Source organism: Erithacus rubecula (genome assembly GCF_903797595.1).
Source record: "Erithacus rubecula genome assembly, chromosome: 1".
In the NCBI taxonomy this organism is placed as follows: Eukaryota; Metazoa; Chordata; class Aves; order Passeriformes; family Muscicapidae; genus Erithacus; species Erithacus rubecula.
The window spans coordinates 9223188-9295276 of record NC_136658.1 but is presented as its reverse complement, the minus strand read 5'-3'; the positions used below and the strand labels follow the sequence as shown (position 1 = coordinate 9295276).

Genomic DNA, 72089 nt, shown 5'->3' with positions numbered 1-72089 from the left:
TGGGATTGTGGATGCCAGACAGACTCATGAGTGATCACACTGGGAAGATCCCTTAACAAAACTCAAACTTTCTCTTCTTAAAATGCATTGAGAATAAAGGAGGAGGGACAGGACCTCTGGTTCATCTGGCCCAAGCCCTGCTCAAAGCAGACCAAGGCCAGGTTGCAAGGCCATGTTCACTGGGAGTGGAGACTCTGTGCCTGCTCTGGACGCTGGTCCTGGTTTCTTCCATCCTCACAGATATTTCTTTTCTGAAATACCTGATCCTCTTGATACAGCTTGGATCTTCTGCTGCCTTTATTATGTCACAGTGTTTGTGATGTACCTGATGGCAGAGAATAGAGGAGACAGAGCCAGACTCTTGTCTCTTGTGCCCAGGAACAGGGCAAGAGGTAAATTTGGAGTGTCCATCCTTAGGGACATTCAAAACCCAACTGGCCACAGCCCTGAACAACCAGCATAGCTGACCTCCAGGTGTGCCCTGTTCATCAGCCATTCCATGTGAGTCTGTGATTTAAAAATCAGTCTGTTGCAGTACAAACAAATTTCACAGTTACTGGAATATTCTCTGGAAGGCCACTAATGGAGCAGTTCTCTCCTCCTGTTTTTAATTGCATTTACGTATCTAAGGCTTAACTGCTTAGAGTAAGCTTTCCTAAAGTATCTCCTACAGGCAAGTTGTTTTGTGGAATTCAAGCAAGCATACTTAAATAATTAGAAAATGAAAATTTCAGAAATGTTATGCAATGATTTGGCTGTGTTACATGCTGTGAAGCAAGTGGCTGAAGTCTGCTTAAAGCTTGGCTCTGATTTCAAATATATCACTGTTGTCTTATCCTGGTTTGTGCCACGGGGGAAAGATTCAACTGCCTTTGACAAGCTAAAGCTTGAGCAATGTTGGTTTGGATATGATCAACAGAAGCTCACTGAGAAATGAAGTTTAACAGTTGTGTAGAATAAAGTTACATGTATATAATACAGGTGGTTTTATTCTGCTGATCATGCTCTGGACAAAAGGCTTGGGCAAGTCTTCCAGAGCACTTTTGGAATCTGGTGCTGCAGACATATGTGCAAATAAACAGAGCAAGGAGAACATTCTTGCAGTATTTTCCATACCTGCATTCAGAAAGTCTGGAGGAGGAGGAAGCAGCAGCCTGAGATCTTGTTTCTTCTGCCTAGCCTAGACCATTGCAGTTTTCATTGTTTCTGTGTAATTTGTTATTATGCCACAATAAGGAATGTTCTCCTTGAGGTAAATATCCCTCCATGTCATATCCCCAGCTGTAGCCCCTGTAATTATAATTTCAGGTTCTGTCATTTAGCCAGGTTTATTTGAAATGTCATATGAAAAACTTTTGTTTATTCTCTTTATGTCTTCGGTACAGGTTTTTTTTAGTCATTTTGAAAATTGTAGCTTCTCTTTGTCTTGAGAATGTGAAACCACAACAGGAGCCCCTGTCTGTTTTCTTTAATCACAACTAGCAATACTCTAACCCTGCTCTAGAAAAGTTTTCCCCCACATTCAAAAAATATTCTCCTTTCCCTTTATTTTTTCTCAGAAACCCTGTGCTAGAACCTGCAATTCATATGAGAACATAGCAAATACCTGGGTGTATCTGCCTTACTAGGAGTTGTTTTCTTCTCCTTAAAATTGCCATTCTACCTTCATCTCTGTCTAGTCTTCTGTAACTTTTTTTTTTCCCTCAAACTACAAGGCTGCCTTAATCTTACCTATTTTCTATGTATTGAGGGGAAAAAATTACCTATGCCATATAGATTAAGTCATGTTGTTTTAACAGTTCAGGTTTAGGTTTCCAACAGATTTCATCTTCATGTGTGAAATCATATCTCAGCTTTTTCAAGTCACTGGATAAAACCAACTGGGAAGTAGTACAACTAAATGTTCCTAATTTAAACCCAGGCTATCCATCAATTCCAGTGACAAGAAAATATGGTATTTCAGTGCAAAATAAAAACTGTGGGTATATAGAAAAGGTGGATTAAAATTGAAACATTTCCTAAGTTTGAAGAAACTGTCTTTACTTCAAAGTCTTTATGAATTTGGACATGACGACACTATGAAATATAAACCACTGAGATTGAGGACCCCATTTCTGAAGTTTGTGACTTGCTTCTTGAACCTGCATGAAGTTTGATTTTTTTATTTATTTTATTAGTAATTTTTGTTACTACACAGCTCTGTAGACTTTGTAGTTTGAAAAACTGTGGGCTTAGTTTCTATTTTCTATAGAAAATACTTTGTACTTTCAAATTTTTGTTTTGAGACTTGGACAATGGAGCAGACACATTTGAACCACAGCATCAAAATTTAAGAATTCAATGTATGTTTTCTCAGTACAGGATTCTGATTTATTTCTTCATCTCTTGTCCTTGCAGTTCTCAGTTGAAGTATTTCACTAAAGTTTTTCCTGTATTCCATTAGATGCTTCCTCATAATTTCCTCTTTTGCCCTTTTGCAGAACTTTCTGTTTCCTAATTTTCCATAAAGTACATGGACACAGAACTAAAAACTCATCAAATCCATTTAAATTTTTTCTTTCATCTTAATGTTCATCATTAGTCATAAATAGTACATGTAGGTAAGTTTTGATTTCCTTGGTCTTGTGTATCTGTTATGTTTTATGATACACAGAGCTGTGTGATACCAGATAACAGAAACATCATAATGTTCAACCTTCCTGCATCCCTTTTGAATTATTTATTCTTAAATATTATTTATTCTTAAATATCCACTTCATTTGATTAGCATAGTTCTTGCTGGTTTGTTGTCTTCTGCCCTGTGTTTTTTGAAGTAAATCTCTAAGGGTACTTTAACTGTCACAGTTTAAGTTATGAGCATAAATTACAAGTACAAAATTTTGTTTTCCAAAACTTTAGCAAAAGTTTGTCATGCACACCTCTTAGGGGTTTTTATATTGGTTTGCATATTCCTTTATTGTCTGCCTGCACTGAGATGATTGGTGATGGGAAGAGTTGAAAATGGATGCTGAGATTCTTTTCTATTGTTCAGCATCCCATAAGAGTCTGCATTTTATCTTTCTAAGGGGATTTATTTGGAACAAGCATTTTTGGAGTATCGCTTTGAAAGTCCTTTATGCAAAAAGACAAAAAAAAAAAGAAAAGTTAAAAAAAAAAAGTTTTAAAAATAAGAAGATGAGTGGAAGAGTTTTTTCTTCAACAGACAGTCCCTAGAAACAGCAAGTTTTAGTTTGTGAATAATTGAATGATTTGATACAAATACCAGAGCTGTCTCCTTGAAGTCCATATTTATACAAACATTAAAAGGAAGGGAGATTTCTTTCTGGAGATTCTACCAAATCAACTGCCAAAAAAGTTGAAGTAAAATGCTTCAAATTGCCATTCAAGGAGGCCACAGGAGGTAAATCGAGCAGACTGAGGTTAATAAACCTGCCAACAATTAAGGCCTTATCAGAAACAAAATCAGGGGATTATGAAGTAATCTAAGTAAAGCCTGTCTCTGGTGAGCAACAGGCTTATTTCTGCTGCACATTTTGAGTGAGGCTGTAGGCAGAGAGCTGTGGTTTGGGAGCCCTGCCCGGGGACAGGTGGCCAGCGAGGCAGGAGCAGCCCCTGCCCTGTGCCCTGTCCTTGCTGTACAGGGACCAGCCTCACTGCTTCTCCTCATCCTCACATTCCAAACAGCAGCATCCCCACCAGGAACCTGCCTGGCATCGAGAGAAGAAAATATGAGTGCCTAACAAAGATGAATTAAAGCCAGGGCAATGATCTCATAGCTTCAGTAGCTGTCTTGGGACTATGAAAGTGCCTTGCTTCTTAGCCAGAGCTGTGACCATGCTGCTCTTTTTGCCAAGAATCTTTTTCTCCTTTCCTCACTCATATCCTAAAAGTCAGTTCCCAAGAAAAATAGAAGCTGTTATTAGATTTCCATGTAGAGGACCAAGTTAAGCTTTAGCTTTTCCTGTTTGGATCAGTGAGCTGCCTTACATTTGCCAGAGGACAATCATTTAGCTGAGCAGGGTACCCATTGTTGCTTATAACACTAGAATTTAAATTATAAAGCTTTGGGACTCTTTTCAGAAAGATCCCTGAAGATGGATATTCATTAGTGCAGATTCCCTGTGACTTCTAACTCTAGCAAGGCTGGAACTTAATACAGACATACACTGGACTGTACTAGAATTAAATAGCCATTGAATCAGGATGATAGATATGAAGGAAAATCTGATGTTTCATAATATTTCAGGAACTCTGAATTGCTCTACTGACTCTATAATACATATACATTCATATATATGTGTGTACAATTCAATTTAGAAAGCTAGAAATGCTGAACGGTTGTTGTCAGGCAATTTATCATGCTAGACAAATTCCTAGATGCAAATTTTTATCTTATGGAACATATTCTCAGCTGATGTGAATAAATCTTTTGGTTCCACAGAGTATTGATTCAGGTAATGTAAAACCCAGAAGAAACAGAAACATTCATCTCTCTCAGATACTTTACAATAATTGCTGATTTTTCAAAATTAAGAAATGTGCAAGAAGTGGAGACTGGATGATCAGACTATCTAGCTGGATTGTTTCCACTCTATTTATATTTTTTTAAAATTGTTTTACATAGCTTCCATTGTATCTTGCTTTATACACAGCTTCATTTTAATAGTTTATTTTTCAAAAATATATTGGCTATTTGATTAATTTCATCAATTATTTTGTATGCCAGACCAGGCAAATAATTTTTCTTAGTCACCCTGCTCTAATTAGCGCTTTAGGAAGTGATGTTGTCAGGATTGTGAACACTGTAAAGTAGGAAAATGGCTACTGACATAATGCCTAGATGCATCCATTGCAAATGCTCTCGTGTCTCTGTCCTCTAATTAAATATAGTCCTCAGGTCAGAATATGATTAGTTATCAAGTGACAATTTAGAGGCTAGGAGAACATGTTTGTGATGAAACTAGATCAGGAGTTCTTTACTGTGTTTGGAGAGCATGGCCAGTGTTTTTAATGACTTTTTGACCAGGCTTTTGCTGCAATTCAACAATAGCTTTGCTGTAGATAATATCAGAAACTTCACAGTGCAGGCTTAGCATGCTATGAAGTAGTTTATAGCATGTCAAAACAGAAAACCTCACATGAATGTATGCATTGACTGAGTATCCACAGAGAAAACAAGTAAGGATTGTAAAAAGATAAGTAAAATTACCAGGAACCATTGCAGGTATGAAGCTTTGCCTTGTGAAGCAAAAAGCTTAGTGAAAACAGGAAAAAAAATTGAACTTCTTTATTTGTGTTGCTTGGTTTTATAAACATGACAAAATTGTGTCTTCCCTAAAATATGTCTTATATCTTGCTTTTTGAGTTGCTTTGTTGTTTTGTTTTTTTTTCCTTTCAAAAGCATTTTCATTAGAAAGAAGACTATGACTAATAGAAGACTATTATTAAGGAGAAAAATCACAGTTATGTAGTCTAGTGACCTTTTCACTTAAAGGAAACCCATGTGCTACTTTTGCATAATGCAAATTTAACCAAGGTGAATTTAGAGTGTAATGTTAAACCAAGTTATAGGCATGAATGTGTGAAGAGAAAACACACAAGGAGAAACTCCAATCCCTTGGCACAAGTTTATATTGATTTTGTAGTATTCAGGAATTGACAGGAAACCAAGTGTAACACAAGAATATTTGTTGCTGGTTTGGGTTTTTTTTTTTTTTTTAGTTTTTATACGGATTGTTTAAGTAGGTACATAGTGCTTTTGCTTGTGAATATAATTGTCTCACAAAGTGTATTGAATGATATTTCTTTTTTATGTGGTTTCCTGAGATGCTTTATGACTGTTATAGAGTTAATCAATATCAATGACCAGATAAAGAATATATTTTCCTCTGACCTGCAAGATTATATGCTTTGCTGGTTTATTTTCTGCACAGCATGAAAGGTTGTATTTGCAACCTTTTAAAAATCACACTCCACAGATTTGGAAATCCTGAGAGGTTTTCCAATTATTGCCAAGAATAATAGACCTTGATATCAGAGACACTTTTGTATAATTTCATCCTGCAAGTTAAAAAATAAAGGTACCCAAATACAGAACAATTTTATCCAATTTATAGATTACAACCATTATTAGGTAAATCTTGGATTTGCATAGACATAGTATGAAAAAACTGCAGCTCCATTGGGGCTGTTTGAATTGTATGTAGATGAGGCTTCTCAGACCAAGTTGATTTATATGATCAAACAAGAGTCTAAAACCTAAGATCACATGAAATGGTGCATGAATTCTAAACTGTGTGTGCAAGTTTCTCAGGACTCAGTGGAGAGGCTGAGAATGGCAGAGTCTCCAAGATCTCACATCTCTGCCATGCTCCTCTCACGTAGGGTCTGAAATTTTCTCTAATAGTAGTAGAGGTCTGCTTGCTAAGATTATAGTAAAATTAAAATGAAACCCTGGAACCTAGAATTTTTTTTTTTTTTACTTTTTTTCTTCAGTTCTCTGTGCTCAAGAGGAAAAAAAGAATGCAGTATTCATCACCTTTATACCTGTGTTGGCTACTCATGACCAGAGCTTGTAACATTTCTGATAAACAGTTTAAGCTAGACATGAAAATATTTTCATACCAAGGTTCTTTTAAATGATCCATTTTTAAAACTCAAAATCCCTGCTCTGGGAGGGAGAAAACCCAGTATGTTTGCAGCCAGTGATTGCTATTTAGATATGTCCATTTATCAATTTCAAATATAGTTAGAGCTCCCCCTTTTAAAAATTGAGTTGATCTCTCCATTATCCGTGAAATCTTTCAGACTGAATGAACTTAATGTGATTCCATGCCAAGAGCAGTTTAGCAGATCCAGGACTACAGTAACAGCTGAATAACCTCACTTTACTGTGGACAAGATGATACATGCTAGCTTTCCCCAAGGATATTTTCAGATCTCTGGCCTGACTCCCTATCTAAAAGGTGTTTATAGCACAGAAAGGGCACTCAGGCTTTGGGCAGAGGTTGTACCAGAAATGATGTTAATTCCTAACTCTGATTGTACTGCCACCACTGCAGGCTTAGCCAGGGAGAGCAGGAGGGGGACTTCTTCAAATTGGAGTTGAGAAGTATGGCAGGAGGGGTGTTTGAGAATCCAGTGGTTTCATTGAAGCTGGGTATGTGTCCTATATTTGTAAAAACCCTGGTTGAGGTTCTAGGTTTATTATTATTATTATTATTATTATTATTATTATTATTGGCAGCTGAAGGAATTGGCTGTGCTACAGTAACTATTGTAGATCCTGAAAGTCATAGTGAAATTTCTATTAATTTCATGTTATAGTGATTACAACCTCAATTAGTTTATGAATCTGGTGAGATATATATATATATATATATATATATATATATATATATACACACACATATATATACCTATATATATATATGCAAGCAGAGAGAATAATATCTAAAAGATTAAAGAGAGAAGGAGAGAGGAGAGATAAGATGATGTATTATTTACCTTACAGGGCAAATTTTTAAAATAAGAATTCAATCCTTAGTACTTTGTGGTAGCATTTTATTCCATAGTGCTTCTAGACAGCAAGAGATAATCTAAAATCTGTGAGGCAGAAACAAGCAGCAATAATTCAGAGTTACAGCCCACTACATCCTTGGTTTATGTGCCTTTCTATATCTGTGTGGACCAACTTGCTGGCTATTAGTGGGATTCTGAATGTTGCTTAGGGGTAATAGTTTGACAATTTATCTGATAAATATCCATACCTCAGAATTTCATACAGTCCTAATTAAAACTATTGATCATATTTTATATGAAATATATTTATATGTGGAATAAGTGTAACCAGATTTTATAAACTGAATTGGGATTATAGATCAAAGAAAAGATTTTCCATGTCAAAGGAGTAGTTGCACAATTATTTTTATATTTTATCATACCAGATATGCAGGACTGCCTCATCAAGTGCTATATGGTGCTCTGGTTTCACAGCAGGCAACTGAAGCAGTGCCATTTTTAGATCAGGGAGTATCTAGCCTGGCATATATTTTTTTCTATTCCTGTATCTTATAAAGAGAATGAAGTTCTTAATCCATCATTCAATGTAGAGAAAAAAAAAAAAAAAAGAATATAGAATTACCTTGACCTTTATAGCACTCTGGTAGCACAATTTCCTGAGCACTCATCCTGAGCACTCAACTTTCAGGAGTTCAGCAACCTGTTCAATAGCAGAGAAAGGGGCCAGGCCCTCAAACCACAGCATGTTCAGTGGCTCCAGCACACACATAAAATCCTCTGGTGTCCTGCCTTGCACTTCTGGAATTGATGCTGTGAGTTTTCATTACCTTCATTGCAATAACGTTATTTCCTTTTCATAGACCTAATAAGATTCAAAAATGGCAAAGCTTAAAACCTAGTAATTTTTTCCACTTAGACTTGACCCAAAAGACAAAAACAATGTCCTGCTTCTTTGCAGCAGAAAATTAAGTGCCTGCTTGCACACTCAGTTGAGACAGTCTTGCTTCTAACATGCACATATCCTAAAATTAATGCATTTAGTAGAGCTCTTTCATATAATTTTGTTGGTGCTGTATCAGGAGGTTGTGTTTTTCAAAAGGTCAGTGGGAATTGCTTTTAAAATGTTTCTCACTGGCAAAGTTTAGTGTACTATGGCCAAGACAAGGGTTATGATGGGTTGTGTTTGCTGCTGTACAAACACTCAAGCAGCAATGGCCAGATAAGAAAGACTTAGAACTTTGGGATAACTATGGATATTAAATTTACTGTTACAGGACACATCTGACCTCTAAATGCTTTTCCTCTTATTTACTCCTCATTTTGGAAAGGATCCACAACAATGTAACTTACTTGGTGACTCAAAAGGCAGAAAGACTAGAGGTCAGGTGGAACTAAGAAATAATTTGGGGTATTACTATTCTGCTGTGGGAAATTAACTTTAAATATTAGGAAATAAGGGAAGTTTTGATAGAGGAATCAATGTAGGGTGCTTCCCATCATCCATTCCCCACCTTGTGCATGCTGAATCTGCAGAGCCAATCACAGCTTTTTCAAGGATTCTTACCAGTGATTTTACACCAGTGAAGTTAAAAAAATTAAACCCACCACTTTATATTTATTATGTAAAAATAAGATACAGAATTTTATAGATGCTTTACAATTAGAAGGTCTAGATAGGCATTACTAAAGACCATGAATATTTCAAAATAAAATGCTTCTGAATTTTTGCCATCCTTCATGGGAGGCTGATATAAACTGCTGAAGTCAGTCAGTGCCCTGAATTTCCTACCTAATAATGCACAGGATATGCCTTGAAGCACCTGAACAGAAGAGTGGCAAGTGACTCACACTCAAAGTTTATTTCTTTATCCAAATCATAAATTTAAAGCCTTATTTCCCCTTGGAGTTTACTGAGGAAGTATTTAATCACAGGACAACAGGGAGAGCTAAAGCCAGTTAAGATGCCTGACATCTATTTCATAAAATATTTACACAAAATACATTAAGGAGCAGATGACTTTGAAATGAATGGGAGCAGAGCACTAATGCAGTTGACTGCCTTTAACACAGTGTTCATTGAGATGTTCTCTGGAGGAATTGCTCTGCAGTTCAGTTGCATGAAGAGTATCACATGTGTTTCTGCAGCTAAAGGTACTGGACCTTATTCTATTTTTAGGGCAGACAGTTCCATGTTATTTCCATGTTATTTCCATGTTATTTCCATATTATTTCCATGTTATTTCCAGTGAGCAGAAAATTTCAAGTAAACAAGCAGAATAACACTGAAGAGATGTTTTAAAAAAAGGAACTGTTGTTTAGATTTTTTTTTTTTTTTTTTTTTTTTAAGCATAGGGAATGGTCTGTATGTCAACATATATAGTATGTTGAAAAATTCATTCACCTCAAAAGTTTTTTGAATTCCCAGACCTACTAATTGAGCTTTTCTGGTAAGATTAACTAAAGGAAAAGAAAACCCAGAAGAAAATTTTAAAAAGCTAATGCTAATGCATTAACCAGAATTTGAATATTTAAATATTAAAAAAACAAATCAAAATACATTGACAGGTTCAAACTATAGTCAAAGAATGGAAAATTACTTATTTTAATTTATACTTAGCTGCCTGTTCACTTCAGCTTAGGTTCTACATAGTTTTCTTGTTCAGATCTTAGAGACTTGGTTTAAATTTTGACTGTATATTCAGTCACTTTTGGCTTAAGTTTCATTTGAATCAAGAACAATAAGGATTGAAACAATCTGAGCTGCCTGATATTGTTACTGCAAACTGCAAAACAGGACACCAGTGAGCAACGTGTGCTTTCCCAAAAGCAGGGCAGTGTTATGCTGGAAAAGGAAAAGTATTGCCAGCAAGCTGGGTGATATTTTCCCTCCACTCAGCACTGGTGAGACACATCTGGAGTGCTGGGAGCAGGGCTGAGATGTGGATCACAAGAGATCCAGTGGAGTGAGTTCAGGGAAAAGCCACAAAAACTATCAAGAACCTCTGGAACCTCTGACATAGGAAGAAAAGCTGAGAGGAGCTGGGACTGTTCAGCCTGGGGTAGTGTAGCAGTGGTGGGAGTTTTGCACGACTTAATTAGTAGTTTGTCTTAGTTTTTTGTTTTTTGTTTTTTTTTTTTGCTATCACTCAGAGCCAGGATTAAAAAACATGAAGGAAATGGATTTTTTCATGTGCAGGCTTGGTTGTTTATAAAATTGTATCAAAAATACAGAGTGTTCAGCCACACTTCTAGCCACTTGCTGGAAGCGAGCAAATGGAGGAAGATCTAGCTGCTACAAGGTTTCTTTAAGCTAAACAGTCCAATAGAGAATTAACATTTCTATTATTTATTTTTTTAACTTAATAACTAACTTTTCATGACCTTCAGTGTGACACTGACTAATTAGAAACTACTACTTGAAACTATGAAGAGGGAATATGAACACCAAAAGAGACACTAATTAAGATTTTTCATCTTGTTTTATACTTTCTTTCTAATGTTATGTGGCACTATTAACAGCACGAGGATATAGCCTCTCATATTTTAAGGAGAAAAAGGTTGCTGAAATGAAAATATTCTTTTTTTTGAACCTTTCTCCTGTTCAAGGATGGGGAGGATTGGACCCAGGTACTTGGGAGCTGAGTGCTTCTATGTAGATCTGTGTCTGGTAAGGGACAACCTCTTCCTTTTAGTACCCAATTTGCCTTCTTCCAGGTGGGAAAAGCTCATCCAAAGGCTGTGCTACTGGAGCTGCTGGTAAATTTTCATTTCCCACAGGAGAGGATTGTGTCAAGTACTTTTCCAGGCAGTATTTGATGCCTGAACAGTTTTCAGATTTTAAAACCTTAGTGCCACATATGGTTTAAGTTGTAGGAATAATGCCATTTTACAGGCTACAAACCATTCTGAAGAAGGAGTCACACTCTTATATAGCTTTAATTCATAGGTAAGGTGGCTTAGGGGAACAGTGCCCTAAGAAATGTTCTCTGGCTTTATGTGTCAAACAAACAATTCAGAAATGCTGAGCACCCTCTAAATCTTCATCAGACAGGGGCTTTCACCTCCTTTGAAATTCTGTGGAAATCTAAGAGCTAATCTGAACATTTTGTCTTCAAATGTTTTCCATAATACAGGGTTAAAAAGCATGATTGCCCTTGATGTTTGTGTTATATTGCAATGTAATTTATTTTGCCTTATGGCTGAAATTTTAAGAAACCCCAAACTTTTAACACTTGATTCCTCCCCCAGTGTTCACTCCCATTTTCTCCCTCCCTTCTTTGCCCCATTATGCCCTCTAGCCTTTTTTTTTTGTTGTTGTTTATGTTTTTTAGGGTGTTTTTTGTTGTTGTTCTAATTGCATTTATGAATTTGATGGTCATGTAACAAGATTTTTGAAAAAAATTAGCTACTGACCTATCAGGAGGATCATGTTTCTGCACAAATCACTGCTTCAGCATTCTCCTGTCATTTTAATGAGGCACATTCTTTTGAGCTGGCAAGTCACAATTCCACCACCCAGAGCATCACTCTGAGGTATTTTTATAATGTCACAGTTTTTTGTTATAATCCCTGCTAGCTGGCACCATTTGGCACATGCTTCCCTGCAGGCTATTTCTAATCCCATTACTGTGGAAGTGACTCAGTTTGTAGCTTTTTTAGCACATTTGAGGGAACATCTGAGAGACACTTTGGTCTCCATCAGAAATGGCTGCGTTTATCTAGAGTTTCCAGCTGTGTTTAGCTGAAATCCAGGGAGAAAATGCTGTTTTAAAGGTAAAGAGTAGATAAATCAAATTTAAATGTTCACCTTGATAATTAGGGATGCAATGATGGATGGAAAGCTGCCAGGAGAGTTTCATAGTTTTCAAATAGAAGTGTAGATCAGAATAAATCAATTGTTTGGCTTTTTAAATTCCCACTTCTTCTTCAGGAAAAAGAATAGAAATGGACAGCAATTTACATCTAAATTCTCCTGCTGCTACTAATTAGAAGTAGGGTTTTTCTTCTTTAGAAATACCTAAAGCTTGTTACCCATAGAAATAATGTTAAACTCTATTTTCTTCATTTGTCAAGTTAATTTATAATGAACTATCTCAGTGAGAACTTTGGAATGACAAAGGATTTTAAACTGTAGGGAAATAGTTCATTCCTCATTTTAAAGAAAACACAAACAGATATCCTGGCTCCAGCTGAAGGTGCAGTTATTCTGGTCTTCTGTTTTGCATATGGCCATTAGCAGATGATTAGGGAAGAGTATAAAAACAGAATGATTTTTCCTGTGCCATAACCTTCTGATTTTGGAAGTTACAGCCTTTTCTGAAGCAGAGGTTCATATTTGAAGCTGAGGTATCCATCTTTGTGTTTTACATAATTCACAAACCTTTCTGTGAATTCCTTCAACTGCTTTTAAACACATTCAGTTTCTGACACATACATCTGTGCTAAAAGGTTCCACAGCTTAATTTCCTACCCTGTGGCAAAAAAAAAAAAAAAAAAAAAAAAAAAAGAAAAACACAAAACCCCACAAACAAACAAAAAACCCCTGTACTTGCTCTTTTATAAACAGCTCTGTGGTAACTTAAGTTGATGCCTCTAGTTTTTGCATTCTGAGGAAGATAAAATCTTTCATATTTACTCACCATAGAAATTTTATCATTTTCTTTGAAATTATGCCAGTAGAACCAGACATGTTTTTCCCCAGAGTTATTTCTTTTTAAAAAGTTAAAATATTTAAACATTTAGCCCTTTTTTCTATTTCTTGTATTAATTCTGTATTTTTTTTTTTCTTAATTAAGCTACCAGAGGAACATGTAGTATTTGAAAGCCATATGTTTAAGAGATGTATCCATTGGTATGAGCTTTGTATTTGTTCTTTATTTGTACTTTATTCTCCTGATATTAACTCTGCTTCAGACTGCAGCTGAACATTAAATTGATCAGTATGGCCAAATAACCACAATATCTTCAAAACTTCTTTTTTTGGAAGTGAAAACTTGGTGTTTCTCTGCACATTTCTATTACATTTGCAAATGTATTACCTAGACATTATGAAGACATTTTGTGACTTTTGATAGTGACTTTTGAGTTCCAGTCCACCATTAATAAGAACCAGTTTGTTCATCTCCATATCTGCTCTTCTTTACAGATCTATTAACATACTGAACATTAAGATGCCTTTATATAACAGCTCCACAGGGCTCTTATATATTGAAATTATCCTCAGTAAATACTGGCTATTTTGTTTCTTGTTCTTAAACACCTATTAGTTCATGATCTGATCATACTTCTTATCTCTTTTGTAGCTTATGTTGTAGAGGAATATTTAATGGGAGACTTTGTAAAAAATGATGTGGAAATCCATCTGCTCTATATTGCCCTCATCACACTCATCTATTCACAGTTACTTTCCCCAAAGAATTCCAGAAGATTTTTAAAGATTTATTTCCTTCCATAAAAGCTGGTGGTTATTATGGTCTCTCATGTATTAAGTTTATTTTTTCATCCAGTAAGTGTAATCTTTTCCAATGGTTTTTATTGATCTCCCTGACATAGAAGTTAAGGACAGGTACAGTGTTCAGGCATTGCTAAAGTCTGCTCCAGATCTGCTGTTTCTTCCCCATTGTTGAGTCTGGCATAGGGAATAACCACAGGGCAGTGGAAGAAGTGACCAGGAGATAGATGGGGAGTCTCAATTCCCAGGGATACCCAAGTAATTTTGTTTTCCATTTTATCTAAAACCACTTTTATTGTCACTTCTGATTGGGACCATTTATTCAAATTTTCTTGTATTAAGAAAGATGAAATTGTGAAAATATACCTATTTTTTTCTGTGGTGAAGAGGTTAATTAAGTTTTTTTCTGTCATCTCTCAACCTTACAGGTTCTTCTCAGCTTGCTGCTCCTAAGTATTAGAACAGGCTTTTATAGGCATTTTTATGAGCTGAGCAAATTAGTTCTCAAGACCTTTTTGGTCTGCCTTTCATTTGAAATCTAACTTGTCCCATACTATTCATTCTTTGTTTTCCTTGCTTTTGATTTCTAAGCTCTTAATTCAGAAGCATCTTACCCTTACTAGGCACTATGTTTGGTTATTATAGGTTTTTCTTTGGGTTAGAATTTTGGGTTTGATTATTTGTGGTGGGTTTCATAGACTGATTTTAGTGGTTAATAACTAGTGTATCATGTACCATTTTCAGATAGACTTCATGCTCTTTACAAGGATCTTGTCTAATTAGCTCTGCTCAATTTAGTTTTAACAAGATTCCTTATTCTTATATATTTCCTTCGAAATCTTTGAATTTTAATAAATTATCATTAATATTTTGCTTGCTCACTTCTTTAAAGATAGCAGCAGCTGGAGTATTTCAGAGTATTGCTTCAATAACTTCATCTTGAACCACAGGTGCTGCGCCTTGCTCAGAACCACATGATTTTCTTTTCCCTTTGTGGTTTCTTTAATCATTTCTCTTAGAGGCAATCACCTTGGAAGCAATTTTAAGTTCTCTACCACCACCTCTCGTGACGATTACCAGTTTTTGTGGGGCTATTTTCTCAATATTGCCAGGAGATTGAGGCACAGCCATACACATGGTCCCACATGTGTTCGTAGAAGCAAGGTCAGAAAATGTTATCATGCATGTCCAAACAGCTGCCATCTTGCTTAACAGCTCAGATGCTGCCTTCCTGCACAGCTAATGCAAATTTTAAAGCCTGATAAAAGATATCTTTTCACCTTAAATTTATGGGGAATGTTCTTATTTTTAATGAGCTCTAGTTTACACCAGATTGTGGATCATCCCTTTAATTCTGCCATCACATTACTTGAGCAGAGACAAGTGCTGCTTTGAAGTGTCATTGTGCTGTGGAAAATCTGACATTCAGAGCTGAGAGCAAGATGTAGCACTAAGAGAGTGGAAGATGTAGGCTCCCAGACAAGGACGTTTCTCTGAATTTTAATACACACCTGTATTTATTCTTCTAGTCCCTCTGATTCAAACATCACAATGTCTGTTTTGCATCAGAGAAATTAAGACTTCTTTCATTTACAAGTTTCACAGGGAAAGTCAAAAGTAGGTCAGAAGAAAATTTAATGTTGTGGGGTTTTTTTCAGTAAAAAGGAGCGAAAGAAGCACCTTTTATGATCAATATGGTGCCATTCCCTTTTGTGTTAAAAGATAGGTGTTGCACTTTGCACAGCACTCTAAAATTCAAAACTTTGATTACTGGATGGAAAACCCGAGAGGTTACCAAGACATACATTATTTGGAACTTGCCTAAGGATGGAAATAAAGAAAAGAAAGTTGTTTTAAAGAAAGAATAAGAATAAACAGACATTTTGATCATGCTTGGGCAACAGTACCCTAATTCTCTATTTTATACTTACAAATGATGCAAAGACATAAAATTAAGGGATGAAAAGTGGCCTTCTGGTTGCACTAATAATTGACCTTACAAGAATAATAAAAAACCTACTGACATTGCAATGGAATAGTTCCTGCTGCATAAGAAAATTTATTTGTACGTTAATGCATTCTAAAGGGTACATTGTTAAAAAACAATTAAACCTAATTGTTGAAACTCAGGAGTCTGGCAAAGTGAGGGTTATAGTGTTAGTATGATTAATAGAGCCTTTTAATTAAAGAAATCCAAAGAACTGCATATCTTTGCGAAAGTTTTCAAGTAGAAAGGAAAAGGACAGGTATTCAGTAGTGTTTTCCTGGTGTGGTCATTTAAAACATTTTGGTGTGAGACAAAATGAAAAAGAGAGAATTTGCTAGCTGTATTATTGATCAGTGCATACCATTTTCTCATAGAACTCTCAATAAAAACTACCAAAATTTCAGCATAAGCTTGAGTATTCTGAAAGATATTAAAGAGAAGAAATCAGTATTTGCAGGAATTGAGATGATCTCTGCTTAGATGAGAATAGAATGAAGATCAGAATGATATCATAAGACCTTTCAGGCAGAGAAATACTTCTGAGTCCAATCATAAACCCAGTGCTACCAAGTTCACCACTGAACTGTGTCACTCACATCTGCATCCATTTTAAATACCTCCAGGAATGGAGACTCCACTCTCCTGGGCAGCCTGTTCATTGGATCAGTTCTACAATATTTTCCACGTTGAATTTTTTCCCTAATATCCATCCAAACATCCTCTGTTGCAGTTTGAAGCCATTTCCTCTCCTTTGATAGCTTGTCACCTAGGAGAAGAGCCCAATCCCCACCAGACTCTCCTTTCAGGGAGTTTTAGAGAGCAGTAAGGTCTCCTCTGAGCCTCCTTTTCTCCAGATCAAACACCCCCAGCTCCCTCAGCTGCTCCTCACAGACTTGTGCTCCAGACCCTTCCCCAGCTCTGTTCCCTTTTCTGGACATGATCCAGCACCTCAATGCCCATGGATCCATCCTGTGCAGATCCATCTGCAGGGCCTGCTGCCCTCCAGCTGATCAACATTGCCACCCAAACTGGTGTCCCCTGCAAAAAGACTGAGCGAGCACTGAACCATTGCTAAAGCCATTAATCAGCATATTCCCAAAACTGAGCCCTGGGGAACACCATGGCTGACTCATCCCAGGTGGATTCAACTCCATCTTCACACTGTGCTCAACCATCCAGCCAGGGAAGAATACACCCATCCAAGCCATGAGCTTTTCCATCCTGGCATTTCTGTTCACTGTTCTCTTGATATCTATATCATGCTCTTGTAAATAAATTGTAATATGACTCTAACTTGGACAGTAACTATGGCAATTTGCAGCTGCAGGATCACTCCACCCTCTTTTGTCTTGGAGTGAGCTTTTAAAGACAAAGTAAAAGCCATTGTCATGCCACGCTGTGCATCAGAAAACAGAGAACACAGAATCAACCTTCATTTATTCTGAGACTTTCTGTAGACAGCATGGAAAGGTCTACAGACCTGGTTTCTTTACTGGTATTAATTATTCCATGTAGGTCATTACCATTGATTAATCTAAACATGATATCTAATGGCACATATCATCAGTACTTAGGAGTCTAAATTTTATACTTAATGGCAGCAAGATCCAAATTTGGGAGACTTAATTCCAGGTTCTAATTCATAAATTTGGCAGTTGTCACTATGATTTGTGGCACTTGGTGATTCCAATTATGGAAACCTAATGCTCCCTTCTCCCTCTGGAAATCCATGCACGACTACCCCAGGCCTTCTCCCCTGTGTTTTGTGAGTAAAAACTGGAACTGCCTTCACAGGACTCTTTTATTGACTCAGAGAGCATTAGATTAATTCCTCCTTCTATTTTCTTAAATCCTTATCTGTGTTTGTGTAAATTATTTTGGGGAATATTAAATTATTGACATAAGGAGTGATGTGCATTAATATAGTTTACCTAATGACTGGAGTTAACTGCCATTAGGTAAAAACCCATTTACTTAATGGTGCCTTGTTTTTATTTTTTATTTTAGTATTGTTGTCTAGAAAATAGCTTTTTAAAAATTATTATCCTGAAGATCTTAACATCTGAAGAGACTGAAGTGCATAAGCATTGTGGGAAGAAACCTATTGGTAATTAATATACTTCATAGTTTTCCTTTTCAAGACACTTAGCCTAATGACTATAGAGATAAGGCAAAAAATGTCCTGCAATATTCCACTGTCTTGTGCATTGTGTTTTAGACTGTTTACCTGTGCATAGTGAGCTGTAGGCTGAGGTGCTATTGACTTCAAGAAAAACATACTTGGGATGATGTATATTTTCTAATGTTACCACTGTCTTTTATCAGTCTCATCTGCAGGAAATAGAACAAGGATTGTCTCAATCAAGCAAAGTGCCTGGCTCCCATATGGGAATCTCTGTACTAGTACTAGGGGCACATTTCTTAACTGTAAAATAAAATAAAATAAATGATGAGAAAAAAATTACCTGGCTACCACTCAGAATGTCATGGTTCCAAATATAGTACTGTCTTTCAGATAGACTTGTGTTCAACAAGCCTGTTCTTCATATTTACAGTAGTTCCATTTTAAAATAGAAAAGAAACCATTTGTAATGAGAAATCTTTTATGTATCACACATTTACAGTTATATTTGATGTATTTGACTAGTTTAGAGCATATTGAGAATGGCAAACATGTTATGCTATCATACCTTGTTCATTCTCAGAGATTTAGAAATAAATGTTTAAAAGAAAAATTGCTTGTGATCCCTAAGTAGGAAATGCTTCAGAAAGTTCTGTTCTTATGTTAGTATTTCATAGGCTTCAGTTCAGAGGTCTGTTTGTGTTGTGAACAGGAATGGAAGCAGAAATATTCATGGTACCTCAGTTGCTAAAGTTGGTTATTTTTCTGTCCTGGTGTTATTTTTCATCATATTCTTGTTAGATTTATAAATGTTTGATCCTGTTTGCTTTAAAAATGTATTTTGTGATATTTTCAGGAAGTGAGGTGACTGACTATGCCTGACATTAAAATTTGGGAAATATGAGTGACATTTTGACATTATCAGGAAATTATTTCTACAAGACCCCTGAATGAGAGGGTTAGTGGAAAAGATGCAAAATTAATTTCAGCTGTGAATATACTGATGAATGTTGTTTACAGGTTTACAAGCTTATCACAAGTACATGCAGAGATAACGTGGATTTAATATGAATTGTTGAAAGCAGGCATGACCTGGTGCACATTAATGTAAGCAGCAATTCAGGCTTTCTGCTTGTAGGAAAATATTGCATGAGGTGAGGACTGTATGCATCCATTTTGGAAACAAATATGAAAACTTGCTAAACTATGTTGCACCCAAGACACTGATAAAACTCCTCTAAAGATTATAATTCCATTTTGTGGATTTGTACCAAATGATATTCACTTTGTTTACTTTACCCATTTAAGATTTCTAAACAAGTCTGTTTTCATTTGCCCTCCAACTTAAGTTTCTGTTATGAATGTTTCAGCACAGGAGATATTAAAAAAATAAAACAACAGATTATTGAGGTGTTTGGTTCCTCTTTTCCTAAAAGACTTCTAATAGTGAGATTGTAGAAAACAATGAGTTAAGAATCCTGACTGTGACTAACTTTTATTAAAAACATCCATTCTGAGTGCATAAACGTGTTTATACGTAGTTTACCACAAATATAAATAAAGCTATATATGAAATACAGTTCACATTTTATTCTCAAGAAAAATAATAGATGTAAAAATGTGTATTTTATACCATATGTAAGAAATTAATTATTAATGTGACCTGAATATATAATATGTTAGTTTGATACAGCAGCAGATTATATTAGTCTTTTTGCTTAAAGTCTCATGCCATGAAAATGCAAGAAAGGTTTTCAAGATGTTTGTAGCCTAACTTTGACATGGGGAAGCCTGAGGCTGTCATTACCACATGTTCTGTCACTGCAGCAGAAGGGGATTTTGTAATCCAGGTTTTCAGGAATAAGTAAGGAATATATTTACTATTGACTTAAGGAGGTATGAGGAAATGTTGTGAAATATTACTTTGTGTACATTAGAAGAAAAGACTGTGCATTAATCTGTTCATTGTCAGAGGAGAGCAAGGATGGAAAGATGATCTGGAGGTCTGACATCCAAAGTAAAAATTATGGTCCAAAAAAACCTGCTCAGATGTTGAGACAAAATGTTTAGAGCTGTGTAAGCTTCCAGAGAAGCTCTCTTTTAAGTTTCTTTTAAGTCCTTGTCAGTTAATAAGTTAAATGCCATGTGGCAGGCTTAGAACTGACCCAGTCTGTTTCCCCAAAACTAAGTCAGAAACTACACAGCTTCATATCTGAATACCCATCCAGTCTGTAAAGTATGAGCATTTCTGGAACATGTCGGATGAAAGAAGTCTCTTATTAAAAAAAAGGTTATAAGATATTTATTTTAAATAATTTTTAAATTTTTGGTTTAAAACTACGTTAAAATGCTTTCACAGTAAAGCCACTGTAACACAGTCCTTATGTCAGTAGCTTAATTGTTAGGCTGCTTTCCTAAGCATTGGGACAACAAAGTTTGCGTTTATTTTTAATTAAAACTCTTGTCTCATTCTGAAAATGTGCTCTCTTCAGAGTAACAAGTTTTTCAAGATGGATGCTCTCCAAAATTAGGTAAAAAAACAGACTCTCAGGGCTCATATGCACTGAAGGAGACCAAGTGAAAGGGATGTGATTCTTTAGCTGATTGAATTTTTCATGTTCATCAGAGGTTCACCATTTCATTCTAGATCTCAAGTTTGCTTCTGTTTTCACCAGTTTAAAATGCCTAGAAGTTCATAAAGCAAGCCTTAGAGGCAAGTTTCTCTTCTTGGTTACTTACCATAATCAGCAGGTAAATAATGTCTCCCCCTGTCTTGTGAAGCATTTTGCATGCCCTAGGCTTCAGTGCCCTCATGTCACAGGGACAGTTGTCTTTATCTTACAAAGTTCAAAATATCTATATTCTGGGACAAAAGGAAAGAGATCCTCAAAAAGATCAATGCTCAGGATTACCACAGAGCTGCTCAGACTTTGAGGAAGGGTGGGATTGCCAGCCCCAAACAGCAGCACTGTGATTCTTCTGAGAGCTCTTTGACTCTTCCTCCTGAGGTGTCACCTCCTCACAGTGTCCACAGAATCAAAGAATGGATTGGAAGGGACCTTAAAGGTGATTTTGTTCCAACCCCCTTGTCATGCTCAGGGACACATTCCACTGTCCCAGGTTGTTCAGAGCCCCATCCAACCTTGAACACTTCCAGGGATGGGACAGCCACACCAACTCTGGGAAACCTGTGCCAGGGCCTCACCACCCTCACAGCAAGGATTTTTTTCTGAATTTTTTCCATAATGGGGTTCATGCAGCCAACACAATGAACTGAAGCAAGTACTTCCAGCTGTTTTCTCTGAATGTATGGAAGAGGAATGTAAGCTTCCTGAGTGTCCCTGGTAAATCTGCATCTCTTACACAGTGGCTGGATGCTTAACCCTAGGGTTTGGCTTTACACTGCTTTGCAGATACTTGAAATTTTGCCTGTTGCAGTGATCTGTGTAGAGCAATGATTACAGCTACAGATCTCCGAACCCCAGGGGGAGGTGTCCTGGCAACTGGGTTACTAAACCCCATTTACTACACTATTTTATGCTTTAGAGCCTGTATTTTCATTTCTCTGTGACCACATCTTGACTGTGTACAGAAATTATGTGTCCTAAATTTTTCGTGCAGTAGATGGAATCGTTTCCCTTTGATGAGTATTTAAAGAATACAGTTGTCCTAGATATGTCTTAAGTAGGAGACTGGTTCAGAGGAAATACAATGCAGCCACTGCCAATTTGAGAGATCCTAATGTCAAGCAAGAAGGAGTTAATGTGGACTTAAATATATCTGAAAGCAAACACACTTAATGATAATGACAAGTACTTATGCAAATGAACTGCTAATACTCATCCAGCCAGAGGTGATTAAGTCTTTTAGGCCAACTGGAGATTTCACCCAGCAGGGACTATGTGGTAAAAGACAAAGGTTTAAATAACTGGAGGGGTTATAGCTCTAGTGCTGCACTTAAGTCACATTTCTCTGAATTATCCTTCCTTTAATGCCTCTTCCCTTCCCCCAGGAAGGAGGTCACAACTTCAGCTACCTTGTAAATCTTTTAACCTACACATTTTAAGGCCTGTAAGAGCGCTGTAACCTATCCCAGAGTGATATGCTGGTATTAAATAGACTGGAATAATGAAGGGACCTAAGGGATTATCTAGTCTGATACTTAATTATGTAGACTAGGATCAAGGGAGAGCAATGAAGGAATTACATGTGTCTCTCACTCCTATGGTGTTCGTCCACAGAAAACAGTTATTGATACATTTCTTTTAAAAGCCTTGCAACACAGGCTGGAGTGAAATTTAGGTCTATGTAATATGGTGAAAAGGGTCTTCAAGCAAAATTAACTACCTTATCTGAAACAGAAAAAGAAAATTATTAGATACTGAAATTCTGCTGTAATAGTTCTTTTTTAAATTCCCAATACTTCATTTAGTGTATCAAGTTTATGTGGTGTTATCATATACTTAGATGCTGTTGAAAGCCCTTTGTTTTATATTTCATTAGTGAAAAAATCTGTTCTTCCCTGAAGAAGAAGGTACAAAGTCATTTGTAAATACAAAATAGAACATTTAGTAATTAAATGTTGTTCTAAGAAAAGAAGTTGGATATTTTTGCAGATATTTAAGGCAGAATTGGTTTGTAACAAGAATACATCCTCTTCATATGTATTTGTTTATACAAACACACATATATATATTTTAGTATAAATTATCCAGGTTCTGCTTGTCATTGAAGACTATTTTGCTAAATATATTTTCCAGTCAGGGAGAAGGTGAGTGCTTGGTACATGCACCTACTTTAAACCTTAACTCAGACTTATTATTAACTGGTTTGTGCTATTGTGACCAGTATTTCAGGAAAAAAATAGTTGTAAAAGCTTATGACTCAACAGCTTCAGGAAAAAGACAGTAGTTAACAGGTGTTATCAATCAGTCCTCAATCTGGTCTTCATAGCTGGGAGAAGAGGATCCAGCTGTCTGAGGTTTTCTGATTAAAAATTCCTCCTTAATAATCTCCCAGTCTTTTGCTTGTGCCCACACATGTTTTATACTTTTCAGTGGGTTTGGGGAAATGAATGGATTAGTAGTACCATGGGTCTGAGTCAGTAAGTTAATTAAAGGCTGCATGTGCAAAATGGAACAATGAATTATTTAGTGGATAACAAACATGATCTAAAATTCCATTTGCCCACATTTCAGGTCAATTTTTAGTTTCAGAATCCATATACCAAAACCTAACACTTTTGCATATTGCTAAAAGCAAATGTTTGCCAACAATATGCTTGCTAAAGTTTCAACTGGAAGTCTGTTGAGGGCTTTGTGACTGTAGATTTGAGATGTTTGCTTTTCTTCTTACTTCCTGTCCCCAGAGAAATTCCAGGCAGTGGTGAGAAGAGAATTGTTTGTCTGGATATCAGCACTAAACATAAAGCAGGTTATAGATTTGGACCCAAATTGCAATACCATGCCTTGTTTGGAGAATCTCTGCTCAGATTTTGCTATGACTTTGTAATGAACCATGTGAAACTGTGTAGATCAAAGCCCTGATTCAAATCAAGATCTGAGTTTCACAACACAAAATACATATACACTCACTCACACATCCTTCTGCTTGTGTTTCAAATGTCTTATTAAGGCAACTTGGTGGGGTTTTTTTCACTGCAGAACCCTACAGCAAAAATATTTCTCTTGATTTCACTGGGACTTTTGCAATGCCATGGTAAATCTGGACAGTGTTTTCCTATAAAAATGTTTAATTTCTGGCCATTTCGAAAGTACTCTGGGCTGGTTTTACTGTAACACATGCTTTTCTGCACCTTTATCATCATTCTTGGTATGAAAGACCTTGTAAATCTGCAAGACTGACTTTCAGCAGTGCATTTAATGTATGATGTCCTAATTAGAAACAACTCCTTGATGTTTCTTTTATTTAGAGCCAAAAGAGGCCACAGATCTATTGTTCACAATGACTGGCATCCATTTGGTGTAGGAGAGTAAAATATCTACTTTCTCAAACCAGTTTATGCAATGTAGTTTTTATTTTAATAACTGAAATCAGTTCTAGATCTCTATAAAGCACCTGACTGATGTAATCAGTTTTTAAACTAGCCATTTCTTAAAGAAATATCTTGAATTTTCAAAGACTAGGAAGACCATAATATCTTTTCTTCTTGCCCACAAAGTTTTCTAAGAATTGACATTCCAAATTTTGACAATAGTGGAATCTTCTTTCTTTCCCATATTTCCTCTCCCAAACTATTCTAGAAATGGATCATTTTTGCTGAAAGATATAATTCTCTAGATTTTGTTTTTTTAATTTTTATTATCATAGCTGTCATACTCTAAAAACAATTCAAAACCTTCCTAATAATGATAATTAGCCAGAAAAATCTTCATTCAAGATGAAGATTCAAAATGTTTCTTTAAATTTACTGAAACTTATTACAGAGACTAGATTCATAGATATTCATAGACAGTTCATAGATATGGAATATATGAATATCAAGCTTTATTTTTAATGATTTATATTTAACATTTTATTTTCCTGCCTCATTGTGCAGGAAAAAATGAGTATAGGCTGAGTGAAACTTTCATAAGGTGGTAGAGGTTTTTGTCAGCTTTTATTCCTCCAGAGGAAGTATCTGGGGGAAATGGATAATTACAATGCCAATTTTTATTATCAAAATAATGTGCAAAATTTATGACCTGATAAATCTGTCCTTGGATGGAGATTCTCATTTTGATAATCCCCCTAAAATGAGTAATAAAGCACCTCTGATAGTAATAAACCATTTTTCTTTGACATTTCATGATAAGTGTAACAACAAATAAAGGAGGAACTTCAAAGAGTGCTTACTTCAAAAGCTCTATAAAGTCCATTTGAATAAAATCCATGACTTTCATAAAAGTGGTGTTGAAAATGTCATGAATTAAATTAATGGTCTACATCTCCTTGCTTCATATTGTCTGTATTTTAATCATAATTTATTCTTCCGCACATCCTGCATGTTGTTGATTGAAGGAAATATTAAATCCAGCTGAGCTTTAAGCAATTTTAAAAGGAATGACTGAATATAATTATACTTGTTAATAATCCTGAATCTGCTTTTTTATTTGCTGCTGTCTGTCATATAACAGATCAGTAAGCTTTGCTTTTTATAACTATCATTAATCTTTCCAAAGATTCAAAAAATATCCATTCTATATTTTGTTAGCTTTCTTGCTATAGCTTAATTTAAATGTTCTTAGTGTACTAGAAAAGTGAATCACTCAGATTTGATCAACTTCTGAGAAAGAAACAAGTCAACTTTTCCTAATAAAACCAAATAAATTTTGATGTTCCAGTTGCAAAGAAAAGCTTATTTGAGAATAGGTTGAATTGATTCTGAAGCCAATCATTTTAGAGCAAAAGGCTTTTTGATAGTTATGAAAAACAATGACAATGTAGACCATGGTGTCCAGCTCATTATTGCTCTTTTACACCACATTTTATGTGTATCATGGGGCTTTTTTTGGTAGCGTCTGTTACATTCAGAGGAAAATCAAGATACAGATAATCCTGAGTTGAAAGGGAACCACATGGATCATCAAAGTCCAATTCCTGGCCCTGTACAGGACACTCCAAGAATCCCACCATGTGCTTGATGGTGTTTTCCAAATACTTCTTGAGCTCTGTCAGGTTTGGTGCTGTGACCACTTTCCTGGGGAGCCTGTTCGTGTCCCAAATCACCCTCTGGGGGAAGAACCATTTAATAACATCCAGCCATAACCTCCCCTGACACAGCTTCAGGTTGTTCCCTCAGGTCCTGTCACTGATCACAGAGAGAAGTGCCTGCCTCTCCTCTTCCCCTCCTGATGGTGTTGAAGACCAAAATGAGATCTCCCCTCAGTCCCTTCTTCTCCAGGGTGGAAAGGCCAAGTGACCTCAGCCATGCCTCTTCACCCTCTTTGTAGCCCTCCCTTGGATATTCTCTGACAGCTCTGTATCTTTCTTGTACTGTGGCACCCAATACTGCATTTCTTCAGCTTTTACCTCTTTCTGTACTCTTCCACTGTGGAGGGGTTTCTTTTTTGTTAGATTGAGTGTAGGGTGACATAGACCAATGGCTTGGTATGAGTCACAGCCACCCATGTAAGGTTCATTATTGCAGATATACAATTACCATGGGTTTGCCTTTCCTCCCAGACTATGAATGTTATGGTTTGTGTTGTGGTCCCTCATGCACTACATGGCAGGAAATGCAATATTGACAGTCATAGAAACAGATTTACGGTGAGTTATGCTGCACTATAGCATTATGCACAGTACAAGTTGCAGAATTTGCCCTAAGAAGCAGCCAGCATTAGTGATCTGCTGCTCACATTGGCCAGGTGCTGAATTCTCTAAGGATAGTTGAAAAATTAATCCAGAGGACAGATTACTCTGTTGTGACTCCAGCAAAGACAAGGCTTTTTCTGATTTCTTTATTCAGTTCTGGCTGGCATGAGCTTTCCATTAAGAGACCATTGGTTCTTCTGGGCCTTGTCTGTATCAAACTTTGTGCTACCCTTCCTGTCCTTTCTCTAAATACTGTTAAGTCTCTCAAGCAAAGAATCTTACATGAGCTGTATAAATCTGCCAGAATGCAGACTTATCTATCCATTTATCTATCCATCTCTATCCATGTCCAGGATCTATTAATTTGCAATGTTAGTCTCATGTAACAGAAGTAGAATCATTTCAAAGAAATATGTGTTCTGGAACACAGTGTGTTCATATATATACCAGTGTGGTCAAAAATGTATCTTAAAAACTTGCATTTCTGTAAGAAAAGCATCTGAGCAGCAGGTAGACCACCAGTGAATAGGAAGAATAGTGGAGGTGTTGGTGTCCTGAGGAAAAAAGGGGATCAAGAGTGCCCTGCCAGGGAGAATGCCCTTTCCTTGGAATCCTTGATCTATTATGTGCTGGAAAATGTCACCACACATTATGACTATCAGAGAACCACTTTTCTCCCAGTCAGGTTCCTCCAGCATTTTCACTGATCATTATATTTTCTCTGCCTTTCTCTAAGAGTAACAGCTAGAGCTAGGATGAAGCCTGGAGGCCCCAGCAAACTCCACTGGGATGTAGGCAGGACAAGCAGGGAGGTGCTGCAATTCCCTCAAGCTCTTGGCTGAAGTGAGTGAACCTCCAAGGCTGACTCCCTGCATCACCAGGATCACTGTTTGCTGCTGCTAATGGAAAGTAGATTTGCTGAATGTATGTTCTTGAATGTTTTGTTCTCATGAATGGTGCTACATGACTTTCTGGAGCTGGAGTATCAATGGCTGTGTGATCTGTAGGGGGATTTATGAGAGATCTGCATAACATTTCATTAACATTTCCTTTCTTTTTGCTATTATTTGTTTGTTGCTTCCTGGAGGGGTTCTGTGTGTGTGTGTAGGATGCATTCCTATGCTTATCATTACTTTTTACAATCTCCTTCTCAATCTGACCTGTTTCTCATATATATTTTTTTATTTCATGTCATCTTTGGCAATGATGGTGTTTTCCTTTGTCAAACCTTCATTTTATCTGAAGTGATAAAAGTGGAAACAAAACCTCAATTGCATAAGAATGCTAGGGCACACTGCATCAAGACTAATACTGTGTTATTTTTCAGAAGCAGATAAATTTTCTCTCTAAAACTGACCTTGCAATTTGTCCACTGGGGAGCTAGATAATACAAATACACCCTTTGAGATTATAATTATTGCTGTAGTAATGTTGGACAGATATTTATCTGATTCTTTTCTGAGAAGGAGTTGATATTTTAATATAGTATTCCCAGGCTGTATTTCTGTTAACAATACTAACAAATGTCTGCAAAAGTCATATTGAGCCACAGAATTTCCCTTAAGAAACCTCAGCCACATGAATATGGTAACTGAAGCCTTGTGCAGTTCAGCTACAGAGCAATGATACACCAGTGCCTGAATGTTTCTTTGAGATCACATTAGTTTCCTCTTGGGACAGCTGGAAAAGGTCAAGATGCATAAAGTAAAAGAGGGAATAACAAGGAAACTGATCCTGTATGTCATCAAATAACCTTTCCTATTCTTAAGTGACTCCTTCAAATTAACATGGTCAGACATGAACCTAAACATACCCGTGGTTTGCTGGTGGGACTGACAATCCTTGGAAGGTTTGTAGCACTACAGGTACCCTTTTTGTCTGTGAATTCACTTACCACTAAGGACTGCTTTGTCTGCCACTGGAACAGCCTGTCAGCCTTTGTGTTTAGCCTAAACTGTACTCCAGATATATTCTGGAAGAGATGCAGGGGGGAGGAATATAGTGAAGAATGGTGTTTTGCAGCATAGGTACATAAACAATAAGGAAATTTCTAGTTTCTGGGGCAATTCTTCAAGAATGTCAACCAATATTTCTCACAAAACCTTAGAAACATGATAAACTAAAGAGAACCCATCAGTTTAGATAATATCAATGTCATAAAGCTCTACATACCATCATTTTCAGCCTTTTTCTTTTTATTTTTTAAGATGATATCTCATTTACGATTTCTCCTTTCATTATTGTAAAATTATTTCTCTCAACAAATTTCATTTTTTTATATTTTGCACAAAGTACAAGGGTGTAAACATGAAACTTACTTTTAAATGAAAAAGGGCTGTACAGATAATTCACAAGGTATTTTTGTGGAGTTTATTTTGCATTTCTATTTGCACGATGTAGGTGCAAGAAATATTTATGGGAAAACTAAGATATTTTGCAGAGTCAAGTGTTTCAAGTTAAAGATGTCACCAGTTGTAAGCTTTTTATCCTACTTCATATTATTCTGCCACCATCATTTTGTATTCAATGGTCCTTTAAATAATCACTTGAGGAAACACTGAAATCAGCTAATGAACAGTGTGCTTTAAAGTGCCAACCTTGAGTTTTAATAGGTATCTTTGTCATATAAGTCAGATTTTTTGTACCATACACTGACTCTATAAAACAGAAGGGAATTATGAAATAGCAGTTTTATTGTCATATTTCATTGTTTAAAATTAAATTTATTTTAGGTGACTGGTATTGTGTTTTCATGTGTACAACTCTATGTATTTGCTTTTTGTGGGCTCTGAGTGTAAAGAATATGAGAGGAAATGTGTATTCTTTCATTTACAATTTAGAGGGGGACATGTGCCAAGAAAACAAAGAAGGGGAGCAGAATGATGTGTAAAACCAAGGAATCAAAAAAAGAGAAATCTGCTATTGTAAGGATGAGTGTTGAACTCCTAAATGTCATAGACTGACTTGTCATATTTAAATTAAAATAAAAAATTTAACTCTTCTTTTCTCATGTAACTGAAAAGTTGTGAGCAGAAATCCCAGCCTGAATTGATGCAAATTTTGTGCAATTCTCCAGAACCAAGAAGTTCTTGGATTCAAGTATTTACAATTATATTTTAATGCCAGATTAATATTTTATATTGAGCCATGTCTGCAAAACATGCAGCAGGGGTGAAATATATTGCTGCCAGACAGTGGTAGTTCATTCCCCACCACAGATCTTAAAATATTAAGAATAGTTAAAAAATGTTAACCATCATCAGTACAAACCTCGTACTTATGATTAAATGTCTAAGTACAGGAGTTAGAACTTCCCTTTTTGTCACTATTATCCTAATTTTTGTGAGAATTGGTAAAAAATAAGGCTTTATTAGATTATCAGCTAAAATAGCTCCTTTTGCAAAATCCAAAATGCATTATTTGTTTCTTTGTGGTTGTTTTTGGTTTTTTTTTTCCTTTTTAATTAATTCCAAAGCAGCAATCTGTACAAGTAAAAGCCTGGCCCCAATGACACTGACAATGTGATTGTGTTTTCAGCTGTCATTTTTGTGTTTTAGCCCCAGTGTAAGTCACTATGACTGTGTGATATTACTGAATAAAGAGAAGTACCAAACCCCTGATGCCAGTGCTGAGCACTGCCAAGGACTAAGCCTCTGTTAAAGTGCACACTTCCCTTAACAAAAGACTTGTATATCTTATATTTTTATTTTCATATTTATTATCTATAATAAAAAAACTATTCTGTGCTACCCAGGAAGAAAGTAGGCCCAAAGAAGAGTGTAAAACACAAAGCAAGGACCATTTGAGATTTCTTTTGCTTTGCAATAGTCACTGTATTGTTTCTCATTTACCAGACCTTACATTCCCTTTTGACTATTTCATATTTTTCAGTGTTGTGTGTAGCTAAATCTTGAGCACATTTATTCAGCTTTAATTCAGTTCTGCACAACCCCAGGCAGACCCAACCCCAGGCAAACCCTGAGCATGGCAGATGTGGAACAGAGCAAGTTCTTTGTTACCATTTAAGTAGATTTTTACCATGCAGAGTCAGGCATCAATCTTAGGTCCACAAAATTGTGGTCTGGTGGTATCTTATTCTTCCTACATCCGGGTATTATGTTCCTAACCACAGGATTGAAATTGTACTTCTAGAAGATATAAAGAAATTTAAAGTCTTTGATAATCTATACTTACTGAGATCTAATTGCTAATCAGCATATCCAGTATTCCCTCAGATATGCTTTTATTTTCTTTACAAATGAGGTCATGTTTAGTGCTGCTTGCACCCACTGAGATGTGATCCATAAGTTCTCATGGGTGAAAGGAGGGAACAGGGTTTTAGATCTCAGGAGGGGCTGGCTGGCCATAATAGCAGGACTCAGTATAAGTGGCCTAACACAGCCAGGTGAATGGAATTGTGCACCCCTTTGAGCTGACTCTTCATCATCATAAAATGAAAGCACATATTTTCAAATCCACTGGCCTGTGGCATCCCCAGAACAGCTATAGTTTTTACTACTCCCCTTTTTCTACATCTTATTTGGTACAAATTTCTCCTCCAAAACTGTGCTCTGCTTCCCTGCTTGAAATACAATGGATCTGCTTTCTTTTACAAATGACATAACTAATCAGCTTCTGAGGGGAAAAAATTGAGACAGCTAACACATATTCATTACCAGGAGTGTTGTGCAGCCTGCATTTTCTCCTCACAAGATTGATTAATTAAATATTTATGAAAGAGAAACACCTGGCATACTTCCATAAACAAATAGGTCTCCTGTGGGTTTGCAACAGCTGAGGAGAGTTTGGAGGGACCACAGGGATCTCAGGGTAAAGACTTCCTCACAGCTTGAGTTCTTACACATTGCTGTTTCTCATAAATATGCACCAACACACAAATAATTTCTATTTTGAAGGCAGAAAGTGCAATATCAACAGATGAAATCTAAAAGACAGCCAAAGAGAAAGGTAAAGACTAAGCAGAACAGAAGTACTGTAAGTGGGGAAAATGGCTCGGTTTTGGCTGTCTAAGTAGGGTCTAAGGAGGCTCAGACAACTGGGCCCCTTTTTCAGGTATTTATCTAGGGCTGGTAGTTAAATACTGAAAGCCTTAGACTGAAGAGATCTGTTGAAATCTAAGGGCAAGGGTTAAGAAATTATGCAAGACACCTAAAAGTGGGAAATTCATTCTGTTCACTATTTCAGCTGCTCTTCCAGATGGATCTGCTTTATAGATACTTCCCAGACTCTTCATCTTCAGTGGAATGTTTTCACTGGTATGTCACTGCTTTAAAAATAAAAATAATTGTGCCACTGACTTCAGCTACAATTTAGCTGGCATGATTGCTTTTATCGACCACTGCTTTAGTGTGGCCAGTTTCCTACAAGTGATTGTTTTAGTTCTTGGGAGTGGAAGTAATGTAGCTGTTAGTGTCAAATTCTTGTGCTGTATGTTCTACATGTGCTTACATGCCATGTGCTTGCTGTGTGTTGTATTATGATTCATCATACTCCAGCTATGATTTTTTTGGGGAGGAAACCAAAACTGGCCAGCTGCACCGAAACTTAGAAGTTTAAGGTTCAGACTGTATGGGAAATTATTAAGCTATTTAAACTATTTTTGTGTATGAAGCCAAAGTCTAAAATGGCTTATTGTGATGAAAATTTCTGATATTGGTCAAATACTAATTTCTCAGTCTCAAAAACAATTAAAATATATAGGTTCACAAAATTTTAAAATTCAGTTTATAAGAAACATAAATATTTTAACATGGTTTTGTTCTTTGCCACAGCTGAACAAATGTTGGAATAAATTTAATTTTAAAATTCTGAAACAGAAAAGATTATTTATAAAAAAAGGGTGTTTTTGAAAGTTCAGATTTTGTTAATCACTGAAATAATACAGATGAAATTTGGGAAATTTGAATGTGTTTTTATTTGGTTTGAAAGGGGGGGTAGAGATGCTGTTGTTTGTTTTGCTTTGGTTGATAGATTTTCCAACTGTCAGTATATTGTGTTTGATTGGAGTATTTCCAAGATGTGAATTGTTTTAAGGATTAAGACTGAGAGGATCATAAGCCTGTCAGTCTATTTAGGCAGAGAAAAAGTGAAGGTTTTTTGATGAAGTTCTGCAAACACAACTGTTTTGTAGTGATAAAGTCCAGTGATGTGTATAATAATGTGGAGATAAAGCAGGAATTGTGTTTAGTGTTAAGAGTAGGTGGTACTTTGTCTTCTAGATAACCTCCATGAGGTGAAATGGTTTTATTGCTAATCCTATGATATTTGGTCAAAAAGGTAATGAAATGAATATGAGCTTTTTCATGAGCTGCAATTTATCAGAGCTGAGGTTTTACATGCTTTTAATTGTGTTGTGCATGCTTCCACTATGAATTTTTGGGGAAGGTTTACTAATGCAGAATGCAGAATCACCTTTTACATACCACCACTTTTTGCCAGGGTAATCTCTTTTTAAACTAGTTTCACATATTTTTTCCAGAAATAATAAGCATTAATATGGAATATATATCAATGTCATACATTTTAAAAGGGTGGTTTCCAAAACCTATTTAATCTAGAGCAAACTCCTTATGCACCTGCAGTTTTCTTTGTTTTCCCTAGGCATCCATATTTACAGTCTAAAGCATTCTAGGGTTAAAATGCTCCTTTAAGAAATATATTGAGCCTGCATTCTGTAAAAATCTAAAATCACTCTTTGAAATTCATGTGCATGCTGGATGTCTGAGGATTGGGCAATTCCATCTCTAACCATCAAAAATGCATTGCAATTGTATATGGTGAAGGTCTTAAATGTCCTGACTGGAAAGAATATTAATCTGAGTGGTAACAGATAGATCTTGATTTAATGAAATGTCTTTATTTCCTGCTAACAGAAAATGATCACAGGATTGTTTAAAAAGGATGAACCGTTGAAATCACCTTGTTAGACATAAATACTTAATAACACTCACTATAATGAGATAAAAAGTGATGGTAGTGAGGTCAAGTGTGAGAAGGAGAGAGTTCAAAGACAGTGTAGACCCTTCAACATAATGTAACCTAGTTTTAAAGTGGAGAGAGGAAATGCATTGCTTGATGAGAAGAAAAGCCTTGTGTAAGCTTGATAAATATTAAGGGTTTGTGTGTAATGAGAAATGGAATCTGATGAATGAAATGTCATGGTAAAATCATTTTAATCAATAATGGAATGTGATATTATTCAGACCATAGTAATATGTCTTCTGCTTTTTATTCTTTCCTGGTGGTATGCTTTCCTTCTATTTTTGAAAAATAATTTTGGTGTTTTGGGGTTTTTTCTTAGCTTGAGATTGGTTATGCTAATGTAGTCTACTTCTGCAGCAAAAATATTGCATGTATAATGTCACAATTCTATACATAAGCCTAGGAAAACAGAGATAGTATGTGAAATAACAGCATTTTCTAGGAAGATTTATGTATTCAAAATTAATTTACTTTTTTCCCTGCTCCCCAAATGATACTTTTAAATATGAAATTCTGACTGGATTACAGTAGATGTCATGTTTGTAGTGGGTGCTTTTTCAGACTCTTTGGTAATGTAATAATAACCCCAGTGTAACTGTGGATAAATTATGCACTATTGCATGCTAGTTGCCATTTACTTTGTTTCAGTGTTTATTTTAGCATAATAAAATGAGATCTTTATTTTTTCTTTATTGAGATCTTGTGGTACAGCAGTAACAACGATGACTTTATAATGGCTTGTGATGATAGTGCTTTGTCAGCCTTATGGACTATGTGATTTGAAAATGCTGGAGTTCATTTTGAGCATTAAGCAGATAATCTGTCAGGTTACCTTCATGACCTCATGGAGAAAGTATGTGGAAAGCTTCACTGCAGCTCAAGGTTTGTCTCTTGCAAGAGCAACTCTAAGATCTCCTAAGATCTCCAAATTTTGGTTACAAGAGCAACTTAATTTGTGAGCCTCAGCTCAGGATTTGGAGCCTGCAGCAGACACAAATCCACAAATCTGCATTTCACATCCCTTTTTAAATGTTTATGAACTTTCTAAGTGATAAGCAAAAGCATCCAACCAGGAACAACTGTGGAATGAATGTACATGTTGGAAAAGATATTGTTGCTTCATATGGGAAACTTGATATGCCTTTAGAGCACCTTGGATGTTGATTTTAGAAAAATAGATTGAGAAAAATATTTTTGAGGGCCATGACCTGGTGACAATAGTCACATTTCTACTGCAATCACACTGGGAGAAGTAATACAAAAAACTACTAAAGCAGGACAGGGAAAAATGTATCCATATGTTACTATGTCATGTGTTTGGTTTTTTAAAATTTATCTTCCTATATTTTTTCAATGATTTTTTTAAATTTTGAAAAAGTAGGATTAAAAATCTTTCATTGTGGAATTTCATCAAAGCAAATCATCTAATAAACGGAATCTTACACATGATTATCTCTTTTTTGTTAATTTGATTGATAGCAACCTACTATTTGGCAATGCTTGAAATTATCTTTTTCCTTTACTCTATCAGCAATGTGGCCTGAGTATACTCGATATATTAATAACAAATGATTATTTGTGTTTGGATCAATTTGACTTAATGTCATTCATACCATTAACATTTTGTAGAAACAATATTGATAAAAGTCATTGATCCCTCTTGCAGAAACCATTGTATCAGTTGTGCTGAAGACTTGCAAATGTTTGATCCTGTGTTAGCCACAAAAAATGTTTGATGTTGTCTATAGGCTCAACACAGCCAAGCCAAGTAATCATTGATTGACAGTGGAGGGGCAAAACCCAAAGACAGGAATTAATTTGGAAACATTGGGCAGGTCCACTGATCCACTCAGGCACCTCCATTCTACACCAATTTTGCTGTAGAGGGCACAAAAAAAGTGTTAACCAGGCTGTTTTGGTAACTATATTTTTATCTTTGTACAAATACTTTTCTCTCCCTGGGATTTTGGAAACAGCAGCACAGGAGACACCATTTCCCTCCCTGTGCTCTGCCATTTCCAGCCCAAATTAACTGTTTCAGTGCTAGGAAGATAGAGATATCTTCCTTTCTTGAGTCTGGAGAAAGGGAGCATCCCTTCCCCTGGCTGCCTCCCCACGTGCCACCTAGGCAGGCTTGAAACAGTTCCATTTGCAAATAAACTTTTTTTTTTTTTTTTTTTTTTTTTTTTTTTTTTTTAATGATTTCTGAATTTAAAAAAAAATAATTATGTGGACACAAAAACCCAAAATAAAATCCCATTTTCAGAGGCATACAATGCTGTGCTATGCCTCAGAAGGAACAAGAGTATTGTTAGGTGGCTAACATGGGAATTGCACTGTCCATGCTGCTTCAAACTGGGATGTTATCCATTCCTTCAGGGAATATCCACTGAAAATTTGCCTTGTATTTTCTGACTTTGGACAAAGTCTTCAGGATATTTATAGCTGCATTAAAACTCCTGTTAAGAGAATGCAGTGGATTTTTTGTGGGTTTTTTTTTTTTTTGTTTTTTGGGGTCTTTTTTAAGGTTATAGGTTAAAAACCAGGTAACTGGGCGATTCCTATCACAAAGAAGGTAGAACAAAAAAGATTAATAGAAGATTCCTCATGCTATTTTGCAATAGGAGTATTTAAAAATAAATGAGCTCTGCTGAGAGTCTCAGTACTCCCCAAACTCAGTTATTGATGATCCTTAAGTCAAACAGAGCCCACATTGCCATGACAGAACAATTCCAACAGCTCAATGCTGGCAATAATTTTCTGCTTTCTTGTAGGAAGGCAGGAGAGAAAGAAATTAAATAAACTTTTGTTGTTAGGAGGCAAGTAAGATTTTTTTTTTTTCATGCTCTTTTATTTCTATTAAATGAAAGGTCATCTGTGATGTTCTAGAAGGATAAAAGTCAAACTTTAAAATGTAATGGTCAAATTGGAAAATCATTTTCATAATATGCTTGGTTTTACTGTTGCAGCTGTGGCAGTTCTAGGCAGCACTGCAAATAAAGGAATAATAACAAACTAAGATTTTTTAAAGTTAATCTATGTGGAAGCTAGAAAGTAGTTGAGAGGAGTGGTAGTAAAGTATAAACAGGTTCTAAGTAGTTTGTATAACCAATGAGGATTTTTTTTTTTTTCTTTATTCAGAATGTTGCTTGTTTTGTTCAAGGCGTGTCAGCCCCTCATCTTTTCTGTTGTAATTAAACATTTGTAGCCTTACAAAAAAAAGAGAATGGAAAAATGCATGGAAATCGGGTTCATTTTTTTTCTTTTTTTTTTTTTTTTTTTTTAAGTACAAGCTAAGTTAGTGTGCTATTGGGACTTCTCAAGGAAATTTGTAGCATATCTAACACTAAATATCAAAACTACATTGAGCAATGTGTCCAGAAGTCTAATGTGTGTTTAACTGATTTTAGTTAACAAGGAGTATGAAATGACACACTATACAAAGGACCTTGTGGTTACTATATAAAGAATATGAAAAAACTCTGCAGATTCATTATGTGACTTGCCATCTGCTATCAAAAGACTGCTGAGTTCTTAGGAGATCTTACAGAGTGCAATAATTGTTAACCAAGGCTATTAGAAATAATTTTGAGATAAGAACTCTAGCCATTAATCCCTGTAGGAGCTATATTAGTTTTAAAAAACTGGTCTGCATATAGGAACTTTTTGATTAATTTATCAGAAACACCTTTCAGGATTTGATATTGAAAATTAACCTGACCGTTCATGACTTTTTTAGTAAAACTTGAACAAAGCTGTTATCTAAATTTCAAGCATATATCTGAGTGTGGGGAAATCTACTGTGTGTAGAGTCTTGCTGTTAAAAGTGGATGCTGTAAGGAAAATTAGAGCTGAACTCTGTGACCAGAAGCTTTTTTGACTTTAAGAATATTTTGAGAGTATCCCCAAGAGTTAACATCCATTCAAGGAAGCCAATTTGGATTAGTCCTGGGAGGAGATTCTCATTTTCCCTGTTGATGCCATTTATATCTTGCAAATACCTTTTTGCAGCTGCTTCAGCTTTTAAGGAGCAGCATGGAGACAGAAAACCTTGAAACAATTCCCTTTTTGAGACAGATGTTGAGATAGAGAAATGACTTGAGAAATGAGAACGTGCTTGAAGTTGTGAGGATTAACTGAAGCTGGATGATATATTTGGACAAAGTGAACATTTTTCATGAATAGCAACTTCTGTGTGAAAGTCGAGGGGTTTTTTCTGGCTTAGTTCTTCCAAACATAAAAATATTATGTAATGTGGGGTGATAGCAGCAGCTGTTTGTACTCCTGAAAAACCTGCAGCTGGTTTCACAGGATGTGCCAGAGCAGCCCCTCACCTGGCCACTTAATCAATGTTCTTGGTGGCAATATAATAATAAGAGAGCCCAGTTCAGTTTCTTTCATTTTCCAGTACATTCATGTTGAGATTAAAATATTGAAGATGGGCCAACAAGTGTCAGTGTCTAAGGTACTAAAAGCAGTGCTAAAGCATGATGGATATCTAGTAACACATTATTGCTCTCTATTATATGCTCTTGCCTAGATGAGTGATTTGTTCTTGGCTTCCAAATAAATAATGCAGAGCATCCAAAGAGGCCATCTCACAGTTCCTGAATCCTACTTGAAACTGTGATGAACACAGATATTACTAGTTGTTGTTGTTCTTTTTTAAGTAACAAAAAATAGGGCAGTCATAGAATTTTAGTGCCTCTTTTTGATGTAACTGGAACAGTTTGGGAAATATAAATTAGTTCCATTAAGTTCCTTTCCACGGATAGTAAAGAGAGCAATGCTAAATATGACATTTTTCAGATTTAAACTTGTTATATATTTCAAATGTAAAAATACCTCCTCTCAAAACTTACTATTTTAAAATATGAACAGTAAAAACCTTGTTTTGAACAGAACCATAGTTTTTCCTGATGTGACTACAAAAATTCAGTTATTTGCTCTGTTCTGTATTACATGTTTTTACTCTTGTATTCCTGGACATTTTCTGATTTATACACAGTTAACATTGGTGATATGTGAGAAACAAGGTTTACTGTTTTGTTCTCCTGCTGACAAACTGATGATATATGCTAATGCCTTACTTCGAGACAGCTTTTTGATTAAGAAGTGGAATTAGCAGATAAATTAGGCTGCTAATTCAAAGACTAGCCAGACTCGTCAGATAAAATCAAGTTGCTCCATTTCTTTGTCTCGCCTGTTCTTTGATATTTGTTTACAGATGGGCAAGTAAATTACCATACCATAGTTTAAAGAAAGAATACAACCCCCCCCAGAATTACTATGCATTATGCACATGCACTTCCCTCCCCCCTCTTCTTCCCCCCACAAAAAAAATTCCAGAGTGTTTTGGCCAGCTATGTTTCTGCTCAGAATGTGTTTTTGGTTTTGAAGGGGGTTTCAAGGCACAGCAGGGAAACTTAGCTTAAGGAACAGCAAAACTATATCACTCAATAATTTACAGAGAAGATTTTTGATGCTAAGAAATTTTAAACATTTTTTTCTTCACTTTTGGCATGTCCCTTTTAGAAAGGCCAAGTTTTTAATGTCATCATTTAGTCTCTCAATGATTCTCCAAATTACCCTTCAGAGGCTGGAAAAGAGATCCAGTTTAGCTAACACTAGAAGTTTCTAAATTTAATATAAATAAAAACTACCAGGATTAAGAAGTCAGTGTCTGCTGGTAGTTAAAAACAAGTGATGTTAATGTGCAAAAAAATCTGCTTTATCTAGGACAAAGAATACCTACAGTTAATTCCAGCCCAGGAGCTCTTCTGGGGTTTAGTTTTAAAACATTGTCTCCACAACCAAACAGCCCAGTTCAGGGAGAACTCTATTTGCAGAATGAAGCATAAATAAAATAATGCTATCTTTCTTTTTTCCTTGTAATGCCAGATTTAGTTCTGTTTCTTTTACATATGTAACACAAATATTGTCATAGTAAATCAGGAGTCTGATAAATCTGGGGATATGATACCTTCTTTGCTGTTTTTCTGAACAAAATACCAAACTACTGAGAATTTAGAGAGAGTTTGTGATGGAGAAGAGAATATGGTTTAGGAGCACCCTGTATTTCCACATAACTATCTAAAAATATATACTATTGGACACTAGTCATTTAATAGCAGGTAAAGGGGGATGTAATGCCCTCCAACACTGAGAATCTTACAACTATCTTTAGAAGATGTTGCTTCTTACCAAAATTCTGAAAAGTTTATTCCCTTAAAACCTTTCAGTCATTTTCCATATGAACCATACGTGATCCTTTTGTGTGTCACTTTGAAAAATGGATTCAAGGCTGGATCCACAAAGCTTGTGGGAGCTTGTACACATGTGGAGCTCTTGAAATGAAACATCACTTTCTGAATGGGACTGCCACATTTTGAAATAATTTGGAGCTTGAAAGAAACTGGCAATAGTTTTACAGGAAGTAAATAAAGGATGTAGCAACCATAACATAAAAACTCACCAGCAATTTCTGTTTGGGTAGTTCTTGAATTAAAGAGCATGGAAGACAATATGTATAAAGATGCTTTTTTCAGCTCTCCCAAGAGTAACATGATACTGGTGTGTGGCCACCACCTCCCTTCTGCCTTACCTGTGTTATTTATTGCATTACATATGAATGAGTGTCTGGTTCATTGTCAATATAGCTTTTAGACCTGACTCCTGTTTTCAGGAGAAAATTGAAAGCTGATTATCTTCCTTTAATCTCAGAAAACCTTCTTAATGGTGTAATGAGATATAAATCCTACTTTTACAGAGGGCATATGTACAAAAAATTATTCCCTAAGGAGGGTTTCCTTTTGGTTCAGTTGGGGATTTTTTAGTAAGATTGCAAGTAGATACATAGAGTAAATTTTTTTGATACCTACTGTCTTCTCACTGTTTCTCCGTTTTGGTGGAACTTTGAAGTAGAGAATAATTATTTTCACAAATATTTTACAAATTCTTGTGGTTAAATTCACATTTTGTAAAAAAGAAGAAAGTAGTTAGGACCATAGAATCAGTTCTCTCTTTCTCTGTGCTCTTCAAGAAGTTTGGTAGATTTAATTTGCATGTTTGCAATCTGTTTCTTGACAAACTTTATGAAAGTGTTTCTTATGTGAAAAAAAAACTAAAATAAAACTATCCAGCTTAGTGCAGCTCCCAAGACTCAATATGAGTTCTGCTTTGGATGGAATGCTGGATTTCCATGGATTCTTTTGTCATGGGGAAGATTGAGACCCCGTTAAGGGAAGAGTTGTGGGTGGATGTGCCCCCAACACACCATGCTGCTTAGGTAGAGTCCTTGTCCAAAAATTACGTCCCTAATAGGGATAATGTTTCCTGTTTTCAGAGGAAATAGATTGTGCAATCTGTCTGTTGGCTGATTTCCTTGCTTACAATACGACTTTCAACACAGTAATGAGAACTCTTGGTTTTGTCATAGCAGAACTTAGAAATGGAGTAAATTACACCAGAATACCAACTAAGAATCTGGTCCTTATAAAATTCAGAAAAATATAAGTGACATTACTAAACTGTTTTGTGGAATTGTAGATTTATTATTCATGTCAGAGTGAGCAATTTGATAATGCTGACAACTTCCTGCAATGCAGAGGCTATATAATTTCACAGAGGAATTTTTTTCATCAACCAATAACTTCCTGTGTAGTCCAAGTATATCCACAAGAAGATTACGACTCTGGGGATTTCAGTTGCTGTCATGCCTCTAGGAAATTGTTTATTGTGATTTTAACTGTTTTAGAAACCGAGCTTATCTTATTTTCCAGATTGGAGCCATTGGATCTCTGCTAACTTTGTATTTCATATTGAAAATCTTTCCACTGTTAGAAAAGCTGTGTCCTCGCTATCCACCAGTGATAATGGGGATAGAATGAACCAGGATTTAGGGATTGAAACTGTTCCCCTGGTGTTCTGCCGGAGAGGTTAAAAAAGACTGCTTAATGAGGAGGAGTGGTTTGTCAAACCTGAATACCTTTAGGATACATTTGAGTCCTTTTCCAGGGAATGGGTCATATGCATGTTTTTACTGGAATGCTTATAAAAATTTTCAAAGGTTTGCTGAAGGAATGCTCCTTGTAGGTGGTTACATATGGAAAGGACAGATAGGTGGTGTAAAACAGTTTGTAAGTCTGTATTAATGACTCCAAATTCATTCCCAATTTATAACACATAGGCAATGCTGAAATAACCTGCTTGAAAATTAGAACAAAATTTATCTGATTCTCTACTGTAACCATTTCATGCTGCATCCATCAGAGAACAGCCATGGTGCAAGAACTGAGATAGAATGAGGTTTCTATCTTGCTGAAAGTCAACCAGAAGTCTTCCCCAAATTAGGTCGTATTCACAGCAAAACAGAGAACTTGTGCTGCAGCCATTATTCTAACAACATCCATCTGTAAAGCTGTTTCTCTGTCATAACCATGTCTTGGCGCAGAAATTTGCGAAAACCACACACTCAAAATAAGTAATAAGGTTATCAAAAGATGGGAGGAGAGGCTACTTGGAAGGAAACACTTAGAGGAGCTAATCCAATGCTAATGCATCTGTTGAAATGCTGTTAATTTTAGGATAACTCTTAGAGGAAAACAAAGAAAATTATTTCAGCAAGTGGTATAAGGTTTTGGGGAGGTTTGTTTTGTTTTGTTTTTTAACAATTTTGCTGAACATTTATTATATTTTCTTAGGAAAGGGTTTCTTTAAAATTAGCACTCTGGGCCTTTTCCTCCTGTATAAACATCCCCAAATAAGAAAAAGTAGAATGACTGTAATGTGCAAGCAATAATCATTTCAGCAGGGGACAAAAAAGCATGCATCCATGTGCTGTTTTGGAAACTGCCCTGCTCTATTCCTGTGTTCTTGGCAATGCCTTTGATGGCCAATCAACAATTTTTGGGCTGTGGACAGCGTGGATCTTTCAAGGATGGCTGCAGGCAGCCACTCCTCCACTTCTCTCATGAGCTGGTTTTCAGCACTGAACTGTTCATATTTACTCCAGGTTTGGCTTTCTTCCCAGACTGGAGCAGTGAGCTCTTTAAAGGAAAGCCCTGCTGCAGCTTTCATGGGAGTGCATGTCCTCAGCAGCCCAAATACAGTGATAAGCATATGGTTTTGGAAGATTTTATGGGTTACATGGAAACAAGTGCTTTTCCTCATTTTTATGGGGGAGGAACCAGTGTATACCTATCTTAGCAGGTAACAGGTTTAGACATCTGCCATGCTCAGGCTTTCATAGAAGTCTGGATCCTTCCATGTAGGTCTGCCCCAACACATGGAAGTTTAGTCCTGCTCCCAAGTGAATACAAATAATTTATATCACAGCCAGGAACAGATCCAAGGTCTCTTAATTTCTATTCTGTATTATTAATGTCTTGCAGATATCTGTCATGTCAAACTTTCCAGGAAGCCCAGGAGTTGAGTTTGGTTTTTAATAGCAGCTATTACTCTGATTTCTTAGAATTAGCTTTAATCATTTTAGAAGAGCTGTACAGCAATCTGAAATGTCATCCTAATGCAATATTTTGATACAGCTCTCTCATGGCATATATGTTAACTCTTAGTTGCAGGCACAAGCAGGAACAGCCTTAAAAAAAAATAAAAAACAAGTGGGAGGGGTGAGAGAACAATAAAGAATGGTTTTGCTCCATCCCACAGTAATAATTTCAGCTTTGTTTCTTGGATGTTTTCAGTAAATTTCTTTCCTGTTCTGATTTCTAGGAATAAATAATGAGAAGTCTCAGTGCACTGTTTAATACTGTATTTGGTTCCTGAGAGCAAAGTAAAATGGATACACTTCAAGTCTCTTCTTCAAATCTCATCAAATCATGGTTTAATAATGGAGAATTATTCATATATATAAAAGATCTGAAGGCTTAAACACATGAATCTTTTTTTACTTAAAAAAAAAGTGAAACACATGAATCTTTATTGTTTCCTCTATCCTGACTCCAAACCCTTGAATTCACCTTTCAGATTATTTCAAATTTAGAACATTAATTTAAAAAAAAAAACCATCATTTTGAATTAACTCCCTTTGCAAGGTGGTAATCACATTTATGAAATGGTACATACAATATATGCATTAAAAAATAGTAAAAAGGGATGAAATGAAAAAAATAAGGTACATTTGCTCTTCCATAGAGCAACACTTGTCACTTAATAAGCATCTTGAATTTGTACTGAAATTGATTTGGCTCCTGAATACACTTTGAATTAAAACTCACTTATCTACAAGCTTGATATATACATTCATATGAATGTAATAATTTATATCATATTGCAAGAACTTTTATCAGAGTGACAAATGTGTAAGCATACACAAGTAAGTGAGATCAAAATGCATTGCAAAAGAAATTCCCTTTATGTGGGAGGTATGCTCTTGGGCCAATAAAATCAGTTTTTTGAGTCATCTAGCTCATTTCTCTAGTGAAGACTGGGAAGACACCTTTTATCTGCCATGAAAACTGATTAATTTCTACTTTTGGCTCTCTTTACACCACAGGCTTCTGCTGAAAATTAGTTCTCACTTGTAATGTTTTCAGCCCCAACTGTGTTTGCCCTTGAAATCAGCCTACTGTATACAAGTATTTTGGATTGAAATACATACATTTCTTCTAACAATTTAATGAAAGATTTCAGCCCTCTTGGTTTATTGATAGACCATCATGCAGGCTTCACAGCTCTGCTCATTGATAAGAACACCTACTGACAAATTTTATTAACCTCCCACTTTGAATTCTTATTGAATAATTAAAATAGTTAGGTTGCAAAAGGTTATAAAATGTGTATTTTAAACTGTTCCCTTAGTTCCTGCTGCTGCTGCTTTCACTGATTATTGATGTGTAGTACATTGTCCAATTTTGCTTGGACAAACCCTTTCTTGAGGCCTGAACATTCACCCTTCTGCAAGTAGTTCTATCCCAGCTGTGAGTTTTGTTTATAGTATTTTGAGAATACAATTAATCCAGGATTGAGGAGCTCAGAAAAACCTAGAAATTGTTCCCTACTCAATCATCATTGCTTTGTATGAATTGTTTCTCAGTTCAGACCAAATATTTACTCTCCCCTGAGTGGGCATAAAGACAACGCAATCTCAGACTTGGTCCTTCACAGAAATTAAACTGAGCTAGATAAGACATTCCAAGTAATGGTCTTGGCTTACCTGGAACCTTTCATAGTTTTGTGTTTCTCAGACTTGAATTCGTGGCCAGGCTGTATTGCTAAGAATATTTGCTGTTTTGTTCCCCGTTCCTGCGGAAAACAAGAACTGGATGCACTCGGGAAGCTTTTGGGTCTGAAGGGGCTGGGGTTGGAAGGCCATTCTCTTTCCTTGGACAGGTGTTGAGGCTGGGCTTCAGTCTGCTCAGACCTTCTGCTGTCAGTCAGGGAAATAGGAGAATTTACTTTTACCTCTTTAAATCGTAGGGTAAGAATTCAATGTTGAAATATTAAACTACATTATGATTTGGAGCAACTGTTCTCCAACAGGAGAAACATGTATTACACCAAAAAGAGAGAGATAGTTGTTTATTACCTGATCTTCTCTTACCAAAGATATAAAAATACTTACCTATTACACATCTATTATTTGGCATCATTTATGTAAAATTCTAATCTCAATTGTATTATTCATGAGAGATGTTTGGCCTAATCTAACATATTGTTCTTAAAATGGATTCTTTAGAAATGGATTCCTCTGGTGAGGTATTTCTTTGCAAGGTGAGGGAAGCACACTTTAAATGGATTACTGCTAAAATATCCTGGAATGTGTGATACTAAGCTAGTGGCCAATGCATGAAGTTACTTCATGATATTTAGAAAACAATGACATGAATATTAGGTTCTGCATAATAACATACAGAGAACTTGGCAGTGTGATTTGTTCTCAAACTTTTCTTTGAAATAATCTTTCTTCATATTTGAACAGGAGGTTTTTCAAGACTTGGATATAAAAACCCGTAATTTTTAAAAATCTGACTTCTTATGGAGTCTGAAGGCCACAGATAAAAGGATATGTTGGGTAGAATATCTTGAGAGTACTTTTGTTAAAACATCCTTGATATCTCTTCTGTCTGCCCAAGTTTATTTTTCATTTGAAACCAGCTAATGTTTTAAACTGATCTCACTTCCAGTTTGTTTTCAAAAAGCAAACCAGTCTTCCAAAAATAACATGATAAGAGGGGTCTGGGCAAAAAGGGTCCATCTCATCTACATATCTATAGATGCGTATACAAGAGGGCTGAGTATGTGAAGGAGAAAATCATATTTTATCAGCTTAGCTGGAAATAAAATATTTCTCTTAGGCAATGGTTTGGTTTGCTAACTTCAAACTTCTTTTTTTTTTTTTTTTTTTTTGTTTGAAACCCATGAAATTAGAGACTAAGAACAAACATGATAAGACACTTTACTGCAGTAGCAAAACCAGACACTGCTGTAATATTTTATGATAGCCCAGGAAGAGAACTCACTGTTAACTCGGGACCATACATAATAAAATACAAACACAGATAATGACTCTAACTCCTTTTCTTTACAGGGTGGAGATTATAGTAGCAAAGAAATGGCAGGGTGCACTGATTGTCAGAAAAGCATTCCTTCCAAATGACCTGGTGACCCATCAATTTTATTTTATTTTGCTTAAATTATATGTATTGAGATTCCAGCCATGAAATTGATTGCATAATGGCACTCCCCCTGAGCCCAGAGGAGTCCTACCAAAGCAGGGATGCTGGAATATGCCCAGGCTTTTGTGGGTTTGGAACCATAAATACCAGTGGAGCTTGCAGCAGTCCTTGCTGCCAAGGAATTTCTGCATCTTGTTCCTACATCTCATGTTATTTATTGTTATTTTATTTCTGGGGGTTGCAGCTTGGACGTGTGTATCTCAGTCAGAGAGGATCCTGAAGGCAGAATGGGCCAGCTCTAGTGAGCCTCTATTGATTTAGTGTTTATTGGGGAGGCAATATAGTGTCTGTGTCATCAGGTGCTGAGATAGGCAGGCTGTGTGCTTCTAAGTAATGGGGTGGAACAAACTGGAGCTGTTTCTAAGTCTCCTTTCATCTTCTCATGTGTTATAATGCAATACCCAAGTACAGAGAGGATAAGTACATGGATTAGACTGACTGAGTCCACAGTCATTAGAGAAGTGCATATTCCCCTGGCCATTAGCAGATGGAAGAACAATGGATAATCAGTGTGGGGTACTTAGTGTTGTTATCCTAAAAATCCTCTTAGCCAGACCTTAATTTGATCACCTTTGAGGATCAAACAGGTTCTCTCCATGTGAAAGCTGCATTTCCACATTTATCAAGAAAGCAGAAAGATTGAAGGTAAAAGGTATAGCTGGAGCTGGATGAGAAAACAGCATTTCACATCTGAAATTACTTATCTATCTCTTTTCACTGGGAAAACAGTGCCTGAGGAGCAATTTTATTTCCTTACATTAGGTTTTGCAGTTAATTTACCTTCTCTTCCCTGCATACTTATGTTTCATGTGTTTTGTTTATGAAAACCTATCAAATCTGGATTACTTTTGTGTCACTCTCAGATGAACCAGCAAAGTCTACCTGAATAGATAGAAATAGGTACTTCCCCCCATTCATTGCATTTTATCTTTTCCCACCTTATCTTCAAGAAAGGAAAGATTTTTCATACATCAGGAAAGGAGACAAATAGCAGTTTCAGGGATTTCTTCACAGAAGAAATTGTTGCTCATTAACAGCAACACTGATGTCCAGTAAATACAAACACACTGTGGTCTTTTTGAGACTTGCAGATAAAGCTTGACACTTTCCAGCTGTCCAGGAAGATTCTCAGACAAGAGGGCAAGCAGCTTCTCAGTGAGACTGCTGGAACTGGGTGGCTCCAGTGATTAGTAAGATTTATCTAGGCCATTAGTTTAAATCTGATTCATGTTGTCCTCTTAAAGCCCTTTTTGGCTGTGTTAGATTAAATGAAGCAGTAGTTTATGTAGTTCCTACTGAAAAAACTGCTCATATCACCAAAAAGAAAAAAATAAACCCAACAAAACGTTTAATGTTGTTTGCTGAGGAAAATTCAATGAGCCTTTAAACTCAGACCTCAATTTTTGGTGTCATTCCCTCCCTCTGTCAGCCTCCTTGTTGCTGATTGAGTAATCTTTTTGGTATTCTCTCTGTCTTCCAGTGCAGTACATAATAAGTCTGTAGTATTGAAATTCATTGTGGTAATACTGTGCTTTACATCTCAGCAAAACTCAGTAAAAACATCAGATATAATCAAAAGAAAAATAGTTGATAGGCTTTAAGATTATCAGAAATTATCATACTATTTTAAAGGTGACATTTCTGAGAATAAGAGGGTGGAGCACAAGCAGTTTTTGGATTTTGTTTGATGTGGGCTTGGGGTTTTACTGTTTTGTTATTTATACTGTATCTGTGTTATGTAACATAGGAAATAGTGCTGCACTCACCATCCCAACCAATGAAGAAAATCCCCAAAATCTGCTAAGAATCAATGTCACACACTTGGTTACCTGTACCCAGCAATTCCAAGGGTGAGGAAAATGCTGTGGCAGAGGAAGGCACTTGCCTATGGAGTACCAAGGAAGCTCAGCCCTGTTTTTTGTGCCCCTTTCCATGGTGTTCAGGGGCAGCTTGAAGCCAAACTCTGGCAGGATCATTTTCTTTCACTGTCAGAGGTCAAATTAATGAGGGGTTTCTGCTGGGACCATCTCCCATTTCCCCTTCCTTTTAACTTCTGTATAATTTCCTTTGTTTTCCATTGATTTCAGCTGGTGAACCCTTACTCCTCTGAAGGGTTTCAACAATACAGACATTGAGCTACTCAGTATAGTTTTTTGGCATCTATTGAAATAAAAAAATACTCTTCCAGCTTGGCACAGTGCAAATTCACAGACCATATGGCATCTTGTTGAAGTAACTAGATTTGTTTTAGTTTGCAAATACTAACTTGAGTATTAAATGCCAGCATTTTTTTTTTTTCTAATGCAACAGTACTTTGGTGATGAGGAAAAAAATTAAATTCAACCTTCTGCTTATAGGATGTATTTTGATCCCCAGTAGCCTGGAAAATCAGTAAAAGCTTTGCTCAGTTTGTCCCATGCTGGGGAGCAGATTGACCTGGCTGTTTTTTCCCCTTTCCTATCCAAAGGAGTTTCAGTTTTCTGAAAAAATTTTATCCTATTTGATTTGTTTCTGGCATTTTTTTTTTTTTAAATTTTAATATCAATAAGAAAAAAAAATTAAATTAACAAATCCAGATTTTAGGTGAGTCTTTAAGAGATAGTTGAATATGAAACAGTCATAGTAGATATTTTCTTATATATGGTGTATTGCCTAATTTTTATGCTATCTCTTTTATCCTGGATAGCCTAAGGTATCAGAGGAGGAGGGAACTGTGTTTGCCAGACCACTACACAGTTAATGCTACAGTTAATGTCACAGTTATTAAGGTATTCCATGTGAAAAATATACACTTTGATGCAAAAGTAGTTGTAAATATTTCATCTGGCAGTTCATAAAGCAAACTAGTAAATTTTCTTATTATTAGCCTAGATTTTCTTTTGATTTTACTAATTTCATAAAAATATTCACCATCATCTTAGATAAGAAATCTGAGGAGGCAGTGACTGAAAGCCCAGCTTTGAAAAGAATACAGTGAATGCTCTGTTGGCATTTGCAGAGATTCAGTCAGGGCTTGAATGTTAAAAATCCCAGATTAAACATAAATGCCAACGTAATATTGGTGACTGACCTCCCAACACCACATTAGTTTGAATTCCAAAGCTCAATTTTAGCTGGCCAGGCATTAATATTAGAAAAATTTGAATTTTCTCTCTCATATACATTTTTCAAAATTACTGTAATGAGCTGCTGGTGAGGAGGAATAACGTTGCTTATGCTCAATTTTTTTCTGTGTATCAAAATGATGACAATTTTTAGGTCCTTCTTCAATGATAAATCTTCAAAAAGAATGTCCTCTGCTTCCAATTATGCATGCAAGCCTGTGAGTCCTGACCATCTTATCCCAAGTTGCCTATTTACAGTCTTGATGAAACACTGATTAGCTCTGATTAGCTAATGGATCTCTGATTAAAATGTCTAATTAAGAAAGTAAGTTATTTTATTCATGCAGTCAAATTAACTTCCTTTCACAAAACCAACATGAGATAGCTGTACATGCTGTGTAAGTACTTGATTCTGAAGGTGCACAGTGCTTCCCAAGCAGTGACAATTTAGAGCATCTAAGTTCATTTCATTAGGTATTGCAAGTTATGCAAGTTTATACCACTTTAATGAAAAGTATTTGTGCAAATAATGTTTCCTTGAAAACACTAGTTCATATTATAAAGCAATGAACATCTTGTTAGTGCTGTTTTAATCATGAATTTGTGTTGTGTGCAGGTTTAAACTAGTTAAAAAGCTTCATTGCTGGATATTAACTGACATGGTAGTTTTACTTCAGAAATTTTATTGCCAAGTAGAAATTTAATAATATTTTTCAAGTGATTATTCAGTAACTTTTAGAAATAATGATTTTGAAATGATTTTTGAGTGGTCTTCTAACCTTTTCATGATAGAATATGATGAATCAAAATGTGCAGATTTCCATTATTTTTAACAGTGTATTGTAAATTTTAGCTTGGCTGCTTAGTGGATAATGGTGGATAAAGTGGATTGATTATGCTGTCACAGTTGAAACAAATTAATGCAGTGCAAAATTTAATAAACCAATGGGACAAGTTTGTCCACAAACTGATGTGTTCAACAGCTATTGTCAGTATTTTATAAACCTTGCCAAGCTCAACCCAAGTAGGACCTAGCTGGGGAAATTTTCTTTGTTTGGTACTCTGTAGTGATACAGGTGGAGTGCAAAAGTTATCAACAATTTCCAATTCTCAGCAATTGGATATTCTTTTAAACAAGTTGCAGGAGAGATATTCTAAATTCCATAAGGATGATAGGAAATAATGGGGTCTATGGGAGATGGAAACGAATCAACTTCTTTTCTTAAGGAACTCACAGTTAATTGCACTTAAGAAATGGTCTGTACAAATTTAATGAAGGCTTTAAGGATGTGGATTTATGGTGCAAGTGTGGCAGCCAAATTATCTATCCATGGATTTAGGAGTCCCTTAGTACTCATAGAGGTGATAGACCATGATGGCTCTGAGGAACTATTAAATCCATCAGGTCGAAAACAACTTCACATGACAACTTTTACACCCACATTAAAAGCTGCCAGACATTTCTCCAAAATCCTGGCTGCCAAAACAGCTGCTTTTTCTGCTAGTCAAACTGAACCATTCACAAAATATGCTCCTGAACAATTATTGGCATGTTTTTCATTGTCTGACTTTGGTGTCAATAAAAATACTATCTGATATGATGACAAGAGAATTTATCAGGATTTCTCTCCTCCACTGAAAATTTTGACTTGCCATTGTGAAAGAGAAAATAAAATGGAGGAGGAAAAATTGTATAGGGCCATTAGAAGTCAAGTTCCCTGAAAAGAAGTTAGAATCTAAGAAAATATAAACCTGATAACCATGGCACAATAAATTTCCAATGTCTGGAATTTCTTCTGGAAATGAGGAGAAAGAAATGAAAATTCCTGTTGCAACACCATCCTCGCTTTTTTTCTATTATGTACCTACTATATATCACCCCATAGAGACCCATCTACTCCTACTTCATCTGTCTTTCTGGTAACCCTTGTGCAGAGTAATGTCACAGAAAGAAATGAAGGGGCAAAGTGGAACACCACTGATAGCACTGCCCAGGGGTAATTTAGTGGGCCATGACAATATTCTTAAAAGAAATATATGGATGCCTATTGTGGCCAGGGTACAGAGAGAAACAAATCACTTCTGCATGAGCTGTTGGTGTGGGAAGCTTCCAATTCTCCCTCATTACGAATGTTATTAGAAAGCTGAGGCAGGCTCATAATCACATTGAGCCTTGTTTGGGATGTTAGTCAAATCATTTAACCTTGTCACCTCCCTTTAACCTCCTATCTCAACCCAAGAGTGTTGACAAGATCAAGGAACATAAAACACTTCATATCCTCTTGATGGTGGAATGTGATACTGCAGCAAGAGAATAGCTTTGGATTTAACACAGTTCTTTTGTTTCAACTGGCTGCAATATCATTTGCAACTCGATGGAGATGTTAGAAAAGCACACAATGAATTAAAACTTTTTTAAGATTTTAAGATAAGGGAAGATTTGTAGTTACATATGGAAATATCTGCTAGTGAAAGAAGGAAAGGGAAAGGAAAGGAAAGGAAAGGAAAGGAAAGGAAAGGAAAGGAAAGGAAAGGAAAGGAAAGGAAAGGAAAGGAAAGGAAAGGAAAGGAAAGGAAAGGAAAGGAAAGGAAAGGAAAGGAAAGGAAAGGAAAGGAAAGGAAGGAAAAGGAAAGGAAAGGAAAGGAAAGGAAAGGAAAGGAAAGGAAAGGAAAGGAAAGGAAAGGAAAGGAAAGGAAAGGAAAGGAAAGGAAAGGAAAGGAAAGGAAAGGAAAGGAAAGGAAAGGAAAGGAAAGGAAAGGAAAGGAAAGGAAAGGAAAGGAAAGGAAAGGCCAAAAAACAAAACCAAACAAACAAGTCAAAACAAACATGATAAGTTTCTAAACAAACCTCTGTGAAGCAAAAGAGGCTAGAGAAGCAGGAGAATATCTAGTAAAATACCAGGTTCTAAGAAAAGAAAATACCAGATTGAGGAAGTGAGAGAATACTTAAATTATATGTTTTTAGAAGAAACAGCTTGACAGGCACAAGCTTTCACTGGACTGGATGTACCAAGTGTGAGAGAAAGTCTTTATTGGCACTGTTGAGTATCCATAAGACTCTTCCAAATCCTACTGTGAAAAGAGGCTGGAAATAGAGTCAGGGATGACTTGTTCCTAGCAGACTCTCATTTTAGTGCTGTAAATCTAGCAGCCACTGTTGTGTCAGGAAAAAAGTACTGAATTTACATTGACTTTGTCCAGCAGCTGGAAGTGCAGACTCAAATCACTGTGGAGGATACTCATTGCAAACTAACTATGGTGGGTTTGTCATGTAGCTTGTTATAAGAGATAAGATTTCATCTATGTTTCACAAACTGAAAAAGTTGATTTGTATGCAGTAGTTCTTGCTGAGGAGTTCATGCAAGTTGTAAAGAGTCATAGAATGGTTTGGGTCAGAAGGAATTTTAGAGATGATTTTGTTCCAACCTCTGTGCCATGGGCAGGGACAATTTCCATTGGACCAGGTTGCTCAGAGTCCCATCCAATCGGGCCTTGAACACTTCCAGGGATGGGGCATGCACAGCTTCTCTGGGAAATCTGTGCCAGGGCCTCACCTTACTCTTCTGGTAAGGAATTTCTTCCTAATTTCTAACGCTAACCTATTCCCTTTCAATTTGAAATAATTTCCGCTCAGTACAATTCTCACTAACATTAGAAGCAGAAGCTTTTTTGTTAAGGACTATCTTTTGGGAGACAAGTTGAAAATTTGGGGTTTATTTTGGTGTGTTGATTTGGGGTTTTTATTGGTTTTTGTTTGTTTGTTTGTTGGTTTGTTTGTTTGTTTTGTTACTTCTTTTAATTACATTGCTAGGTTTTGTGGATTCATCTCCAATACATTGTTTTCAGAAATTGAACATGCACAATTGAAAATAACATTCTCATTTTTGAAGAAAAGAATATTTTGAAGTTAGCTCTCTGGGAAATGATGGGGGTTACAGTTTAGATGATTGCTGCCTTCTTTCTCCCACAGAAGTTTAGTTCTTTTTTGGAAACTCAATGCACCACAACAGCTAAGAAAAAAGAAACAAAACATCATATGTAAGGAGGATATGTTAAATTTTCAATGTTATCACTCCAAGGTTCTGATCTAACACTAGAAAAACATGCTTTTTCTGTACAATTTTACTGTTTTCTCTGTATGGAAATGTATATTCTTTAATAATCCATCTTATAATGAGCCTTAATTGCAGCCTGGCCAGGGCTGCATTTGCTCAGCTGTAGCTGCTGCTGCAATAGCTGGAATTGCTTTTAGCAGTGTGGTGTCTCAGAGGGCAGATGAATAAAGATCAGTTGAGTATTACTCTTTGATTTTGATAAATATTCAATTAAAACAGGGACTATGAACAGCAAGAGCTCTACCAATATAAGCTCCTATTTTTTTTTCATCCTCTTTTCTTTTTATCCAGCATTATATTTTGTCCTTTGTAGTCAAAATTACCTACCACTCCTCTTGCAGAAGAATTTTACTATCAGTTAAGAAAAACAAAAGTAAAAAAAAAATGGTGTTCGGTGGGTTATAAGTCCTCCAGGAAAACATATTTATTAGATACTCATGTTGCAGAATTGTGTCTGGGAAATATCTGCAAGGGGTACTTTAACTGCATTGTATTGAAAGCCAAAAAAAACCAATCTGCATCAGCTTTTTCCACTTTGCATTAGAGGTGCAAAGAAATTCAATATTTAAAAGCTAAATACCACCACAGGCTTCATATATCTCTTTGTAATCACTTAACCACAAAAGTAATGACCCATAAGAAAAAAATCTATCATGATATTTACCATTTCAGCTGGGTACAATTAAATTATATAAGTTAATGAGTTCTCTTAGTGACTGAGACTACAAAAATAATTCGTTTTCTCTTTTGTTTTTTTTTGAGGAGGGACTATGATTACTTCCCCCTGCCTTCATTTGATGGTTCTTTGTAAAATCACTGCCCTGAAAATGTCAGCTTTGATTTAAAAGGAATGCAGATGCTAAGTCTCCTTTCCTCAATGGATATACAGATCTGTACAGGTTTGGTTTTTTTAAATCCATTTGGAATCAAGGTACAGATCTCTGTTCTCCTCTAGTGATGCTTAGTGTTGGTAATTTCTCCTTGAAATCTTCTGAATAGCTGATTACTAGCCCACCTTAAAGTGGAATATTTTCTTAAAATATATTAAACTATTTTCAGTTCAGTATATTTCTCATAAGTTGGGAGCAATAGGGAGGCATTAAGGAGCTAGGAGCTTTTAAAAATGAGCTGAGAGTTTAAACTAAGCTCTGGTGTTTTGCTCTGTTTTCAGTGATTCTGATCCCTTTCATTTTTCCTCTCTGCCTGCCCCAAGCCCTTCTTTTTGCCCTTGGAGTGTTTCCTTCAAAGAACAATCATCTGAGCCTAAATTCTAGGGCTGGTCTGCTTTCCTAGTTTACAAACCAAGAGACACACAATCCTTTAAAGAATGGACTTGTAGCTGTGCTGCCAGCAGAAAATTGTCTTTTCAGGATGGTGGAATTCCATGTTATTTTTCAACAAAGGCATAATAAGAAAGATATTTGGAAATAGTACCTCATCTTTCAATGAAAATCTGCCTCAAACTGAGGAAAAGCAGCATCCTGGTACTCACTAGCAATTTACGCAAATAACCAAATCCAAGGATTTTTAAAGGAGAGGTGGGGAAGTCTTTAGTAAAACCCCTTCAATCTAAGGTTGCTTGTGTTATGGCACAGGAAGGAAGGGAACACTCATGAGAGCTTTGCCATGCCTGTTCTGTGGGATATCATGGGACATTTTGGCAAAGTGGAAGCTGGGCCCCAATGCAGAGTTTTCAGATATGTGCTGAGACTGCTGCAGTTTCTCTGTGTGTGATTTTTTGTATGTATATGTGATTATGGAAGTTCAAAAGCCTTCTGGGCAGATACAGAACTGTCAGACAGGGTGGGAGTGGTGGTGTTATTTTTTCTTTGTACAAGTTATCTCCTCACAAAGTGAGATGGATGAGTCCATAACACCATAAGGACTTCAAGGCTGAAGGGCACTTTATAATATCAGAAAGGAGCAGTAATGCATCTGCACTCCATTATTAATTCTATCAGGTTTGTTCAGCTATATTTAAACAACAGTGGGGGAAAAAAAAGACAGGAGTACTCTGCCTTGACAGTATATTCAGGGGAAGGCAACCTGAAGTACCTAGAGACTGGCTTATATTGTGACTATTCCCTGAAGAGTTTCTAAACAGTGTTTTATCACATAATTTTTTTCTCATGGGACTCTTTGAATTAAAAGCTTATTGAGAAGAACTGTGCATGAGAAATGTGCCTTGTGGTCTGCTTGTTAATAGAAATGTTTTGGTAAAATACTGTAAATTATTAGCTTCAGATTTGATGTTGGAGATAATAAAACAATTTATAGAGGTTAACCCTGCATTCATTGTGAAGAAAAGAAGGAAATAATAACAATGTGTGGTATTATTGGTTAGCTTTCCATACTGGAAGACAGTGAGATCTGAGACTTTAAACTTGGCTCTACAATTGACAGAGCAAAATAAGTCCATCTATCATAGAGTGTGGGATGGTAAAGGATGGGTAATTAATTTTGAGGGAAGTCCACACGTTGTAGACTCGTGACAAAAATAATTAATCAGGTTTGTGAACTTGTAGATACACTTGATTTCCTATTCCTTAAGTCTTCCAGCATAAAAACTTGTTGCAAGGCTCACTTGGGGGTTTTGTTTAGCTTCAGTATCAACTTCAAGCTGACTTTTGACTTTTTAATTTATTTGATGCCATTTTTTTTTGCTTTATTTAATTCTTTTATTTCTTTCCCAAGAACCTCACCATTACTTTTTTCTTCTACTCACTTTGGACCTTCTCCAAAACTTATTAAAATTGATGCAGTCTTTTTTATGTCTGCTATTAAAGAGAACTGAAAGAAAGCATAAAACTGTCACAACATTATATCAGCTTTACATATTTATGAAAGAATAGTAAACTTATTATGCACGATAGCTTGTATTCAGTGGAGATCTGTATTGTAAATGAGTTTAACTACAGTTTCTTATCACTGAACAGTTACTACTGATCTTTAATCTGTCTTTAGGAAAGACAAATTGTGCTCAGTATTATTATTCTTGCTCTCCATCTTGAACTCTTTGCATGTAATATTATCCCTTCTGGAATGATTTAATTAGATTTTATATGATTGTGATTCTTAAACAGTATTGTAGAAGTTTAACAAATCTAGAAGTTAGACTTCAGGCAGTAACACTTCTATGATATCAGCTTTAACCTGGTGGTTATTTTAATAATGAAATTTTCCTGTGCAAAACATGCTGTATTTCATAATATTTAATGTTTTAAAATGCACAACACGTTTCACAACAATAGAAACAGCAACATATAAAAGAGTGTGAAATATTAAGCCTATTCTGACTACAGTACACTAAGTGTGCTGGTGTTCAAACTACACAATATGTAGATAATAGATGGAACTTATGTTTCTCCATGGGTACAGAGATAATTCTCCAGTTTATTCAGGGTAGGAGAGGACTGGTAGATGATCAGCAGGAGGTAGAAAAACTCCCTTGGGCAATCAGTGTCATCTCTGGGTGGGAACCAAAGAATTTCTTCAGCCTCCCCTCTCCTTGCTTCTCCCCCAACTCCCTCACATCTGTAACCCATCTTATTCCAATTACACCAACAGCCAAAATATTGCCTTTGACCCCATTTGATTTGACCTGAAGTCAAGTGGGGTTACATATCTGTGGTTTTGCCTAGCAGGGGTTCATGCTACTTCTTTGAGTACTTTGCAAATAAGCAGATTAGCAGCACCTAAATTTCACCTGGGGACTCGAGCCAACTGCAGACATTGAGTTGAGAACTTTGCTCTGAGCTGGAGGAACTCCTGAAGCCCTGACACTCTCAGCAAACACTTGTTCTAAAATGAGAGGGTGCTCCCTTTGCCCATGGTGAGGACTATTGGTAGGTGTGTCTATTCGAAATGGAAATATCCTGAGTTTGTAATGGATTTAAATTTTAATGTGACTATTTATGTACACCTATTCACTCTTTTGTGACCAGACTGTCTACAGCACAAGAGTTCAAGATCATTTTGGTAGTAATACACCAGGCTACTTCTTACTTCAAGAGATTTTTGTCATAAATTATCAGTTTCATGACAATTGGATTGGAGGAACAGAAAAATAGCTCATACTTCTCCCCCTTTTCCCATTTTCTTATCTTCCAGTCTCTTAATTAAACAATTATGTAATTAATGTTTCCAAGGAATAGCTACATTGGTGTCCAAAAAAATAACTCATATACAGTGTGACTTGTTTCCATATGGTAAATTTACATTTTTGTGTAAAAAATCCTATAATTGAATCTTTTCATGGTTATGGCCACAGATGTGTCTGCACATCAGTATTTGAATGCTCTGCATAGTTACAGGTAATTCTATGTATCATTCCCCCATCTAAGATCTTAGTTTAAAACAGTTTTAATTCTGCAGTCACTTTTATTATTTAATTTTACAATTAATACAGAGCCCCCAAAGTAAGTATTTTGCTGGTCCATATACTTTGTGTTTTTACAGTGATAATTACAATATTTGCCTGCATATTTAAAATTTACCTTGGTTAGAAATCTTTTAAGGGATTTAAATCATTGTTCAGAAATTTGCTAACCTTAGCCTAAAGTCAGGAGAAAAATTCACTCATGTTCTTCCCCACATGGTGCTGTTCACTGTGTGACTTGCAAAGATCTGGTCCTGGCTGACACCATCTCACTGCATCTAAAATTAATTTCAACTCAATCAATCCTCTAGTTCCAAATACTTATCTGTATCTAATCCATTCTCCTCTTTTCATGCAGACACATGCATGTGAAGTTTCTGTGAGCATGAGGGAGGGAAACAGATGGCTTTAACAGCAAGATTTTCCACTGACTTCTAGTTAATACAATATTTTCTCAGGAAAATAATCTCTCACATGATTTATTAGGTATTTCTTGAACAGGAAGCCTAGTAAGTATCCAAGTCATCCTCATTTCTTCCCCAAATATGTATTATGCCATCCAAATATAACACTTAGTAATTTTCTGAGGAAATTACCTTTCTTGTAGTTCTCGCCTTAATAAGCACATTGTTTTTACTTTTCAAATCACCATTGGGAGTTACCATAGGCAGAAATTGGTTTGAATATACCTAAATTGCATGGAACAGTGGTTTGGCCTAACCAGCAAGACCTTGCCTAGAGCAGGCAGTTTGAGAGGGTCAGGGTTCATTGGGAATGTACTCTCTCCAGGGCCAGTTTTCCTTCTTGCACACAGTTGTGAGGGAGTGAAGGAATGCCTGAGCACACATGATTTATATTGGTGCTCATATTAAGAAGCACAGAGCAAGCACTGCTAGCTCCTGCTAATGGCTTTATAAAGCTGCAATTCTGGCCTGTGCTTCCACTGATTTAAAACAAACTAATCCCAGCATTCTCATCTCTGCTTTCATGGGTGGTGGAAGAAGCCAGTGCCATTGAGACCAGTCTTTACATGTTAAAAGAGAAGCATCAGCCCAGTGGAAACTCCTCTCCCAGAGGGATGAAGAGGCTTGGCACGTTCAGCTGATGGAAGCAGGTCTAGAGATGAGCACAACTGTTACTCTGAGGAATCACTCCTTCTGGCATGTTTCCATAGCCTCCCAAAGGAAAAGCAGTCTAATGTTTAACCAGAGTTAATCCTTTTCCCAATTACCATTGCAAGCTGAAGCTCTGGAGGCAGCCAGGAACAGCAGAGAGGTTTCTTTCCTCCAGTCCATAGGGAAAGGGGCTTAACACACCCTACATGGAAACATCAGTAGTTCTGCAGCTTCTATTAGCTTTCAGAATTGCTGTCATCAGTGATGCAAAAATGCCTTTCCCTTGTCAACAATAGCATGAAGAAAATACACTCTGTTGCAGGGTGTGGGTGTGTGACAGAGCATTTTAATGGCAAAGAATGATAGCAAAATATTTAAAGGACAAAGTTCTGCCACGGTAACTCACTTTGTATAGTCCTAGTCATGCTGGTGATACCACTGTTGAGAGCAAGATGCACATGAGAGTTGAATACTTAAGTTTTGGGTTGATTTTGTTACAACTGAAAGGGCAATGCAGTGGAGTTTTTCCAGAGACCTGTGATCTCTAGCATTTGTTTTGTGTTTTTTCCATATCTCATGTGAATTGAAATGAGAACCTAAAATAAGCATTGTTTAATTTTAATGACTTAGTTAAACAAATGTATTTTATCATTTCATCAGGCTTATGGATTATTTTTTTCCTCCATCATTGAGCTGTACAACACAAATATTGGTTTTGCAGATAAGGAATTCAATTAGCATTTCAAAGGTGTCAGAGTCACTCCCTCTCCTAACAACTTCTTAATAGCTTATTTGGGATGATTGGGAGCTCTGATGAAATTAGACAGCCTAACAAAATTAAAGGACATACATAGGGAAAGAGAAGGTAATGTTTTATTTTGATATAATACAAAATTCATTCCAGAAGTTTTTGAAAATCTGGGAAAGAGAGTAGCACCTTTCCTAAGAGAGGGAAATGAATGCACTGTTATCTAGAATTTTCAAATTTTAGGAAAACTTTTGAACTTAGAAAAGTATCTGTGTATGTTTTAACTTCTCTGCTACTACTTACAATTAGAATTTTATTTGCAGTGCATTTATTAAGGAGAGCTAAATTTGCCCTGAACAAAGGAGCAGCATGGTCCTGCTGTATGTTGCAGATTAACAACCTTTCTGGCCTTTTGCTACCCTGCTGACAGAGGAGTATCCAGAGTGCAGGCTGGGCTAGAGCCCAGGGAGGTTGTCCTTCCTCCTTCTAGCAAGGCATGGGATAGAAGTTGCCAGCTCTGGGACTTCCACATGGTGCAGTGGATCAAGCTTCCAGTTTTATCTGTGCTGCCAGAAAAACAGACAGGATCCAAAAGTGCCTTGGGCACTCTAAGTAGTGAATCCATTCTAGCAGAAAATTCAGCTTTTCTCTTTTTTTTGATGATGATGTTCTGTTTGGTTTTTTTATGGCTGCTTTTTATAAAAAGGAGGATAAGGGAAGAAATGGGTTCTGTTCCTGCTAAAGTTTCTAAAAAGGTGGATATGAATGAAAATGAGAAATAATACTACTCAGAGCAGTGCTACAGGAGGCAGTAGGTGCAAACTCAAGTCCTTGTGACAAGTTGTGCCTATCCAGGTGGAGATTAGAAATCATGGAGCACAGGCTCACAAGGCTCTTTCACAATCAGTCTCTTCTCATATTCCAATGCATATTTTGCATGGAGTTAATGGATGTCTGACTTCACCCCCACCCTGCCCTTGCTAATATAAAACAGTATTTTATACTCACATGGTTCTGATGTTTATGTCTAAGATGCCTTTCAATCATCTCTCAGTACTATCTTAAATGAGATACTTCTCTTAAGGAAAAAAGACAAATAAAATTATAATGTGTAGTGTGAATGAGACTTTCAATGATTTTCAGGGATGGTGTTTTTGCCAAAGATAAGCACAAAATATACAGAATTGCTAGCTGACATAAAGATTTATGTAACCACCATTTATCTTAGCATGTGTGAGGGTTAGCTTCTGCCTAAGTGGTGACCTACCTTCCCAGCCTTGCATTTAGTTAGTAACAGCATGATAACCCTGTTAAAATGCAAAATATTGCAGCCTGTCTTTGATGCTGACTTCAGATTAAATTCAACTTCTGTGTAGGAGGATACAACTCTTACAGACTACAAAGCAAATGTAGCCCTACTGGTTCTTGACTGCTCTATAATAGGAGTTAATGTCCCAAGTTTGCTTCAGAAGTTCTGCCTTGAAGACAGCAGATGTGTTGCTAAAGCCATCTGGCTCTTTTTTGAATATAATTTGTATGCCTATAAATAATCACTATGCATATGGCCTGCATTTCAACCGTGTGTTCCTCAAACTATGTAAGTTAAGATAATTTATTTCTTCTCGTCTTACAAAGAACTTCTGCCATACATTCCTGTCCTCTTGTTAATATTCTTGCAAACTATCAGAGGAAAAAAGCAACTTATGTGTACTAAGAAGCCAGAAAAGTTGATTAGACAAGGAAAACTAAAATACCCCTCTAGGCACAAGCAATCAAAGAGCTCTTTTCAGTATTTCCCAGCATTTCAAGTAGCAATTTAGAGTCCCAGAGCTGATTCCATTCTCTAGGTTGCACGTGTGGCATTAGGAAGAAAAGTGCTGGAGAAGGGATGCAAACAACCTCAGTCAGAGATAATATTCTTCTGAAATTATTTCTGCTTAGTGCACAAAAACTTGATGTGTGAACTCTTGTTCACCTTTCCATTCAGGATTCTCTTACTGATCAGCTGCACAGTGATGACTTATATGCATAAAATATTTCCTAAGCACTAAATTTGGCTTTTCTCTACACAGAAAAAAAAATCTCACAAACTCACAAAGCAGATATTTAAATCAATTTCCATTGCCTGCATTCTGCTTTATGAATTAGTGCAATTCTGCTGCAGAACTTTCCAGTCTGTGTTCTTTAACATAAGAAAGATAAATTGAATATCATTTATTCATATTTGAGATTACCCACTCTGATAACAAAAATATAGAAATAAAGATGAATGTCATTGCATTCTAAGCAAAAAGAAACTCAGTTTTTGCACTTGTTGGCATCAGCAGAATAAAGAATTCACACAACCTTTTTAGATGACAGTTTGAAAATGCCTGTTATTTATTAGAAAATAGCAAAAGGCCTTGTTACATGGCTACTTATGAAGGAGCAAATTATTTATAGTCTGCTTAGCTACATATAACCCACAATTAATTGCAGTAAAAAGTCTAATATTTTTCCAAATTTTAGGGTAGTGGAAGATACAACTATCAGTGCAGACCTGCTTAAGTTCTCCATGAGGAAAGGACAGGAGACTTTTTACTGCAGATCCCACATGTCTACAATTCTCATGGGGGGCTTCAGCTCAGCATGAATTCATGTGCATTCTTAGGTTAATTGTGTGAGCAGCCTTTTGATTAAAAAAAAAAAAAAAGCATTTAAAAACTCTCAGCACCACTTAGATATAAGAATTTTGTGGAAATGTGTGACAGTATATTTAGGTGATTCAGATGTTGAGGTCAAGAACTTCAACTATGTTATTTGGCTTTGCTTAGGTGTGGTATAGAAATATGTCTTGCATATCCATTCAGATTTAGAAAGTCAAATGCAAACTATTTGATAGTAAGATTATTAGGTAAATATACACTAAAAACTCATACATGTTATGTGAAGGAATGCAATACTCTGCTTATCATTTCTCCTTCTTTACATATATTAGATTTGATCAATTGACAACTGGTTACCAACCTTCTGAACAAATGTTTACAAAATGATAAAAGACTGATTCTAAGGAAGTTAAAGGTTTTTGGAATGAAAAAAAATCTGAAATGTATGATAGCACTGCTTTTGGTAACCACTTGAAGACTGTCTTGGTTATGAGCTTTGGTTTTCCACAGTGATATTGAACTTCAGACCTTTTAAGTTACTATTGAAACAGAAGTCAACTAAGCACTTATTTTTGAGTTCCAGAATGATCTCCTCTGTCTGAGTGCACCACAGCCTGCCTTTGCACAAAGGATGGAGGCCTTGAAGGCTGGTGGTACATCTACTAAACAACACTTTTCAAATATAAATTGAAAATAGCTGTTTCCTTGATATTAGCTTCATGATCAAAGCTAGAATTCCCATCTCCTTCCACTTTCTTCCCATGACTATAAACTGCCTGAAAATGTTTGTTTGATTAGACTTTGTGGTTTTATTTGCTGAACATCTGTAAAACACTTGGGTCTAAAACCCTTTGAAACTTCTTGCCTCCTTCTCAGATTCTCTCATATTTGCATTGCCTCAATTTTGTTGTGTTGTTGGTTTCTGTTTGAAGCAAAGAGAAATAAGGATTTTGTAAACCATATAATGGTGTGTGACCATATTTTTAAATGCATCTGTCCTCCACCTCCATCACTCAGGATGCAAGCATGGTGCAATTAGACTGTCAATGTAGCACACAATTGTAATGGAAAACACCACTAAGACAGCAGCTAGTGATGTGATGCTGCATAGGAGAATGGAGAGAATGGCTGCATATCCCAGAAAACAAGGAATGGCTCTAAAAAAAGCACATCTAATGTAGCTGCAGAATGCTTTCCTCTAGCTAGGAGCATTTTTTCCTGGTTTTCTAGCTACTACTCCGGTGAAAAGACAAATCTCGTGTGTTGGGTGATGGAAATTTTCTCCAAGATGCTTATGTCTGATGTTGACAGAGTTTGCTTGCCTCCTTTACCCACTTCTGCCCTCTCTCTTTCTGCTCACTTGCACACATCTTCCTAGGAGACTGACTTCCATTGTGTGGAGCTGTGCTCATTTTGATTTACTGAAATTGTTCAGCATCATAATTGTGAGCATTCATTGTACAGAACAAAAGAAATATTATTTTATATAACAACAGAATACTTGCATCCTATATGAATTAGTCTCTATTGGGCAGTGTTCTGGAAGCTTAAAACATAGCCCCAGTTGGAGAAATTCATTGTATGAGTGAATGATACTTTTACTGTCACACATGGCAGTCTGACCATCTGAGTCTTGCTTTGGAGGAATTTAGCAGCAAATGTCCTCAAAGAACACAAAATCTTATCCCATGCAAAAGCAGCCTTTCCATTTGGAAATTACATAACTAAATGAGCTCAGTGCACTAATTATCTAGGAAACATGCAGCAAATTTAATTGCACCCTGTTATCCTTGTTGGGACTAAACAATACAAAAAGTGCCTGCATTGGTGCTGTGTTTGCTGCTACTTGCAGCTACTGCAGGGCAAGTGACAGACAAGAGTCCCATCCCCTAGAACCTTGCAGGTTTCTGCATTAATCCCAGGGCTGTGCTTGAGCACACACCTTTCCTCTCATCTGTGAGATGGGATTCCTGTGATGGGAGAAGCAGAATTCCTGTTTCAGAGAGTAAACTCTCAGTCCTTGTTAGGACTGTGAGTAGTGTATATTTTACCCCCTGATGTTTTCAATCACTAGAAAGGCCATGCCATAACCTCCATTTCATTCCCTAGCTGAAAGTGCTCTGCTGCTTTCCTATTTTTAACACTTTCCCTGCTGGTTTTATTTGGCCCCTTTTATTCCTGTTGCTTCCCCAGTTCAGTGAACACTTGAAAGGCTTTTTTTCCCTTATTGAAGGAGGCCACACAAAGCTCTTCCCGTGTGGCACAATCTTATTTTTTTCAAACTGTAAGGTAGCATCTTTTGCTTGCTTAAATTACATGACAAAGTTGAGAATCAGAAAGTTAGGGTAAGGAATTAAAATGTGCCTTCATAGTGCACTGAGTTCAGTAACTGATCTTTTTGTCTTCACAATTTCACGAGCTTAGTAACACATTTTAATAATCATAAGAGATCTATAAGCCAGCTTGTGAAGTGACATTAGCACAAAGACCATATGGATGATTGTGAAATATCTTGTTGAATTTTTAGGGGTGTGAATTTGTCTAGAGTCATGTCTCTCTGAATACAAAAATAATTCCTCTTCTGTTCACTGTAAAGTCTTAGTTTCTAACAACACAATGCTTTGCAAACTCTGTTTTGTAGATTTTTAATTCTTTCAAGATCAATCTTAATTATCATATATAGTTCTTTCTCTAAAGGGCCTGAATATCCACAATAATCTACATTCATTATTATTGGTGTAATAAAAGTAATAAATTAACCAGAATTTAAGTGGTGTGTTACAGAGCAGATATCAAAGAGCTGCTTTAGTTGTTGTTACTAAAGTAATTTTATCAGCAGTCCACCCATCTACCTTTCAGACTTTCTTTATGTGTACACAAATTTCCACTTTTATGTACATATGCCCTTTTCACTATGTGCCACTTTCAGCTGTTGATGAATTATTGATTTCTCCTGTCACAATTCTTTTGAGTTACAATACTCATGATGCTGAAAAAGAAACAGGGTTCATTATTGCACTTTTTTTGAAATGTGTTTCACTCTCTTTAGATTTTCTTAATTTCCTGCAAGGCTATATGAAAGGTGTGTTTAAATGACCCCAAGGACAGGATATCAACCTGCACCCAGATGGGATGGTACTACATGATTTTCAAATAAATTGAAGAAGAGAGCAACAGAGTTCAGGAGAAATTTTTCTCTATCAGAAATCAGTTATTCCCACTGGATTTGGAATAAGAAACTGTATATTTACTAAGAAGATAATTATTTTTGTTTTACTTTGGGTTTTCAGTTAGCCTTTTGGAGGATATCATGTTTTACAAACCTGCTGTGAGCTAATTGGGTGTACTTACCTTTCTTTTACAGATAGCATACCTTTAACTGCAGCAGAGGGAGGTTAAGAAAACAAGCCAAGAAATGTCAAGAAATGAACAGACTAATAGTTTAAACTTGCAGTATTAAATATCAGGTTTGATTAGACTTCCAAGACCAAGGATTTCAGCTTAAATAACATTCCTTTTGCTGCTGTGGATTTATTGATTTATGGAGTCCCTGCCTGCTGTAGGATCAGTGTTTCTGCCCAGGAGCTCCATCCAAGGCCAGATGTGGCTCTGGCCACTGGCACCAGCACCAGATCTCCAGGTCAGCTCTGGCAGAGCCAGTAACACAATTGCAGAGTTCAAAGAAATATGAGATTGTCACAGCAAGCAGGTGTGAGATGTGTTTGGTCTTCTCTGTTTACTAGAGGCTGGCCTAAGACTTAGAACATGAAATTTAATTCAAACTCTACATTTGTACTACGAGTGCTATAGACTGGTAACTTGGTATCCAAACACAGTTTTATAAATATTTATATCTTGCCTCAAATAGTCTGTATCACAGAGTTCTATGGTCTATTTTCAGGCTGGGGAGAAACACAGAAATTCTTAACCAGTTTTGTCATTTTAAATGGAGTTGAATGTTCACTGGTTCTTGTGAAATTGTGTAAAAGGGATTATTTTTTTCTTTTTTTTTTTTTAAGAATTCCATTAATTTCTCTAAGTCTGTGTTGATTCACATTGATACTAGATAATATAAATACACATTTCTCACCAGGAGTAACATAATGCAAGGGACTGTAGTGTGTGCCAAAGTATGGATTAAATTATGGATACATTAAAAAAATGAGGAATGCACATTGATTATTATATATAAATCAAATATTGAAATTTCAGCCCAGAAGTATTTTTTGACAAAACTTCCAATATTTTTTTCCATGTGATACTAAATGCCAATTGATATCTGCAAGCAGAGTATAATTTCTCTCTGCAGTAAACTCCAGAAACTTTTTGTCAGAGAAGTAAATTGTTTGACAATCAAATGCAGGACCCTCAGAGAATTCAGTCCAAGTTTATTGTTGTTTAAGTATTCTGAAAATCAAGTGATTCCTGGCATAATAGAGCAAGAAACTTCAGTAAAGATCACTGTTATGAGCAGATGACATATGTTTGTGTTGTTAAGCATGTACCCTTGCAGATTATCTTCAATATAATTCAGCTTTCTGATTGGAGATAATGGAATGAAAGATAATCCCTTTTAACTGGATCAAACTCAAAAATATCATTGGGTAGGAAGTATTTTCATTTCTTGTTCTTGGATCATTTCTATTAGTATACTGCAAAGACTATTTTGAAGTAATATTTAGGGGGTTATATTTTAGGATTCATAGCAAATAGTACCTCAGAAGTAAGGAGATTGCTAGTCCATCCCTTGACTCCAGACAGTCATGGCTGTTTGGCAGAACCTCTTTAAAACTTCTACAGGAAATTTATTCCAGTGCTTACTCTTCTTTCAATTAGAAAAGTTTTCCTGCCTTAAACCTTTTACCTATCTTAAGTTCACCACACTTCAGTTGAACTCCACTGCTTCTTATATTGCCTGCTGTAAATTTTAGAAGCAGTATAAACATCCTCTTGAATTTTAAACCTGGTTTGTTTTAACAAACCAAGAGTTTATTAACCTCTTACAGCCTGATGGAAATTTAAACCAGTTTCTCTTTCTATCCTTCTAGTCTTCTGTGAAATATCAAATTATATGAGATTGGGGTAAACTCAAAGAGGCCCAGATTGATAATATTTCTTTCTAATTTAGAGTGAAACCTTGGCAGTCATTCACTTGAGTAGATGTTTACCAGAAAGCTGCTCTAGTTCCCATTTTCTGTTGACTTGTTTTGCTGTGCAGCTATTTCACAGTGGTTTCCTCTAGACACAGTTCTGTAACTTGTTTAAGAGATGAGCATGTCAGATACTGCTTTTCTGAACTCCAGGCATATGGCATTTTCTGCTTTTTCCCCAAGGAAATTGTATTATGGAGTCCTAAAAGGAAAAAAGATTGAGTTTGGTGAAATTTGTTCTTGAAAAATACCTGTTGGCTGTTGCTTGCTTTATTTCTTTTCTTAATTTGCAGGCCATCTTTTTACTAGTGGAAGCAATCTCTTTCTCAAGTTATGTCATTACCTAAAAATAAAATTTTATGTTGTTCTTTCAAAGATGATTTCATGTCCAGCTGTAGGAATGATTTATACAAAACAATAGCATTCTCACTTTTTTCTTTTAAACTTGGGTACTAAAATAATTTTTAAACTAAAGGATATAACCTATGGTGAGCAAGATTATTTAATCTAAGGATCTGTTTGCTGACAAAATCGTTTGTTTCCACCAAAATTTCTTATCAAGTCCTAAACTCAGTGAGTGCCTCAGGTCTCTATCATTATTTATACAACAGGCCTTCTGTTGTCTCTCCTTCATTCTCATGGATTTGAAAAAATATTCTGATACCAGATAAGGAATAATAGCATGCTGTAGAGCAGGTAATTTCCAGATAAGTTTGGGGTTTTTTAAATCAGAAGTCTTTGAAGTATTTTATTGGAATAGCATCATTTATTGCAATAGTGCCTTTTATGAAGAATTTATTTGTAAACATTTAGGTAAAATGAATAAGCACGTAGACCTCAGCTATAAGACGTGTATCTAAACCAAGAAATTGAGCAAAGAAGACTGAGATCTGAATCTACTCTGATTGTAATGCATTGGAGCAATCATGGCCCTTTACACTTGAGAAATTCAGAGTGAGCAGTAGGAATGACACTCCACCTCTTTCATTGACATGTGCAATTGTACAGCCATGTCATTCTCTCACCTGCCTCTGATCCATCCTTCAGTGTTGTTCTACTGATGTTATATTTTATTTTATTCAGAAAACCTTTTCTCCTTTGAGTGATAATTTTTCTCAGGCCAAAGAAATGTTTGATTCTTTTTTTTTTTTTTTTTTTTTTTTTAAATTTTTATTGGTAAAGCTGAGCAACAGGGAAATCCAGCAGGGATTTTCCTCTCTTATAGGCAAACAGCATTATAGCTGTTTGTGCAATCTTGCATTGCAATTTACTTTGCCTACAAATGACAGTGATTTCTATAGAATTTCAAAATCTAGCATGCCAAACTCAGCAGCAGTAAGAGTCCTCTGGGGCTCAAGGGTCAAGCAGAACTTGAAACTGGACATAAGAATGGATGTGAACTTACACACAGAATTAGTTTAAAGAGGAGGAAAGAATCATTGCTGGAATCAAAGCATCCTATGTATTCAAAATAGAAGTAAATTTGTGTGGAGCTGCAGGTTTTCAGATAAGATACAAACAAGTGCTGGAGTCATATTGCTGAACTGTGTAAATGTATTTTAAACAAGTGTACAGGGAAAGCAATGAAAGCAGTTAGCACTGAAAACTGAAAACTTTCCTCTTAATTCTTCTTACTTTGTCTTTCTGTTCCCAATCACAAGTGCCTTAATGTGTTACAGTGGGAAATGATGGGATGTCCTCATCCAAAATCATCATAAATGTTGAGCCGGTTATTCTCAGTCCAGTCAGAACAGCTTTTATGCCTCAGGTGATGTCACTCTCACTTAGACTTCTCTCTGACTATGAATTTGCATGTATGGCTATTTGTATGTAGGGTTATTTGTATGTATGGTTATTTAAGGGGTCTTTCTCAAGCAAAACAAACACACAAACGAAAACTACACAGGGATTCAAATTCTTCCTATATTTCTTCATGTAGTAGTTCATGCTCAAGAATATATACAAAGACCAGTAGCTAATCTTAAAATCATGTTTTGGAACCTTTTTCAAGTTTTTATTAATCTTCCTATATTTAAAAGCTAGTTTGAAGTCCACTCCTTATGCAATAACATTTTCCTTATAAAATTGGTATATAAAATTGGCATTTGATCAGTATGTAGAATTATTTTGTAATCAAAAAGGCTGAAAGAGAGAACATTTTTTTCTTATTTCTGAAAGAATATTTGCCCAGAAGAATGTTAACCCTGCTGTTAGAAATATGGCTTTTATTCACAGTTTATTTGTTTTTTAGTTTTCTCTGGCCAGAATTGTTTATGGGAGTAATGTGGGGGAGGTTTTGATGTTCCTCATTAGGCTTCTTGCCAACCTGTGGTCATGTTCACTTGCCCACTATGTCTTCACACTATTTTCTTTGTACCTGTCTCATCTGTGCCGCACAAGTTTTACTTTGAAAACTAAAATGTTTTGTCATACAATAACTGAGTTTCTTTGTCTGAAAATGTCAATGAGCCAGGCTTTCTGTTGCTGCATATTATCATATTGTCAATCCCCTTCCTCCTCTTTTCTCCAGCTATACTGTTTAAATTTTCAGGCTTTGTTCATTTAGTCACAAGGGAACCTTTTCCTTCCCTTTCTCCCCTTATAATTATTATTTTTGTCTGTGTTCTGGCTCCAGCCTCATTGCAACTGCAGGCAGCAGTGGTGGCAGCTGTGACAGGCTCCTCTTTGAAGAAAATGCATCTAATGAAAGGGCTTGAACACCCTCTCTAAAGGTGTTTGTGGATCAATTCCAATAATTTTATACCTTTTCCACCCCTGTGCTACCCAGTGTGTCTCTTCAGCTTGGTTTGAGTTAGCTGCAGAACTTCCCACCCTCAGGAGATGCTGGCTCATGCAGAGGTCACTGGCATCCTTTGTGAGAGCAGGGATTCAGACCTACTGTTTAATTTTTGACAGACTTCAAATGCAGCATCTCTGGAAGTGCCCTAATATCAGACCTTTCCCAGATAATGGGAAAGTCAATCAGAAGTTTGTTGGGAAAGCTAAAAATTAAATTAAAATTTGTGGGTTTTATTTTTGTTGTTAGTTATTTTTTACCTCCTGAACATATGGAATTTCAGTTTCTTTTAACAAGGGAAATATATATGTGGATGGTCTAAAAAATCCATAAAACCTTAAATCTGCCATGGTCAGTGACTTGTTTATTAGCAAGATTTCTTAGTTATTTCTATATTGTTCTCATCATTTCATAATCAAAGTACATAAAATTTAAAAGCACCCTGGTCCCTCCATGTTTCACTGGATTTTTCATTGTTTTTGGCTGCTGGTTCAGTCTGACAGTGGCACAGGCTGCAACAAGCCTTGGACCCATTTGCAGCCAGATTCTGATCATTTCTGAGCCCTCACAGGTTTAGGGATCTCTTCCAGGCTCATGGTGGCATCTCAGCTCAGAGTTATTTATTCAACTCATCTCTCCTTGGGGGTTGGGAATTGTTGAATTGGTAAATGAGACATTGAGGTCATAGTGAGTGTTTTGTGTAAGGTAATGGGGAAAATGGGCAAGATTACCCATTGAGAAAGTTCACTTCTTAAATTATTTTATATTTTGGGTATGAATAGGGTATGAACTACTGGTAATCCTGTCTACCATGCCTGAATTGTGAGCTTTATATGTGTTGGTGGGATTCTTTTTATTTTATTTTGATACTCGTGAGCATAAGAAAAATAAAAAAAAAAAAAAATTAAATATTTTTTCTTCCCTAGCTGTTTGTTTTATATAATGTGATATAAAAATCATCAGACATCTTTTTTTTTTTTGCTTAATACTTTATTATCTTTATTATAACATATTTCAATATACATATTGAGGGCTATATATTTTCACTCTTCTCAGATTATTTCTTTTCTGTGTTTTGCATTCTAGAGTTTTCTGAAATGTTTTAACTCAGTATCCTTAGTGTATCTATGAGATTATTGCAATTATACTAATTTTCTTCACGTGTCATGTGTGTATGTGTTTGTAAATATTAACTGAAAATATTTTCATGCTCACCTCTGGGGAATTAATTGTCACCCTGGAAAAAAAAAAAAAAAAAGATGTTTTCATTTCAAGATGTTTTGGCTTTCATTCCTAGTTTCCTAAAAAAAAAATAAAATATATATATATATAAATATATATATATAAAAATACTCAGAGTGCCAGCACAAGCTCCATTGGGAGAGTTTTATCCAGAAACTCATTTTTGTTACATACTTGTTGATTTTATCCAAGTTAATTATACACCTAGCTAATTCCATAGTTAAATACTTTAACTTCCTCTTAACTAACATATATAGATCACTGTTGTAGGTACTTAGGCAAACTTGCTCCAATACCCTTGTATTTATTGAGAAGATATCCCCAAGCAATAAATAGGGGATGGGATGCAAAAAGGGTGAAAAATTAAAAGTTCAGGTTATGATGTACTAAGAAGTACATAAAGCCTGGGGAGAAATGAGGGAATTTTAGAAAATTTGCTGCCTGAGAGTGCTTTGCCAGAATATTTGGCACAAACCAAGAAATGAGTTCTTACTGAAACAGATGTAGTCATCTTGTGAAACTGGGAGAAACCTGTGTCCAGTGAAGCAGTGACAAAGACTGTGCCTCAGCTTCTCAGCTGGGTAAGTGCAATAAATCATTTCCTAGCACAGCCAAATACACACTCCACCTGTGAACAAAAGAACAGGGGTTTATTTTCCCTGAGCTAGATTGCTTTGCTCAGTGAGATCTTATTCAAG

At 36.1% G+C, this 72089-nt stretch overlaps 1 long non-coding RNA gene across 1 annotated transcript; it reads left to right on the top strand.

Moving 5' to 3' along the window:
- Positions 1-31254: 31254 nt before the first annotated feature.
- Positions 31255-62495, top strand: LOC306810375. The gene is made up of 3 exons (XR_013776450.1): positions 31255-31365; positions 31603-31673; positions 62066-62495. It is a non-coding gene; the product is annotated as an uncharacterized lncRNA (long non-coding RNA).
- Positions 62496-72089: the final 9594 nt, after the last annotated feature.